Source organism: Ursus maritimus, unplaced genomic scaffold (genome assembly GCF_017311325.1).
Source record: "Ursus maritimus isolate PB19 unplaced genomic scaffold, ASM1731132v1 scaffold_18, whole genome shotgun sequence".
NCBI classification, from domain to species: Eukaryota; Metazoa; Chordata; class Mammalia; order Carnivora; family Ursidae; genus Ursus; species Ursus maritimus.
This window is the reverse complement of record NW_024424230.1, coordinates 39725013-39792509: the sequence shown is the minus strand read 5'-3', so window position 1 is coordinate 39792509 and position 67497 is coordinate 39725013. Positions and strand designations below refer to the sequence as shown.

At 37.8% G+C, this 67497-nt stretch overlaps 1 protein-coding gene across 2 annotated transcripts; it reads right to left on the bottom strand.

Moving 5' to 3' along the window:
* Nucleotides 1-6800: 6800 nt before the first annotated feature.
* Nucleotides 6801-36086, bottom strand: DSC1 (desmocollin 1). Of its 2 annotated transcripts, none has more exons than XM_008690930.2 (16): nt 36024-36086; nt 32944-33028; nt 31521-31723; nt 30215-30334; nt 29228-29383; nt 23341-23485; nt 21904-22070; nt 21314-21448; nt 19743-19928; nt 17877-18136; nt 17651-17793; nt 13144-13356; nt 11707-11949; nt 10216-10334; nt 9073-9327; nt 6801-8193 (listed from the first exon to the last, which is right to left on the bottom strand). In XM_008690930.2, exons 1-16 carry the CDS (start codon nt 36084-36086, stop codon nt 7996-7998), a joined length of 2691 nt encoding a protein of 896 aa, XP_008689152.2. In that variant the 3' UTR covers nt 6801-7995. The 2 variants fall into 2 exon arrangements, with proteins under 2 accessions (XP_008689152.2, XP_040488303.1); XM_040632369.1 differs by lacking the exon at nt 6801-8193 and adding an exon at nt 8275-8320.
* Between the last annotated feature and the right edge of the window lie 31411 nt (nt 36087-67497).

The following is a 67497-nucleotide window of genomic DNA, read 5'->3' as shown; positions in this document are numbered from 1 at the left end:
TTTCCTCTTTTTTCCTCTTACAGACACAGATGTGATGGCTGGAGTTGCATTAGCCATCTTGTAATCGTGAAGCAATTTGCACAAAAGATGGTTGAGCAGAAAAAGTAAAGGTTCCCGGGACATTCCCGGGCATCCATACCGAAAAAAAAAAACAAAAAACAAAGTACCAAACCCCAAAACTTATACTTGTACATGATAAAAAGAATACAAAGGATAAGAGTAAATGATGAAAACATGTCTTTCTCATAAGAAAATAAGTCCTACTTCTAAAATATAACCATTATTAAAGCATTTTTATGTAACCTACCAAAAATCTTCTGAACAATTTCAAGTAATTTATGAGAGATTCTATTTCTCCATACTTTTCCCCAAATATATGTACTTTAAAAATTACTTAATTTGAATGAAAGAAATATAGTAGTAAACAGATGTTTAATTTTTCATTGTTTTAAATCTATTGGTGAGATTAGAATATTTTCATTCGTTCAAATGAAATTTAAGTGTTCTTTCTTCTATGAATGATCTGCTTATATTCTTTGCCCATTTTACTTAGTAATTTATTATTTTCATATTAACTTATGAAATTCATTAGTGTATTACTAACAGTAATACATTGTCTCTCACAAATGCTTATATTTTTCCCCCTAATTTTCTTATTTACTTTTTTGACTTACTTTTGGTTATCTATTCCTTTGGAGAAATCTTCAGACTTAATGGATTCAAATCTGTAAAGCTTCCTCTTCTGGCAATTCTAAAATAAATTAGAAAAAAAAAGCATCCATACAAGTCCAAGATTTTTGAGCTTGTTTTACATTAGTGAAAATAAACTTTTACATTGTCTCAGCCACTTTATTTCTCTTTACCAAGTACTCGAAGGCAAGTCCTAACCAATTCACTGAGATAATTTTTAAAATGCATTTTTATATGGCCACTAATGTTAAAAAACAGAATTCCAACTGAGTCTATTAGGATATGGAATCACCATTTGTCATGCACCAAAACCATAACATTGTCTTCTTTGTCACATGCTGAAACTTCTGTAATTTCCTGTATTTGTCAAACACGCCTTTACTCACTTTGAAGTCTATTTGAGCTGGTATAAGAACAGTTTCAGATTATGACAGAAATCCATTGGATTAATAGGAAAATAAATTTTATTTACTTTTATTTACCTGTATGTTAATTAACTGAAAAATGAGAGCATGCGGCAGGCTATTAGAATGGAACAAAATATTGAATCTTTCAGACTTAAGGGAACACATCAATTTGATCCCACAGTTCAGAGGAACAGAAGATGAGGTGGTAGAAGCAGTAGGCAGCATTTAGAAATGTGTGTCTCGGGGCGTCTGGGTGGCTCAGTCAGTTAAGCATCTGACTTTGGCTCAGGTCATGATCTAAGGGTTCTGGGATGGAGCCCCAAGTTGGGCTACCTGATCAGCGGGGAGTCTGCTTCTCCTTCTGCCCCTTCCACCTGTTCATGCTCTCTCTCTCTCTCTCCCTCTCCTTCTCTCTCTCTCACTTGCTCTCTCTACTCTCAAAAAAATAAATTAAATCTTTAAAAAAAATAAAAAATAAAAATGTGCGTCTTGGGGCACCTGGGTGGTTGTCGGTTAAGTGTCCGACTTTTTTTTCAGCTCAGGTCATGATCTCCTGGTGGTGAGATCGAGTCCTGCTCAGGCTCTGCATTCAGCTCAGAGTCTGCTTGAGATTCTCTCTCTCCCTCTGCCCCTCCCCCTGAGCACACTCCCTCTCTCAAAAAAAAAAAAAAGGAAAGAAAACACTGAAATGTCTTCAAGACCAACCATTTTTAAAATCTTAGCCAAAAGAAAATGAGTTCCCAAGTTTATTGAATCATGACTTCGGTAAATCAATTATTTCCATTCAGTCTCTGTTCTCTACCTGAATCAGATAAGGTTCAGCTACATTTAATGGAAAACCTAAAATTTCATTGATTAAACACTCAAGACTTTTCACTCGAGTGAACAAGCCTGGAGGTAGGACATCCAGGGCTGGTTTGGAGACTCCACAAAGTTACCAGCGATCCAGCCTCCTAACCTTACGTTCCTCCATTTTCAACAAATGGCTGATAGCTTCCAACCTGCAGCTCACAACAGGATTGCTTGAGCACAGCCAACACATCTGTGTTCTAGGTACCATGAAATTTTTAAAATCTTAGGGTCATGAGTTCAAGCCCAACATTTGGTGTAGAGCTTACTTAAAAAACAAAACAAAAAACAATTGGGAGAAGAAAAAAAAACATTCTTCTAGCTGAATCAGGTCCTTTAAGATACCTACTCAGAAATCTTATACACAGCATTTCACTTCTCACTGGCTAGAATTTGGGGCACGTCACACTTGGTTCAAGGGGGTTGGGAAATAGTGGTCTCTCAGCGAGGCACATAGCCAACCTTAATGAAATCAGAGCTCCATCTCTAATGAAGAATTAGGTTAGGAGACAGTAGGTAGACAGCCAGCAGTCTCTGCCATCACCCTCACAAAATACCTTTAAAAAAAAAAAAAATACCAAGGGACATGTGTTCGTAAGCGTCAACAGTCTTCTTAATGTTTAACTTCAAATATATTTAATATAAAAGCATAAATATCAAATTAGTACTTAATATTAATCTTTAATTTAACATATTTAACAGTTATATTCTGTATTTCTATGGTATTATATATATTTAATATTAATAATGTACTATATTAAACTTAAAACAACTCTGAAAAAAACTGAAAATTTGTCTTAATTTTCTTCCACCCAGTCTGAAACAAAAGGAAATAATCATGGCAGACTGTGGTTGCTTAATATAACACCGCTGGTTCTGACAGGTTCTCAGCCACACCTAGAATATACTCAAAGTTAGCTCCACCCAGAAAAATAAAACGTTAGAAATGTACATGGAGATAAATTGGCCCAGTCAGAAAAGAATACATCAAGACACCTATTTGCCAAAATGAAATCAGGAAACTACGAGTGTTTTGCTTAAACCATCAGGATTATTCAGGTTGATTTTTAAACATGATTTGGTAAATTTATTGGCTAGGCTTGGTCAAAAATAATTAACATCAAAATGTGATTTTTTAAATTGTGGGTTAGCAAAATGAATTTACTAAGTAAAGTGACAATGAACGTGTCATCTCCCTAAATTTGGTTACCTGATGGGTCATTGTCCTCCAATGCAGGGCACTCTTAGGTATGAAGTTCCTAGAGTCAGTTATCCAGGGACAGAAGGACACAGAGCAGGACGTGAGTGGGTGGTGAGAGGCAAGCTGGCTTGAATTTAGGCTGCAAGGTGAACTGGGACAATTTTCCTACCAGATGGCGGCCGCAGACTTGCTGCCTGAGGCTGCTTGTGTCGCCTACTCTAATTGGCTCATTGTGCTGTTCGCATATTAGTTTTTGCAGGTTCCTCTCGAGGGATCCACTACCCAGGCTAATCAAAGTTTCCTGTGAGGGTAGACCTCCGGGGAGCTTGCTGAAAGGCGGATTCTGATTCACTAGGTCTGGGCTGGGGCCTGAATCCACTTTCCTCACAAGCTCTCAGGTGGTGTGAACAACTCAAGAGTAGCAAAGAACTAGGACTGAGGTGAATTTGGCAATACCTCAGCAATGCCAGGAGGGCCTCACTCTCCCTGTTTCCTATCTGACCGACCTAGGGGAGGGACCCCAAAATTAGCCTTTCTTTTTTTTTTTTTAAAGATTTTATTTATTTATTTATTTGACAGAGATAGAGACAGCCAGCGAGAGAGGGAACACAAGCAGGGGGAGTGGGAGAGGAAGAAGCAGGCTCACAGCGGAGGAGCCCGATGTGGGGCTCGATCCTGGAACGCAGGGATCACGCCCTGAGCCGAAGGCAGACGCTCAACCGCTGCGCCACCCAGGCGCCCTAAATTTAGTCTTTCTAATAAGTTCCTTTATGATGTGGATGCTGCTGGCCCAGGAATCACATTTCAAGAACGGCTGATAATAGAATTCCAGCATAGATCTCAGACAGGTGAGAAATATGGGGGGCACAGCCAGTATCATATCCGTCTTGTAGAGTACCTACTACAGATGACCTGTCTTTGTGAATTTGGATTTTAAAATTTGTACAAATAAACTACGCAAATGTCAGGCACCCTGAGTCCCTCCATTTTCTGTATACATTAGGAATTCTTTTATTTCCACTTTGGATTACAGACTTCTGGCAGAAAATAATGCTACATGAATTTTTTTTAATAATAATTTCCTACATGAATTTTTAGTATGAATTCTAGGCAAAACCTTGGCTATCTCAAAGGAAGCCTTGGAGTTTCTTTTAACACTAATAATTCCATGTTATAGCATTTAGAGTTCCCTAAATACAGGCAAAAAAGAACACTCCAAAATTACAGTTATTCATCATTGCACACTGACAACTAAATTTTAAAAATGTAGTCTCAAGGTCTTGGGATCGAGCCCCATGTGGGGCTCTGCCGGCTTGAGGGTTCTCTCTCCCTTTCTCTCTGCTCATGCGTGAACACTCTCTTGCAAATAAATTACTAAATCTTAAAAAAAAATGTTTGGCCAAATACAGAGGAAGTCCACACTTGTTTCTAATTTTTTTTTCTTTCTACAGTTTGGAACAACTTCTAACTGCAGATTGGTTTTATCAAAGGGCATTTTATTCTTATCAATCAAAAAACTTAACTTCAAATAGTGTTGGGAAGGAACAACAGGCCCAAAATGGAGTCATTTGTCCCCAGGACAGCAATCCAGGACTTATTTGCAGTTTCAGACTCTCCCAAAAGTGTGACCTTTCAAGTCAATCTGAAATTTCCTGATCAGCATTAGTGAGATAATCTGCATAATAACACCTGGCCCAAAACATTCCTTTCTTTCCTTTTGCTAATGACTTTCTCCCCTCACCCCCTCCTTCTGCCTATAAAAACCTTCCATTTTGCACAACTCCTCAGAAAGCCTGGCTGTTTACTAGAGGGGATGCTGGTAGATTCATGAGTCCCGGAGTAAAGCCAATTACCTCTTCAAATTTACTCAAATTTTTGTACTTCAACACTGAAGACTTTAAAATAATTTGATCAATCTTTACAAAATGTGTGTTATGAATGTACTTAATGGATTTGTTTCTATGATGCTTCTTATTTTGTTTATTCATATATTTGCAAGTGGTTATTTTATTGTTAGTGATAAGAATTTGAGATTGTGATTTTTATTATTTTTTTTATGCAGCATTATGCTTTCAAAGAGTTTTTAAAAATTATGCTCCCTTAATTTTCCCGAACCCTACAAAATATACAATGGTCTATTCGTTCTTAGTAACACATTCTCCTGCTCTCTCTCTTTTCCCTGTGTAATAGAAAGACAAATGCAGTGTTCCTTCAGATTTATTAGAAAAGCATCGATAAGAAACCAGAGACATGCAGAAATATACATAGTTTGTTTTGTTTCGTTACCCTCATCTAACTGAGGATTTTCAACTGGTACAGGGTTTTTAAAGCTAAGACACTACGAAATGGAGTTAGCTTTTCTTTTCTACGATAATAAAATTCCTCAACTCAACATCTATTGTGAACAATTTCCAAATAACAGCATATTCCATTTTCTAAAAGTAAACACAAGCATAGATATCAAGCTTTATAAAATATTTTTAGTAAACTCAGGAGAATTGAAAGCTCAGTAAAGTTAGAGGTATTTAACAAAGCTAATTTATAATAATTATATCAATTTTCATCTATCGTGGTATCCCCATGGAATTTTTTCAACATGGTATACTTTTGAGATCTGAATCAAGATAAGAAAAACTTAATTTATATTTTCCCTAACTATAGATTTAATAAAAGGAAGAACAGTTCGTAATGATTTACTTATTGATGATTGATGATTAACTTATATGAAATAAGCCATAAAAATAATAGAATGCTTTATTAACCAACTAAATTGGTAAACAAGACAGTGGAGTTTCATAAATTTTATCAGTCATACAAATAACATTTAATTTTGAATGTAAACAGAGAACATGGATTTCCTAAATAAAAGACAAATCATAGATCCCCTGTGAGATAAATTTTAATAGTATTTGAAAATATTTAAAAGAGCCCAAACTGCTTAATACAAATTCATTTTCTGTACTTTCCAACAATTCTGATAATACTTTTAGAGTGTCTTATTTTGCTAACCTTTGGACTTTAATTCTACTTTTTGTTCAGATATAAAATTTCTCTTTCCTATTGAAGTAAATACAAGAAATGAAAACATAAACAAACATATAAATTAATGTTCGGCTAATGGTTTTTAATTGCTCAGAAAATGTTCTGCACCTACATTCAAGATTATAACATGTCATGATTTATTTCCAAATTTTTAATATTATACCTAAAGATTTCTAAACAGGTACCATTGTCAGAGTAATGTATACCTCAGACAACAGAAATTGAATTACCCCCCAAAATTATTTTACTCACAATTGCTATAAAAATCAAACACTGTGGACATCCTATAAAATAAAATATTTATTTTTTAAAACTACTTTTATATCCTGCTCTAATATCCAATTTCACATCAAGAAACAGCTTTAATCAGAAGCTGTAATTGAGAATAAGAAGAAGAATTACAAAATTTTAAAAAAATTAACCACTCTTTTCAATAGTTAACTAGTTAATAGATTAAAGAAAATGAAACAGGTTTTTGGTCTGAATGAGAAATTTCCATGTGATATACACTGTATTGTCTGTAAATGTAGAGAGTTTGGCACAAAAGACTACTAAAATATTATTTAAATATATGGCTTCTTTCTAAATTACATTCAAAATAATCAGTTAACTCGTGTTCATTCATTTATCCATCATTCAACAATTGTTTGGTTAAGTGTTGCTTTCATAGATTTCCATGTTTTAACATTTACGTGCTAGAAATTCATTATTTCTGATTTTCCATTTTCTTAAAGTAATTACCAAGGTAGGCAGAGTGTTAAATTCCAATATGGATGCTCATTCCATTTTTTAGCATATTTAAAAGGCTAAGCACCGTGGATCAGGGTTGCAAGTCTAATGCCTGCCAGGCGGTTTCACAAACGCTTGAAGATGGTGGGCCTCTGTCAAGCTAGACAGTGCGCGTTCTTGCAAAGGTATTTATGTTTTAAAAAGGTAATAGTACATCCTGGTGGGCAAACAAAACATATTTGTGAGTCTAGTATATGTGCTGCCGAAGCGAGCACCATATTTGTGAGTCTAAGTCAAACCATGGGCATCAAGGTTGCAATTCTTTCTTGGAAATCCTCCCATCTGATGCTTACAAAATCTCTGTGGCTCACATTATTGTGGGCTTGTTCTGGTCCCTGCCTTTCCAACAATCCTAGAAGCTATAGGAACCTGATTATGCATCCATATGGGCAGAGATCCAAGGACCAAGTGCTGAAGGCTCCTGAAAGCAAACCGTGCTGAGAGCACCGCCGCAGTGTGAAAGTGTAGTGAGAAATGAGTACTTATTTACCAAATTGAAGACCGCACCAAAGAATACTTAAAAGTCCTTCAATACATAGCCACTCAGGTAGAGGAATCAATTCTCTGGGACCAAAGACAATATTTCTAAGAGTATTTCTAAGAGCAATCTCCCCAGAATTTTGAAAAAAAAAAATTTAATTTTCATCTCAAATTAAAATTCTTTTTTCATTAGCCTCGACAATACCCAGGTCTCCCACCACACACTTCATTAGCATAGAGAGTAACGTAAGTTTTCAAATAGAAGATGCAAGAGCACGCGTTGGTAGAGTCTTGAAAAGGGCAATATATACATGCATATAAAAGAAAATTAACACACGAAACTTTTCTTTCTAGAGAATATGGAGGTTATATCAGACGAGGAGACTTTAGGGGCGCTTTGTATTTATAGTATCCTTATCTATACATGACTCAAAGTTTACTTCCAATAAACAACATATTAGCAGATGCTGCTATCATTTTACATTCAATAAACTCCTACATATGCATTTGTAGATGTTTCTCTGTTAAAACACACATTTATTTCTTCACACATGTCTTTGCTAGCGTCCTAAATTTGGGTTCCAGATGATCTAGAAACTCAAGCCCTTCTTCTTCCTGCCGATCACTGCAGCAGCCCACAGAGCCGGCCATAGACCCTTTTCCTTCATAGTTATAGGAACGCACGTAGTCTTCGGAATGTTTACGCTCCTCGTCTTGTCCACACAGATACACCTTCTGTATCAAAAAAAAGCACATTTTATTATTTTTTTAAAGACACCTAAACATATTAGCATAAAAATAATGTCTTTGATTTACCTTTTACTGTTTAATTTTTAATCAGAGTGTGTCCTCTAATGGATTCCTACATATAAAAAATGCACATGATTGGTCTGTATTATATTCATTCTGAAAATATAGCAGATATATAAATACTCCTAGAGAACACATTTATGAAAATTAAAGATACACACACATCAAAAAGCTAATTTACAATTTCCCATTTGAACATAAGATTTGTATAGTTTCCATGTATCTTTGTAGCGTCTTCACATACTTGGGGGGACCAATATAGGCTATGATTCTTCTGTTTATGTACAGTTATATAGTGACAATAACGTAATATATTCAACTGGCTAATATTCACCAATATTGATTAATCTGAACATAAAACAAGGAACTAAAACCCCCAAAATAAAAGCTGAACAGTCTATCTGGCCGATGTCGATAGCTAGGGCTTCATAACTAGACAGACGATTCAGTACACTAAAAAATGTTTATAATTTATGATCCATGCATCACTCTATACAAATCTTTCATTTCAGGTGATCTTCCTGGTAATTTTTAGGGAAGAAGCTATCGGTCTTCTTATACTTCCTAAACATGTATACACATGCCATTCCCAGATAGTTGTGCAGTTTTGTAAACCTTATTTTAAAAATTAAGCTTGAAAAGATCATTTTTTCCTTTGGGCTTGGGCCTGAAATCCTTATCTATGATAAAGACTGAAAAGGTGATGGGTTCCAGGTGCCTGAGGAGTAAAACTTTTGGGAAATCCTGATTTATAAATAGTTTTTAACTTTCATGGAATACGAACTCAAAGACACTGGCACTCACCTCGCCAAGCCGAGGTTGGGTGAAGCTGTGCCAGTCGTTATACGTGTATCTGCCAGTGTCCGCTACTCCCTGTCCTGCTCCCTTGATAGATTCCAAGGTCTGATGTCCACCTCCTTTGCTGGAATCCAAGGTGTAGCCACCTTTGACCATCTCAAAGCTTTGCTGTGTTTTGACTCCTTGGCCACCGAGAGTGCCAACAGACATGCTTGTGTCACAAATGTTGGATGTCTGTGTGGGGAGTCTAATATTTGCTTCCTAAAAATAAAGTTAGAGTTATAAGGTGAGCGAGTCGAATTGAAACTAACAATTTCCTTTCATTTCTTTTTTTTTTTTTTAAGATTTTTATTTATTTATTTGACAGAGATAGAGACAGCCAGCGAGAGAGGGAACACAAGCAGGGGGAGTGGGAGAGGAAGAAGCAGGCTCACAGCGGAGGAGCCTGATGTGGGACTCGATCCCATAACGCCAGGATCATGCCCTGAGCCGAAGGCAGACGCTCAACCGCTGTGCCACCCAGGCGCCCCTCATTTCTTTCCCATCAAAATTCATTATGTTGAAGTCCTAACCCTCAGGGCCTTAGAATGTGATCTTGTTTCAAAATAGGTCATTATATATGTATTTAGTTAAATAAAGATGAGGCCATACTCAATTAGGGTGGGTAAGGCAAAATTTGGACACAGACATGCACACAGGGAGAAGACTGCCATGTGAAAATTTGATTTATACTGCCATAAGTCAAGGAATTACCAGTTTGTGATTCTTTGCAGTCCTACGAAACTAATACAATAGAATTACGAAGTTTGGTTCCTGGGTGGCTCAGTTGGTTAAGTATCTGCCTTTGGCTCAGGCTGTGATCTCAGGGCCTTGACATTGAGCCCTGCGTGCTCCCTGCTCAGTGGGGAGTCTGCTTCTCCCTCTCCTTCTGCCCCTTCTCAAGGCTCATGCTCTCTCAATTTCACTCTCAAATAAATAAATAAATAAAATCTTAAGAAAAAAAGTTAATGCATGCAGGGCATGTGGAGTTCTGCTTGACATAGTAAGTGCTCAACAAACATTAGTTGTTGTTATTATTATTATTATGTAACAATCAGCAGTTACCATTCGATCACCATTCAAGCCATACAAAAGTGAAATCTAATTTACCGTCACTTCTTCTCCGGGTCCTTCCGTGTTTGACACAATTAAATTTTGCTGGGCTACGTCTGGAAAACATTTCTTTACTGTTCTCTTAGCAGTAACACAGAAACAAGTGAAGAGAATACCTACAAAATAAAAAGTATTTAAGTAAAATAGTATTTTTTTCATGCAGGTGTATATCATTTAAATCATGATTTTTAAAAAAGTTTTTTCACAGCGCTTTGAAGAATTTGTTCCATAAATTGAGATCTCTTTGGATCATGAAATTTAAAACATAATATTAACAAATGTATTAGTATTTAGACCATCTCTGTCTTGTTGAGATTATGTTCTTAGCAAAATGAGAAAGAAATCAATACAAGTAAGAAGGATGAAGTGAGCGTAGTTTACTAACAGGTCTCTTCTCAAGTCCAGAATTAACTTAAATGTTTCTCTTTTCTCCTCCACACTGAAATACTAACTCCCTTTGATTGAAATTTAAGCTAGTATTATTGATAATTCAAATCGATACAAAACACTTAAAGGGCATTAGGCATAAATACAAACATGAAAGGCAGTGACCTAAAATCTGGGCCCGGTTTTAAAAGTGTATGTCAAGTAATAACCGTGTTAAGGGGAACGTCTAGTTTAATCTGAAACTCAAATCAGTGAATTAGGACACAGTAAAGACTATAAATGCAAATAGGTTCTGTATTCAAATACATTGTCAAAAAAGGAAAGGAAGGCATGAGGGAGGCTGAGTAGGAAGGAGAGATGAAGTGTGGGCAATGGTTTCCACCACTTCTGCATCTTGAAAAAAAGTTCACAGAATGCAAAATCTTAACATTCTTTGCATGCGTTACTTTTCCTCTGTGGTTCACCATATGACCGTTTTCCACTAACAGGAGTCCTTTTTTTTTTTTTTTAATTACAAGTTTCTTTCTTTTTAAAGTTTATTTATTTATTTTTAAGTAACTCTAGACCGAACGTGAGGCTCAAACTCACAACCCCGAGATCAAGAGTCCTGTGCTCTTTTGACTGAGCCAGCCAGACACACCTCACTGGAGTCTTCTTAAGACGTATGTTAAATCCCTTCATTAATAACAGTGAGCATAAAGATCTAAGTGAATTTTGGAATACTCGTCACGGATTCTTCCTGTGTGTAAACTTGGCTCGCTAAAAGACTATGTTTTGTATGGGAAGGAATCTTAACCAATTTCTTTATTTTACTTGTGGAAAAATGAGCTCAAAGAAGAGGAAATGATCTATACAGCATCTCACACCTTCTTATTGAAAGAACTAAGCGTACACCTCCAAAAATTACTTTAAATTTAATTTGCTCTTACTGATATGTTTCTTCTGTGAATCGAAACCCCCAGGCATACAGTACACACAAGATTTTTAAAAGGACACATTTACTGAAGGCTATAAAGGTCATTAAATAAAGATCAACCATATATGTATATTTTAAATATTAGATAAGCTTTCAACTAACACATTCTAGATAATTATACTTACATAACAACAATGCAGAACCCAGCACCATGGCAAGAATAGCCCATCTTCCAAGTATTACATTTGATGGCTTAACATCTCTCACGTTTTTAATATTCATTTTACAGTCAGACGGGGTTGTACAGTCGCAGACTCTCACTGTTAACATGTGTTTTGCATTTAAACCATGTCTATCTTTTATTATGATAGGCACAGTATAATAGTTATAATCAAGAGGTTGCTGCTGACGGAGAATGGCAGTTTTACCTAGAGAAAAAAAGACATAATATATATTGATAGGACTTTTTACTCACAATATTGTTTCTACTTGGTATGTTTGGGGCAAGGTGGGGGGAAGAAGGTGCAGAATTTAGCTTAAAGGAAAAACTCTATGGTGTTTTTGTTTGTTTGTTTGTTTGTTTGTTTGTTTTTGAGAGGGAGAGACAGAGAGAGAGGACAGAGAGAGAGAGGAGGGGCAGAGGTAGAGAGAGAATCCTAAATTGACTCCACACCCAGCCTAGAACCCTGGGATCATGACCTGACTGAAATCAAAAGCCCATGGGCACTTAACCTACTGAACCACTCAGATGCCCCTCATTTTTGTTTCTAAAAAATGGTTTTGCTTTCTTGAAAAACTAGGGAAAAGAAGTGATATTGCTCTACACAAAATACATTAGACTGATCTATACGTGACGTTACTCAAATATTATATTAAAATGGATTGATGTGTTTTCTTAAAAGATATTTGGAACAAGAATCTAAACATAAATACATTATCCATCGCTTTAAAAAAGTAAGGTATCACTCTTTTGTCGGGGCTGCCAACACTCCATTCAGACGGAGGAAGACCCGGAAGCTTCAGAGCCACGGGAGCCTAGCACCGGAAGCCCCCGGGGGGCCGGGCTGCTGCGGGCGGCATGCATTCGTCACCGCTGGATCGGCTTCGACAAAGATCACCCAGGTCACTTTGTAAAAGTTAGTATGAGGCGTTACTGCTTGAAGAGGAACCAGAGCTGCTGCCCAGCTGTCGACCTTGACAACCTGAACCTCGGTCAGTGAGCAGACACGGGTAAATGCTGCCAAGAACAAGACTGCAGCTGCCCCTACCACTGATGTGCTGCGCCCCGGGTACTGCGAAGTTCTGGGGGAAGGGAAAGCCCCGCAAACAGCCTGTCTTCGTGGAGACCAGATTCTTCAGTGGAAAAGGGAGGAAGAGTAAGGGGTGTGGGGGGTAGGACTGTGTCCTGGTAGCTTGAAGCCATGTGGAGGGAGATTCATTAAATGTTAACAAGAGCTTTTCAAAAATAAAAAAATAAAAAGCAAGGTATTATCTTTTTTGGGGGTATCAATAAAATAATTTACCAAAATGAATGCTTATTTATCATAATGAACTAAGGTGGATGTCAAAACCACAGCCATCTTAAGTTCCTCCTGATTAGAAGATTTAGCATAATTACATACCATTCTTTGTTTCTAAATTCCAAAGTTTGTTGGCAGAATTATCTAGAAAGAATTGAAAAGGTGGACCATTTTCAGGTCCATCAGCATCTACAGGTTGGAGAACAGCATAATCCTTAGCGTGCTGACAAATTGTCACTTCTTCATCAATCTGTGGTGGGTGATCATTATAATCTTCCAAAAGAACTACTAATGTTCCCGTGCAAGATCTGCCATCTAAGAAAAATTAAAAATAGATTATTTCTTCATTTAAAAACTTATTTTCAACATCTCTGTGATACACATCTGACCTCTGCTGTCTAGTGGCTGTCTGAACTTGAATTTCACACACTTTTGGATCACAAATACCATTGCTACAAGTACAAAATAGTGACATGTCCCTCTCCCTTGAAGATTGATGGCTGTATCAGATGATATCTTGAGGTGCTTTTTTCAAATGAAAAGGTATGAGATTATGAGCAATGTCACTACAGAATAGCCACTTGAAAATGAAATTGATTTCTTACAGCTTTCTTTGTGAAGAGCATATGTTCACCTTGAATATACAAAGACTTCACATGGGGTCTTCAATCACTTCCTTGACTTCCTCTTCTGACTCATTTCTTCACATATTCTTTGCTCAAACTTTGTAAAACTTCTCATCAAACCCATTACGTGCACTCTTTGCTGTCTGCTTTGGTACATTCTGTTGCCATTGCAGGGAATACTTTTCTCTTTGCCTGATAATATTTGGTTATCCTTCAAGAACCACTCAAATATCTCCTCCTCTTGAAACTTGCCGTGACTTCTATGGACAATGGCAGCAATAGTCTCCTTCGATTTCTCAGAACACTTTGCTCATCACTGACTCACACACTAAACTGTGAACATGTTCATCCTAAGAACTAAGTCATGCTCATCTTGAGAGCCTAATGATCTGCCTAGCAGTTCTTGGCTAACTTATAACTTCATACTAACACCTTGAACATAAAGCAATTACTATTTTATACTTCCCAAAAAACGTGGTTGAATAAACCGTAAAAATAAGTTTGCACGCCCTCCCTAATTCAATAAAGGCTTTTGACCATAGGAGCCATTACTCATCTCCAGATGGCCACTGTGACTGGCCTGCTGCTTTACACCTTAAGTCTCAATATTTTTGATGAAAATATTGCCCATTATTTAAGAGATAATGAAGTTCAACAAATGTATTTAAATTTTACCACTTGTGATAAGATAATAAGCTACAATAAATGGTAAGCTTTCAAAATTGAAATGAACAGAAAAATAATTGATACAGTTTCTCATTTTTTTGCTTTGAATGCTGGTCTGAATTTGGAGCATTAGATAAATTCAGCATTTATCAAAAAGACTGCTATAAATCATATGCAAATATAATCCATTTTTAATTTGAAATAACACTTAATTACTACAAAATTAATTTATTAAAAGTTATTTTAAAATTCATTACTTCACAAAAGGCCACTATTGTATATACCTCTTTAAAAATTATTCTATCTGAACAAATTTTATAATATCTAGAAATAAAAGAGAGATACAGCTCTTCTAATAAGAAATCTGCAGTAGGACATAAACATTTTGATCCTGAGAAATCTATAGATAAATTTGAATACAAGTAACAACGTCAAAATCAGCAAACTAACAAAAATGTGAGTTAATTAGCACAATTAATCTAGTTAGAGGAACGTAATATAAACGAGAAGCAATGAAACACCCTTTTACAGAAAAGATACATTACTTGTGATAATTAACATATCATTCCTAGGGAAGGGGGACTTAAGAGGTATTAAGAGAGGAACTGAATACAGACGGAATGGAAACAATCACAGAAGATGTCACTGCCTTTCATGTGAAGAAGCTAAGGGATCTGAATTTCGAACAGGAGGGACAGTGCTGTGCTAGGCAGAGGGTGACAGCAGGGAAACCAGGCTGCTTGACAAAGAAGACTGACACAAGAAACAGAAGTAAATAAATTGGATTTGAAGAAAGCTAGAAGAGGGGCGCCTGGGTGGCTCAGTCGTTAACCGTCTGCCTTCGGCTCAGGGCGTGATCCCGGCGTTGTGGGATCGAGCCCCACATCAGACTCCTCTGCTATGAGCCTGCTTCTTCCTCTCCCACTCCCCCTGCTTGTGTTCCCTCTCTCGCTGGCTGTCTCTATCTCTGTCAAATAAATAAATAAAATCTTTAAAAAAAAAAGCGAAGAAAGCTAGAAGAATGTCTAGGTCATCATCCTGAACTATTTATGAACACCAAAAGTAAATGTTCATGTGGAAATACAAGGAATTACTTATATATTTGGTCCTTGGAAGTATATATTAATGGATTAAAGTTCAAATAAACAAAAGCATTGATGTCACCATGTGGTCTTACATTAAAATGAATAACATCCATGTTTTTACTTCTTTATGCGCACAGCCAGGTTATCCATGAGCCTGGGACATAGATTCTTAGAGTTTAGGTTTGGTGTTTCATTTCCTTGTATTTTTAGCAACAAAAGACAAAGTTAATTTCTTATATTTCTATTCTCTGTATTTTCCTTCTCTTCAAATAGTATTTCATTTTCCTATCACTAAGCTTCCTCATTTCTGTGAAATTTCCCTTTATCCTTTTATGGGGGCAGCTCCTAACTGATTTCTACTTCCTATGATACCCATACAGTCTTCTATGGGGAAAGTTGTCATGCCAAGAACCTCTTATGAGAACATAGGAATCCTTTCATTCATATCATGTGAGAATTTGACCTTGTCTTCTGAATTCTAGTTTCTATGGTAACTTGCCTAGTACTTGGGACTAATTAGACTATCAACATTTGTGCAATAAATGAGTAAATGTAAATCCTTCTTTGACGTCATAATTGTGCTCTTAAACCATTCAGCTTTCACTTCTGCTCATACAGGAGTAGCAAATCACCCAGGGTTTTAGAGTGGTGGCAACATTAACTGTATTTCTCAGCTAATGTTTTCTCCATTCTTTGGTAGTTTTTTTTTTCTACCTATACTGAAAGAACTACATTAAAAGTCTGTGTGAGAGGTATCAAGAGGAAGGGAAGATGATATGCATGTGGTTAAGTAATGATATTTACAATGATATTTACATTTAGCTTTTTTTTTTTAAAGATTTTTTATTTATTCGACAGAGATAGAGACAGCCAGCGAGAGAGGGAACAGAAGCGGGGGGAGTGGGAGAGGAAGAAGCAGGCTCCTAGCGGAGGAGCCTGATGTGGGGCTCGATCCCACAACGCCGGGATCACGCCCTGAGCCGAAGGCAGACGCTTAACCACTGTGCCACCCAGGCGCCCCTACATTTAGTTTTTCTTTTAGATTTTGAAACCTAAATATTTTGGGGCACATGGAAATAGTACTTTACAAGTGCTTGTTTGTGCATTTGTAGGGTGCGTACATTAGCCTAGCAGCACATGTGTGCAAACATACTAGTAAACACAGAGAGGCTGCTGTGTGCGGATCTCAGTCTTGGATAACCAGTTTTGTGGCTAGACTGGCCTTTGTGGTTCTTGTATGATTGCAATGTGTCCTAACCATCAGGAACCTTGGGGGGGGGGGGGAAGGTTTATTACTTACAAGTCCTGGAGATTATGTGGCACTCCTGGGGCCACATGGCGAGACTGTGGGGGTCAGGGGAAAAAAAAAGCAAGCCTGGGATACTGCTTTTATTGGGGTCAAGAGTGGGGCCTGAGGGCTTCTCAAGCTCACTCTTTACTGGTGAATTTAAAACATATGAGCAGAAATTTAAAGCGCTTGGAAATGAAAAAAACAACAGCCCCAGGGGTCAGTTACTGAAATCAAGCAAGATCTTTAAGATAAAGGAGCCTGGGCTGGTAGGGCTATTGTGATGTGATCGTTCTCTAGTCTGCTGGGCAACATTTATTCCAGATAGCCATCTTTGAAAAGGATGTCTTAGCAATCAAAGCTTAAGTCAGGCAGGCACTTGCATTACATCAAGCAAAACTGTCAGGGCACACGCTACAATGGTCCACATTCAAAAATGGTGTACTACGAGGAGTGTACGTTCAAAAGGATTTGGAAATTACTACTTTATGACATTTGAAGGACATTTCTTCGCAAGGTAAGTTCTAGAATTAACCTTGGAGAAGGACTGCAAACCATGGCAAAAGACTTAAGAGTCATGGTTTGACCATTTCTTAGGAAATAGGATAAATGTTCTATTCCCCGTTAAGAAAGGCTCAGAACAGACCTACCTTGAACCCAACTGTTTTAGGAGCTAAACCCTTTCAGCAAGTTCAAACCATAATCATCCAAGTATGTACTCCTGAAAACAATGGGGATCTAGGAGGATGCTACCACGTCTTTGGCCGTTCGTCCTCTCCTAGTTTTGCATTACTGATGCACTGGAGCTGACATTGGGTAGTCTCCACTAAATTGAGCCATCAATGCAAATCTGTTTTGCATTAAATTTTGATATGAAAATAAACAAAATTCACCCCAAGATTTCCTTAAAAATATATCCTCTATTTCTAGAAAATTGCACTCACCTGTATCCATGGCAACCACGGAAACATTGTATTGGTCGTTTTTTACAAATTTTGATTCTCTATCTAGCACTTTTATAGTTCTCAAGTCACCAGTGTGTTCATTGATTTCAAACCAGTTACCTTCATCTCCTATCTTCTTATACCTAGTGTTTAGAAATCAAATGTCAATGCTCCAACCAAAGAGTGGACATAATCTCAAAATATGTCATTTTGAAGAATACCTTACCTTAAGCCTTCTCCACTGCGTGTTTCTGGATCCAACGCTTTGTATCCGTGCAATTCTTGCCCAGGTTGGAGGCCATCTCTACTCTGAACAACTTTTACTGGCGGTTGGCATTCAGGACCCTCATCACTGTCTTTAATTTTAACAGTGACAGTTGTAGTGCACATAGTAGGAGTTTTTGAATTTGCTGCTTTAGTGAATTGTGCTTCATTAAGGACACCGATTTGCAAAACAACCTGGCGGTTGACTTCATAGTTCAATGGCTGTTCAGTAAACATACGTTAATCAGTCAATTTGTAACACTATCTACAAAAGACAACTACGATTCCAAGTTTTAGCACAAAAAGGAATATTGTTTTTGTGTATAAAATGTTACCCAAAGCAGGTGCTAATATAGTAAGGACTAATAGTTGACCTCCTATAATGATAAACACTATCAAATGCAAAATTGTTGACGACTCAACCAATTTTTCTTCTCACTTTTCTTCGGGAAGGTCTTGCCTTCATTTTTTTTCATTACAAGTTTAAATATTAATAGAAATACAGAATAAGTGTTTGGATAAATCCAAACTCATCAAATGGGATAAGAGTGATAACTAAACAACAGAAGTATATAAAGAGTATAAGAAGTATATAAAATCATTAGACCACTAGGACCCGAGATTTGGCTATCAAGGAGCAGTTACTCTGAGTGTATGTGTAAAAATTATAGTGATACTATTCAGTAGCATCTTTTGGAAGCACATTATATTTAGGGTTTTTTTTTTTTTAAATTATCATATTTAAGGTTGTATAGCCTAATCAAAGTGCTCAGTCCTGAAGAATAAGAAAGAATCTTGAAACAATGGTTAAACTATCAGAGACTAAAATCCATCAAGATTACAAAAAAAAGGAAAGCAAGAGAAAGAAACCTGGACCCCCCCCAAAGAAAACCCCCAAGCAATCAGAAAGAAACAAACAAAAAACACTGGGAAGAAAAAGAAAAAGAGAGTAAGTGAGAGAAAGAATAAGCAATATAATAATTTAAAGGGCATTTTCTAAAAATCTTCGGAGGAAAGTACAACTTGTGCATGTAGTTTCTAACAAAATACACTGTCCCTAAGAAAGTAATCAGGGAAAATATGTCAGAGGTTAGTAAGGGCAATGCGTAGAAGGACTCAGAAATGAACCAGGTGTGTCTATAGCTATACCACCCTGAATATGCCTGATCTCTTCTGATCTCAGAAGCTAAGCAGGGTCAGGCCTGGTTAGTACTTGGAAGGGAGAAAGGAACTAGATTTAGTGTATCATTCTGGGTGCTAGTAATTGCGACTGAATTTTTAAAATCCCAAAGTGCTGGCTACCTCAAATATAGGAGGATTAATGGGAACAGCTGCTGAATATTTAATAAAGAGTCTGCCTTATACATCATAGAGAAGTAAAAGTATAATGTGAGCAAGAAGGCAACTGTAAAGGCAAGAGGTTTGATTTCCAGTAGTGATTCTTCCATTTCTCTCTTCCTTGTGTTCCATAAAATAAGGGACAAGTGGGTGTCTAAGACTCCTTCCAAGACGAATATTTGATTGCTAATACAATATTTCTCTGCCTTCGTTTTCCCCATGTAGAGAGAACAATGTGTTTTGTGCCTTCAATGCCTATCTTCTAAGAAAAAAATACGAGGGTAAAATAACAATAATAATAATAATAAAAACATTTAAGTAAACCAATGTAAATCATTTCAGCATTGCGTGGCAATTCTCTAGTCATATACATATAGGAATTACTATGGAGATACATAGTACATAGGATATAGATATTTGGGTACCAATGCCCAAGTGTACATTAGTATTTTTTAAAGTATTGTTTGATCGTTTCGTTGTTGTTGTTTACCTTGACAACACACAAGACTCCTTCATTTGTATTGGGGTCTGTGCTAATTTTGAAGTTTCCATTTTCATTTCCCTGTAGGATCTTGTAGACAGCCTTTGAGTGAGGAGTGTTTGGCAAGTCCTGGTCACGTACTGCCATTCGTAAAATCTCGACGTCAATTCTGTTTTCTTCTACTTCTGTAAAATACTAAAACAGTTGCCTCTTATTATAAATTCATAGCTTTAACAACATGATTTTCTACATTTAAAGAAAAAGAAAATAAAGTGATATGGGAACATGCAATCATAAATTGGAAAGAATTTACAAATTTCACGCACAGATTATCTTTCCTCACTAAAATGCTTTTTCAACTCTTACCCATTCTTCAAAGACTAATTCATTTCTTAACTTCTAAACTTCTCTGAAATCACTCAAGCCCTCATATTTGTCTCTATTCTGCATCTCCTCAAAATTTATAGGCTATGGCCCCTTTTATATTAACCTATTAAGCCTTCAATATTTATAGATAATTATAACCTACATTGATTTCTTATTATTACTGGATGACTTGTTACTATGCCAATTTTTGTTTTTAATTTACTTCTGATTCCCTAGCAAACATTTTAAAGAAAAAATTTTTCCGGTTTTGAGAAATTAAATCACATTTTTTCCTCTTCTTCCCCCCAAAAAGAAATACAGTTACAGAAGCATATTATATTAAGAGATTAAAGAAAGTCGTAAATCAGAATCTTCTAGAAATGTAAAATGAATTCATAGAAGAATGATAACCTCATAGCCACTGGAGCACAAGAGATCTTGATCCTAATCCCAGGTTTTCCTCTTACATGGTCTGTATGTATGAGATCGTAAGCAAGTTACTTAACTGACTTTTCATTTTCTCAAATCAACTATGGGATAAACATATCCTTACAAGTTGTAGGGATTCATATAAAACATTGTATGAATGTGCCTATCACTGGAGGTTTTCTCTTCTTTAACTTGTACTCTGGTATAGATTGATGAAAAAATGATTACTTACTAAAAGTTCAGGAAAGAAGAGCCATTTCCTGGAAGTACCATCCTATATATATTTCTTGTATTGTGTACTTCCTAAGGGAAAGTTCACTCATACATGATGCTGGGAGAATTTACATATAGATAATGGGAGGGCCACACTGTACTTACTGATGTCCCAGCAAAGCAGAGGATATAAATCTAGTCTCTTTTCCGTCTTAGGAAGTTGAAGTGCAAAGGATACCAGAGAGAGCAGGCCTCTTTTCCTGCACTCTACAAAATAAATTTAAATCCAAGGCATCCAATAATAGAACTTGGCATCTGAGAAAATGGTGAATACATGAACAACAGCAAGGGCTAAGAAGCCCTTAGACAGCCAAGAGAGTAGTTTTTTCCCTAGCATTTAGAAATAACTGGTCCTTCAATTATTTTTACAGAGATCATATTTTTTTGCATGTTATCTGTAAGTGGCAGCTCTTAAGACCGAATTATGCAATCTCACAGAACTACCAAATTTCTCGTGTGTTTTTTTGAAAAAGTAAATGAACCTAGATAAATGAATACAAAGATATACTCACAGAAGTTTGAGTAAAATATGGTGGATTGTCATTTTCATCCTCTAGTGAAATAGTAATTGTTCCTGTATTAAATAAACCAAAAGGTTGGCCCCCCATATCTCGCACTTCCATTACTAACTTGTATGTATCACAATGCTGGAAAAAAAAAGAAAGAAGAAGGTATATTGATGAACACTTCTATTTCTTATAACTTGCAATTCTCATAGCCATTGCATAGGCTCTGATTATTTTACATTCCTTTTTGATTTTTTTTTTTTTACAAAAAAAAAAAAAAAGGCCACCTCAAATATAAATACAGAACAAGAGATTGGCTAGTTGGTATAATAGAAACCTGATAGGTCTAACATAATATTTCAAAATGTAAAGCTGTTTCACATCCGCACATCACATCAGGTCAATGATCTTAAGTAAGAACTTGTCTAACCTTGTACCTTCCCCAAATCTCTGTAGAGACAAAGGAAGTATCCAGAGAAGCCCTCAGCACAGCCTGTATGGAAGCAAGCTTGGAGAGGTGGCCAAACTCCTCTGGGAGTTCATTATCGGTTTAAATATAGTTTAGTGAGTCTAAAATTAATCAATCTGTTCATTACCTCTCTATCCAGTAAAGGTGTAGTTGTGGTGATGATGCCTGTATCCGGATGTATGGAGAAGTGCTTCGGGTGATCTGGGATTTGCTGTAAGATTTTATATTTCAGGCGAGTGTGTAGAGTGCCAGGTTCGTCTAGGTCTATGGCCGTCACTTGTCCCACTGAAGTTCCTGTTCAGAGAAATCCCATATTGTCAACGACTTAAAAGAGCACTATAATTGAATTACAAACAAACAAGGTATGGTTATAGCATATTCTCCCCAAAATGACAATTATTGATTTTACAAACAAGTGCAGTGTCTTAAATGCTCTCCCAAATTCCAAACTCCAAACTCCCCTCACTTGGAAACTTCAATTATGTGGGTATTCTGAAAAATATGATCTATATTCCACATGTCTGAGAACATCCACCCCACCTTTGGTAAGAGTGGTTCTCAAATTCTTCCCCCCAACCCACCACCCAGTCCACAGACCATTTTTGGATGGGACCTTCTCTGCATGTCTTGTTTCTTTTATAGGCCGACTTGATAATCTTAGTTAGAGGAATACCACAGCTTTGAATACGGTAACAAAGTTTTATACCTTGATATTTTAATAAATGTGCCGAATTGTTAATATATGCAAGTAATTATTAATATATGTAAGACAAACACTGTGTAGCAGTCTGAGTATCATTTGGACAAGCTTTACAGCCCAGAAATCTGAGTATGAGAAATGTTACTTTAGCAAACCACTAACTATGAAAAAACAATGTTAAACATGCATACATACATAACGACGAGAGAATGGAGGAGGCATTTCCTGTAACTTTTTTATTTTTAAAATAAACTGGATAATCTTCTGCCCACTGATGTGCTTAGGTCACAATCCTGGCTGCCTATGACATCAAACCAGTTTAATTTTTTTAAATTTGTTTGGAAAATATGCCAAGGAAATGTGTGTGTGTGTGTGTGTGTGTGTGTGTGTGTGTATGTATGTATGTATATATATATATATATATATAAATATATATATATATGGTTATAAGTCAGATAAACATTTCCATTTGTTGATATATTTTGGGGTCCTTGAAAATGTATTGAAACTTTGTAAAGATTCAAATTATTTATTGCTTTATAAATGCATCTGTGGCACCTATGTACATGGTCAAAATAGAAAATATGAATAGCAATTGCCTGTCGCACATTCATATGCACTGTGGCTTAATCTAACAAAGTTGGTAACTTCATGTATCAGCTGCCTTGTACATGTGCACAGCAAAAATGAGCACAAAAAGGTTTGCCTTTGAAGAGTACACGATCTTCGAAGATTACAAAGTTTTATATAGAAGATCCTCGACATGCAAGCATTTTTAAATGTTTTTGCATACTTGTGTTTAAAACATTACTGAGGAATTGAATCGAAGCAAAAATTGAGTGTTTTCCTGAGACGTGAACTTACCAGTTCGACAATTTTCAGGCACACTAAAGACAGTCACTTTGTTTTCAAAATACGGAGCATTATCGTTATCGTCTTCAACTTTGAACAGCAAGGGGAGTGGATACTCCGGGGCATAACCGTCTGCCGTTGTGGCATAGGCGTAGAGCTGAAAGGTAGGCAAACACTGTCAGCTTGTTCTACAATGACACCTTATGCACAAAATTAAGCCTAGCAGTTGGGGAAAGACATAACGTTTAAAAAGTCATCCACAAAAGAATATGCAACTAAGAACTTGTGCGACGGAAAACACACCAGCACAGTGGATGTGACGTATGGTTTCAATCCTCCTGCAGCGTCCGCAGGATTCTCCCACCAAGGACAATGCACCCCAGGTAATGAGGCTACTCCGTTCTCTGAATTAACCTCATGCCCTTCTGCTTGTTAGAATGTATGTAAGTTTCCCCCCAGTTATGCTAATAGCAAGTATTTTATTAAAGTTTATAAAAAATATGATTCCAGGGGCGCCTGGGTGGCACAGCGGTTGAGCGTCTGCCTTCGGCTCAGGGCGTGATCCCGGCGTTATGGGATCGAGCCCCACATCAGGCTCCTCCGCTATGAGCCTGCTTCTTCCTCTCCTACTCCCCCTGCTTGTGTTCCCTCTCTCGCTGGCTGCCTCTATCTCTGTCAAATAAATAAATAAAATCTTTAAAAAAAATATGATTCCATTTAGTTACAGATTTGCATATATGTATAAATAGATATCAACTATCTTCAGTGATTCAATTACAAATTCTTTTCTCTATTTACCTGCATGTTCTCATTTTTCTATCATAAACATATTTCCTGCGCAATAAAAGTGCCAATAAAATCATATACACGTTCCAAATTCCATCTCAAAATGATCTATCTTGGTTCCAAAGGCCAGGATTTAATGTCTTTTTCTTTCAAAGACCATCAATTTATTTTTGCACTCTTCTTTTGCGGTTTATCACCCCCACCAGCAGCACTGTGGTTTTCATCACCACCATCCTATCCGGATGTCACACTATCAGCCTTCCTACCAATCTCTTCCTTTCCCCTCAGATTTTGCATGAAATTTTCTTTCTTTAAACTGCTGCCATTTTGAGATTTTTAGCTACAGAAAACTATGAAATTGGTTTACGTCTCTATAAGATGATAATTGTCCTCAGGGATGAAACCTGAGACATTCTGATAATTGTATGCCGAAGCTCCTAACACAGTGCCTAGGTTGGTAATTCTTCAATAAATAGCTTTGTGCACTCAATTCCACCCATCTTTACTTTTTGAAAGACAAACTAGCCCTTAAATTGGTCCTTTGTAAAAAAATTATCATAAACATTCTCCATAGAATCATTTGTAAGGAATTCTTCTACTTCATCATGTTGGCCTTCAAATACCTCCCTATCTAAGTCCATCCTGCTGTAATTTACACAATTTCTTGCTAGTGCTTCTCTTTGTCAGAAATGAAGATCATCTTGTTCCCACCATACAATCATACAATCACTTGTAGTTTGAAATAATAGTGGTTCCTGATGTTTAACAACAAGTAAATGTCATTATCTCACATTCCACGGATTCAGATGTGGTGATTTTGTTTCAGGTACTATTTTGGGTACACGGTTTTATTTATTTATTTATTTGTTTGTTTGTTTATTTATTTATTTATACTAATAATGAGCTAAATATCTCCAAAATAAATCAAAATTGAAATCATTTTTGTAGAAAGGATAATCTAAACTAGGAATATAACTAAACTTTAAAGAATAGCCTAGCTTCCTAGGAGAATCCATTTATGTGCCTGTAATAGAGGAACTAATTATAAATATTTTCTTATTTAGTCATTAAAGTAAACTCAAGAATAGTACTGGTTTTACAATAGAGTTCACATTATTTTATACTGAGAGCAATAATCATATACTTGATTATTGTTATAAGAAGTATATAGAGTATTATACTTAAAATTAGTCATATTTTTAGCTGAGTTAGGAGAGTATTATTTAAATTTCATGTGCATTTTTGATATATTGTTTCTCCCTTGAATTCTTCTGTAGCTTGAAGAATCTCATATCTTTTAGCCCTTTCCCACTGCAATTTGCTGAATATTTTTTTGTTTTTTTAATCTTTGGGAAGATGGGAACAGTTGCCAACAGGAGTGGGAACTTGAGTTTGACCTTGTAAAGAAAGATATGCAGTGTAGACTGGGCAGGGGTAGGGGAGAGCAGCAAAGCTGAGTGGGTACAGAATGTTATTAGCAATATACATATAAAGACAATGGATGGACCAGTGTGGCTGAAAAAGAAACATATGTTGCAAGATAATAAGGCTCTGGTTGGATGGGAAAGGGACTAGGCTGAAACCAATTTTTCCCCACGTATTTACAAAAATACAGAGTCTCCTCAACACTCAAAGAGAAACACGTTTGCAAATGTTTTCTTTCATAGAATAGCCTGAAATTATTGAAGAAAATCCTCTTCTTATACAACTATTCTTTGAAAAGCTTGGATAAAACGGACTTATACACATCCCTGAAAGATTAGATGAATTTAATGGTTTAAGACAAACTCCTCACATTGCAATAATGGTGTGACTCATTCAGAAAAATACTTACAAACCAAGATTAAATAATCTAACATGGGGCAAGAGAGAGAACAGGAGCACAAGGAGGATGTGTATTGAATTAGACCCATGACAACCTGTACCAATAATCAATGAAATAATATTATTTCAAGTAACAATAATTGAGTAATACATAACATTTATATAGGTTAGATAAATGCAAAAAATTAAGAAATCCCATCAAAATCCTGTTTTGAGGACCAAATCCTAGAGCATGTGTATTGTGTGACCTACTGGTAGAATATTTTTTAAAAGCTGTATGGTTTACATATTGATTTTACCAATATTTAATATGAGTATTTAATGTTTGCAACAGCTCTGAGGTAGATAAGACTATTAATAGCCCATAAGACAGAGAAGGAAACAGATTCATGAAGGTTGACCTATCCAAGGCTAAAAGAAAAAGAGACAGATAATGAAGATCTACTAATTTCCAGAGAAATAAGCTTTCCAATATAAAGCTAGTAAGTGGAATTGATTTGATAGAAAAGCAAAGAGGTATTATTTTAATTTACACCTCTGTGTTGACAGAGAAACCTTCCATTCTCTATTGCCTCAAGTGATTTCATGTTTCATCATGTTTACTGCTGGCTGTTATACATCCCTTTATGAATCTTACTAATTTGCAGGTGGTATTTCTTAGTATCAATTCAGTCTTAACTACGTTAATGGGAACTAGAGAAACATGGGTAATTCTGACATAAAAATTATCCAGAAGCTCAGTGTTAAGCATAAATTCCAAACGATTTTATTCCTTTTGTCCTTTAAAAGATGTTAAATAAATAGCAAAGTAACTTAAAAAAAAAAAAAGTAATCTCTATATCCAACATGGGGCTTGAACTCACAATCCTGAGATCAAGTGTCACATGCTCTACCAACTTGAGCCAGACTCCAACATAACTTATTTTTATTTTTTTTAAGATTTATTATTTATTTTAGAGAGAGAACGTGGGGAAGGGCAGAAGGAGAGGGAGAGAGAGTCTTAAGCCAATTCCGTGCTGAGCACAGAGCCCCAGGCGGGCACGATCACCACCCTGAGATCACAACCGAGCCAAAAACCGAGAGTAGGTCACTTCACTGACTGTGACACCCACACACCTCCCCCCCCCCTTTTTAAATAAAACTATTCTCTCCTCCTTTTCTCCGGCAATGATCCAGTGAGAAGCAGCTGATGACTGTGAAATTCAAGAACAGGATGTTATCGGCAGAGTAAGAAATGAAAGGTACACTGCACAGCGGAATAGGCAGCTTATTATTTCTCCTTGGGAGTGACTACTAGGGTTAGAACTTTTCTTACTATAATGGATCCATAAAAGGGGCAGAGGGACACCTGGGTGGCTCAGTCCATTAAGCGTGTGCCTTCAGCTCAGGTCCTGATCCCAGTGTCTTGGGATCAAGTCCCACTTCGGGCTACTTGCTCAGAAGGGAGTCTGCTTCTCCCTCTGCCTGCCACTTGCCCTGTTTGTGCTCTCTCTCTCTCTGACAAATAAGTAAATAAAATCTTTAAAAAGATGGGGGCAGAGAATGTACATACTTACACACACACACCTATATCTATAGATTTATCAACTTTTTATTTGGTTTCTTGATAGACCAAAATGCTTGCAATCATGCTTAACATACCTCTCCTATTAGAGTCTATGTAATCTATTTCTTAAAGTAATACTTTGATATTATTATGAATAAAGTATGTCTATTCAGAGAATTTGGGTGGGAGCATAAAATTATAAAGAAAATATGTCATTCTAATCCAACCATTCAATTTAATTATGAAATCCCTAAAGTGGGACATTTATGTTGTTCTAAAAATTTCACCAGCTTATCCAGTGCTCTGACATCCTTAGGATGGGGTCTGCACTCCCCCTCCCCCCATGAGCATTCATTTCTTTCATGGCTGCCTTTGTGTGGCTACCAGTTCCTGTTTATCTTTCAGATACCTGCTAAGATGTTACTTCCTGGACTGCTCAAGTATGAGATAACTTTTCCCTTATATGGACTCCTTTAACAAAGAGTTCTTCCATTCTACTCATAATTCAAGAATCCAAGCGCTTAAACAATTCAACTCACCATCTCCCTGAAACTCACTGTGAATTTCTCCTATATGTCAGGTTAGACCTCAGAACACTAAGGAGATATGTGAAGTTTGAAAGAGAAAAAAGAAAGGATTTAATTTTCAAAAGAGCTAGAATTTTTCTTTGGGTCAAATTAGAGTAAAAGGAACTGGTAAACTTATTCTGGATTGCTAAAGAAATAAAATGATACCCATGGTTCTCATGGCTGGACAATCAGAGAGAAGAAAAGAAGCACAATATTATTCAAGAGGTGAAAGCAGTGAAACTCAGTCTTAGGAAATGCTTAGAATTACGTTGGGTGACTTCAAATTTTCAATTGCTGGGGCCCCATCCCAGAACAATTATTTATTTATTTATTTTTTTTTTTTTATAATGATTTTTTATGTTAGTCACCATACAGTACATCCCCGGTTTCCGATGTAAGGCTCGATGATTCATTAGTTGTGTATAACACCCAGTGCACCATGCAATACGTGCCCTCCTTACTACCCATCACCGGCCTATCCCATTCCCCCAGCCCCCTCCCCTCTGTAGCCCTCAGTTTGTTTCTCATAGTCCATAGTCCATCCCAGAACAATTAAATCAGAATTTCTGGGAAGCGACCCAAGCATCAGTATTTTTTCAAAAGTTCTCATGTGATTTATAATGTACAGTCAGGTTGAGAATAATTGAAACCTGCTGTTATAGGGAACTACAAACTCAAGAAAATTCACTGCTGTTGTCCCAGGGTTCTACAGATCAAAGCCTGTCCTTTAAAATTGTGTCGTTATATTTTATATGGCTTTTCTCCCCTTTTCTTCCCTTATCATACCCATTATCTTTCATCATCAATTGCACTAATAGAAAATTGAAGTTTAGGGGTGCCTGGGTGGCACAGCGGTTAAGTGTCTGCCTTCGGCTCAGGGCGTGATCCCGGCGTTATGGGATCGAGCCCCACATCAGGCTCCTCTGCTAGGGGCCTGCTTCTTCCTCTCCCACTCCCCCTGTTTGTGTTCCCTCTCTCGCTGGCTGTCTCTATCTCTGTCAAATAAATAAATAATAAAATCTTAAAAAAAAAAAAAGAAAATTGAAGTTTACATTATACCTTAACAATTTTTAAAGTATTAAATGAAATAATTCTTCTAATATGTAAATAAGCAGCATTGAAAATATAAAGACAGTAACTAAAAAGATAATGCTTAAGAATCCAATAATCTTACTGGAAACTGTTCATATTGCTCGCGGTCTATGCTTCGTGTACAAAAGATATCCCCCGTGTCCTTATCTATGTAGAACAAATTGAAGGGCTCCTTGTCCACTCCTGGTCCACTTATGGAGTAAAAGATGGTGTAATTCTGCGCAGCATCAGACTGGACCTGTAACATTAAGTGACGATTCAGTAAAAGAACAGATATGCTATGGTAAATACCTTCTACCTAACCGGTTGTGACGCTTTAATTTTTATCACTTGCTCTTTCCCAGTCACCTATTCTTTATTCCCCTTGCTTACTTACCCATCATCCCTCATATTTTTCAGCTTGTATTCATATTCTGCAGTGTGCAAAGCCACAAACTGGATCATCTATTTATCCCAAATTCTTTTGAATTCTCTGCATATGAATGGAAAATGTGGGAGCTGGGCATACCTTCACAATTCCAATTCACTTAATTCTTATTTCTATATAAAGGACAGTAACAATTTCCGTGGTTTCGAGTTATTTGGAATGGAAACGGTTCTGATTTTAAAAAGTAAAAATAATGTAACCTTCCACCCACAATTAATTCATAATTTCAAAGCTGGCCTATTCTTACACTCCAGCTAGCTGGCAGTGACATCACCTTTTTGGTAAACAAAAATACTGGTCTTTTTTTGCGAGAAGTGTTAATTAAGGGGACAACTGAATTATGCAAAATCTGTAGGCACGTCCTCTGTCCAAGAATGCTGAAGTCTGGTAGTGTAGTCGGGAGAACCCGGATATCGATTTAAGAGCATCAGAAACTCAAAATATGAAACTTGTTTCTAAATGCTGAATAGGATTTCGGGAGAAAAGTGACGAAACACACTGTATTTTTTTTTTCTAGTTCTGATGAATGGATGATCCTTATTAGCACAAACAGGTTAAAGCCCTGATTCCATTCAAACGTACAGTTTTAAAAGTAAACAAGCAAAACCTCTACTATATTAAGTCAAATGAGGTAAAATATACCTGCTGAACATGTTGTGGAAATGGACCTAATGAGTTCTCCATTAGCGAACAGGGAATAGGGGCCCATCGTCTCTTGCTGCGTTTGAGAACAGTGTCTCTGGTGTGTCTCTTCTCGGGCGCCTGCATGGGAGAGATGAAGAAATACAGCCCCGCCTCTCGTCAGGAGCTGTGATTTTCACATGTACATCAACATGAAGAAAATAAGTAAGGGTTGTACATCACCATATCACAGGTAATACCCAAACCATTTCTGTTTTTTATTAAGATACATACACAAACACATAAGAACCAGTTTCATTTGATTTAACCAGTTAATCAACCAGAACTTTGTAGGGCATTGCTGAGAGATGCCATCTTGAGAAGTATAAACCCCCTAAACAGAGATAATCCATCAACAAATATCTAAAAACCGAGTTTATTCCACTAGGCGTGGAACAACCAATATTTATTAAAACACTGGCACCAGTACAAAGCATTTGTATAACTATGCAAAGACAGAGGTCAGCATTCGTTCAAGTATATTTAATTTTATGTGATGTGGAAACTCTACAATATGAAATAATGTTTTATAAGCCTTCTCCTAAATTTATAATACGTGTAATGCATATTAAAGTGCAAAGCGTATTCTAAATTTGGTGAAGAATTCTTATAATCTAAAGAAATTTAGCCGGGGCAGTCTCTCATAAATTAAATTACTTATTAAAAAATTATTCCACAAGACTTAAACTTCATTGTGCAGAATTTGCTTAAAGTGAGATTTATGTGAATTTCAGTAACCTCTCCCTTCCCACTCCTTGGTCACTAGCACTCACGGCAGAAAATGAGCCTAGAGCCAGAACATTCCAACCAGTCCTGTGGACTGGCTATACTTCATTCTTGGAAGAGAGGGACCCTGGTGGCATTTTTCTATTAAGATGGGAGTAAGCTTTAGACAATCTCTTTAAAGTGACTGAAACCCACAGTCACTTGGGAGAAAACCACGCAGGGTGGAGTGCCACACCTCTGACCTGAATCAGTTTTCACTGAGTTTTAGACCCACCCCTGCCTGTTCTTCACAGTTGGTTCTGCTAATTGCCACACCTCAAACCACTATCTGAAACCTTTGATATTCTGACCTTGCTCTCTGGCTGCAGAGCTGTTCATTTTTACACCATTTTGTAGATAGCTCTACCACTCCTCGGAATGGTCTAGTCTTTACACAGGTTGATTAGAAGTGGAATAAGCAGACAAGTGAGCGTTCAGGAACAATGATTTTAGCGTGGAAGGAAATCTATGAATGAAGGACTCTCATAAGCAGATTGTATACCTTCTTTCCTCTCACATCCAGTACAATTTCTATCTTTTTCTGTGCCTGGCTCTGGCTGTCTGAAGGAAAAATGGAAAAGCTCTTCCTTTCAGAAGACAAAATGAGGTTGTGTGTTGTGTAAATGGAGCCATCTTCTAGAATCCTGAAGTCAGGATCACTGGACAGGATCAGGCTGGCAGACGGGAAGCATTCCTTCAGATTCACTGCAGGGAAGACATTAACAGTAATTTGTAAAATAAAACAGGAACAGAACAAGTTTTACAGGAATGACAACTGACAGTGAGTCCATGAGAAACAGAAAGAGGGAGGTTACCCTTGCCCCTTGTTAAGTACCTCCTATTATAAAATTGAGGGCCACGGAAATTAAATAATTAAATAAATGGAGTCATTGTTTCCATTCTTTTCATCATAAATTAATTTGTGAAGAGATATAAAATATTTTCTTTGGGTCCCTGGATTTATTGTTTCCACTTTAACTCTTACTTATGGGTTTGTACGTATCCATACAAATTTATCATTTTATATGTAGTGTAAATGTATGGTATCAGTAGACTTGGAACACGTTTGCAACAATCTTTGATAACGAAAACTATCTTGCAAAAAGTAAGAAAACTGGCCTCTCCTTAAGTAATACTTAGTATATAACGGGGTTGTTATCAAAATATTGCCTTTACAGATTCCTATTTAACATATTTAGCATATTTGTTATGTGTCTATGGAGTATAGGTTGCATTATCTTTCAAGTGTTTTTAGAAGATATAAAGCAATGGATTAATCTAAATCTTCAAAGCACTGGGCAACAAGATGTCTGTCTGGGAACGGATACCACTTCAGTATTCAAGGTGTAAACTTAAGGCCAAGAAAAAAACCTGATAAAAGGAATGTGACCCTTGGACTCAGAGCAACCAACCCACGCTTTAGGAATGGCTGTGGTAGTAAGACTCCTGGAAACTGTATTTGACTTTCCCAAGCTATTCCGTGTGACAAATCACATACATTCTTGGGGGGGGGGGGGTCCTTGTTCATTATAGTCAACCTCAAGCACAAATATTATTTGGGGGCATTTAAATTTTAACACATCTGTTTTCTATCTAATCAATTAAAGAGCATTGGCTTTGGAATTTGGGCAGCAGATTACTTGATATGAATTAAAATATGATTCTGGTTTTTGCACCTTCATTCGTGTGAACCGAGCTAATTTAGCCCTTTGATGTTTGTTAATTTTTCTGGCAAGAAAAGTATACAACTAACTTGGTACTTTCATTGTTTCTAACCACTACCAAAACACGAGCGGTCCATCTTTCATTTTATGTTAATTTTAATGCCAAGGAGCGATTACAGGGCTTTATCCCAAACTTTACAAGAGCAGCCTGAAGCTAAATGCAGCAGTTAACACTATGAAATTCTTAATACCGTTTCTCACCTTTGCCTACAAGTGTTTCAGCCTGAAGATGAGAAGGAACTTGAAGAGAAATTTTCTGACAAGCATCGCAAGAGAATATTAAAACCTCAAGAAAAAAAAAAAGAAAAAAATCAGGAATTATATTTGATCACAGACTTACACGTTACAGTTTTGTCTTATTGATAAAAATGTCAATTTCAGAAACAAATTTACCTTCTAGACCTTCAATATTTTTCATATTCATTTCATTTTAAAAACTTATTTCTTTCATTCTAGAGAGAGAGAGAAGGTGGCGGTGTGGAGGGACTGAAGGAGAGGGAGAGAATCTCAGGCAGACTCCATGCCTGATGCCCGATGTCTTGAGCCTGAGATCAGGACCCCAGCCGACACCAAGAGTGCAGTGGTCAACAGACTGTACCACCCAGGCTCCCCCTTATTCATTTTAAAAGGGAAAAGCAAATGAAGTGGCTTTAGGGGCACCACAGTCATTTAGTATTAATGAAAAATTAAAATGAACAGTAGTTCTTAGAACCCAAATCATATGGTACCATTTAAAAGAAATGGGTTATAAACAATTGATTTTACATAGAGATTGTCATCTCTAAGCCCATTCATAAATGTCACTCTGATTTCTTAGCATGAAGAAAGTACTTAACTTTGGAATTTAATGATCACATATTTGTATGCAAATCATCGTTGCCACAGCCCCACACAATTTGAGGTTATAGTTGATTAAGGCTAGAAACCATGAGGATTTTTTTTTTTAACCTTGTAAAGAAGAACACCCACAAATCTTCACTCATCTCAGATCACTCCTGGGACTGGTTTGGCATAAACTTGAAAGAATGATCTCAAATAAAAAAACTAGTCTACAAAGTAATATAATTCAAAATATAGAGAGTAGCCTTCAACAGGTTAAAGATCAGTAACTAAATTCAAGACACAGCTATTGTTCTCGAAAGCTAGGTAGTTAAAGGAAAGAAGATAGATTATCTGGGGAAAAAGTTATTAGCTTAAAAGTGTTGACAGGTTGGAAACACAGTTTGCTTCTTTTTCTTGGCATTTTGTATTTATTTGCTTCCTCTCTGTTTATCAAAATGACTGCTTTTTGATTATTTAAATATAAGGTAGAGCAGAGCTAGATTTCCCAGAAGCAGGTCAATTTTATGATTAATGTTTCTGAGGACATATTTCTAGAGTTATGGGACCTATTATCTGGGAGAAAGAGAGGGCATCATCGTTCATACTCAGAGTGCGTACTTCATTTCTGACTCAATTCAATTCCATTAACCATATTGTATCAGCCTATTTAAATAGTTTGTAATTTTACAAAAACTCTGTCATGTGGGTAATACCAAAAATTGGAATTTAAAAACTCAATTTGTACTCACTTTAATTAATTAATTACATTTATTTTTTTTAGCCTCCCTGTCATATTTTCACAACTCCCCCACATTTCCCTTCCTGGAATGTAGCATAAGCCTAATCATATAGTCATGAAATGCTCTTTCTGTTTCCAGGGCTCTTTTCCAATAGCCTGTAAGTTACTGAAGGGGAAAAACTACACCTGTCTTGTTCTCCTTTAGAAACTCAGTGCTCAGCACATAGTAGGTACTTAGCAAATAGCTGCAGAATGAATTTGATGGAATTGTATTCAGTTTAATTCAAACGACCACTTTTTAAAACATCAGACATTCTTGTCTTTTTAATATACTCATTCCTAATGCCAGGGAATAAACTAAATTATATCCCAAGAACTTTCTGAACATGAAGAGTTCTATCAGTAATGATCTAAATATATGAAGAGTATTTTGTAAATGACAAAATATATATACATAGGCGCACATCTGTGTGTGTATGTATATATGTGTGTGTGTGTGTGCGTGTGTGTGTACAGACATATATCTAACCTATATACACACACACATTACTCTCCTAGAGTATAGCCACATTCCCACTCCCACACCGATCTTCTTTCCTTCCTGCCCTAGGACCCCCACTTCTTTGCTTCTGCCTCTGTTCGCAGAGCCAATGGAGGTCTCCAGGAGTACTGTTCCAGTTTTCAAGTTAAATTAGCAGCTTAATGATTTAGAGAGAGGTGGGGTCAGACATCCTTTTAGCTATTATGGGGGTTAAGGATGGATGGGCAAGGGATGAACCAAAGGATGCTGGACACAGAGACCAGAAGCAAAAGAAATCTGGACCAATCCCTCAGAAATCTTTCACTGCACTTTACCATATTAATTTAAGGTGGTCTCTGAGGTTGTTGTTGTTCCCCCCCCCCCGCCAGCAGTTACAGAATGAGAATGGGACCATCAACCCTGCATCATATATTTATGTGGAGAAAATGTTTACCCCCATACAGTTAAATCTTTAAATTCTGAAAATATAATTTGAAGCTAAAGTATTTTGCCAAAATGGAGAGGGAAAAAAGGGAATGCCCAGCTCAGAAATGCCAGGTGGAGATATGGGACAAGTCCCCTCTCCCTCATCCCCACCAAAGAAAAACAACGCCTGAGTACACACGTACAAAGTTCTGAAAAACCTAAGTGGAAACCAGCTGAATAGAATTTTTTCAATGATGGTCACATTTTTCTTTATTGCTTTTTCCAAGTTAAACCCCTAGCTCAAGCTAGGGGTCCTGCTCTTCTCTTAGCTCCTGGTGGGTAAAACGAAAGTCCTGGATAATTTGCATCTTCACCCAGACTCCGTTTCCTCTTCTTGTAGCTCAGGGGAACTAAGCATGTAAGCTTATTTAATGACTCCTAGCAAAAGCAAACCTCAGAACCTCTGGGCCAAATGCCCGAGGAATGAATTCATTCCACTAATCCTTAGGAAAACATCACAGCAAGACAACAGGGGATTCCCTCGAAAAACTTCAATGTCCTTGCAGTGGGCAGGTGAAGAACAAACCAAACACCTGCCATCCCAGGTCACAGGTCTCTCAACTCTTCCTTGAATTTTCCTCCACTCTGTTTTTGTTTTACCAGTCTATCTTCTCTGCCTTCCACTGCCACCCCTATTCTCTTTCAAGCCCAAACTGGAGGGAGGAAGCATGTAGCGGCATGCTTAAATTCCCTAATCTTTTGGTTGTTACTCACCAGGAGACAGAAAAGGAGCTGGTTACAGAAGATGCTCCCTGGGGTAGCAGAGGCCAGAGCCATCAGAAGTGGTCCCAATGGTCAGGGATGGTGGCTGGATGATAGGGCAGCTTGGGAGGCACAGGGTGGCTTAAGCAGATTCCCAATGGCTGGCACGTGTGCAGGGTCTGCTGCGGCCACCTTGGCGCATCTGAGCTGGGTCTGGAGGAGAGTCAGGAGGCAAGTGACAAAAGACAGGAGAAGGAGCAGCAGGAGAATTGCTTTCCTCCTATTTCCAGGTCAGTCCTCCTCCTTCCAATTCAATAACCTCTGAATGTGAAGAGGTTTTCCTACAAGTGGGGAGGGTGGGGTACGAAACACCCCAAAACCCAGTCACTAGCTCCTCCTCATGGCTTTCAAAATTTCTCCTGCCACTTGACATATAGGCAGAAGCAAGAGGGAACACCCTCCATCTTCCCCCCTCCTCCTTTCCCCCCCCAGGTGGATGCTCCCCAGTTATTACCCACTCCCACGTCCTCCCCTCCTTCTTGGCCTTATTAACCTATCTTGCCCCTGGGTGCAAACAGAAATGGTGCACAAACTCCGTACAAGGAAGTGATGTCTCCTCAGCTGCCGTTTTGGCAAATCAGGGGCCATATGCATGTGCAATCACAGCCATCAGAAGTTATCTCCCCATCTAAGCGTTTAGGTGTTGTCTGCCACAGACAGCTCTGGAGCTCCTCCCTCCCTGCAGAGGGAACAGCGGCCACCTAGCCGTGCTCACTCCGTGTCATCGGCTGGCCACTGTGGTTTGGTCTCCTAGGTATCACAAAGAACTTAGCAGAGTGCATATAGACCTCATAAAAGAAAATAAAGAAATAGCCAGGATGTAATTATTTTTATGGCATTCTTTTTGATACTTGTGAGGCAATATATTTTTTCCCCCTGAGTATCATTATTTGAGAACAACTATGATCTGAGATGAACGCTCTTTCAAATCACTCCATTCATCCTAATTACCGGTACATCACATGCGGGCTATCCTAGCCTAAAAGTACCATATTCCGTCCAGTTTAGTTTTTTAAACACTAATGACACTTGCAAGGAGGACTGCAGCATCATATCTCCTGTCACGACTCAGTGAGTTGAGTATCGATGGCCCCCATCAGCAGTGATGGATGTTAGGAAAGGAGGGTAAATATTTTCAAATGGTAATTGTTTCATTTGGCCTATAAAGAAGGAACTAAAATTCGTATTTCCCGAACCACTGCGAAAAATCAGGAACCACGGCAGGCATTTCAGAGAATCCTCCCAAACAGCCCAGCGAGAGCTCCTTGTAGATGATGGAACCACGAGAAAGTATGTGATCATCCTTTGCCAACTGACCTATTTCAATGATAAATATAGACCCACATGTTGAAAAGGAGCAGAAAGTGATCAGGTGTGGGACGCCCGGGTGGCTCAGTCAGTTAAGCATCTGCCTTCGGCTCACATCATGACTTCAGGGTCCTATGACTGAGTCCAGGGTCATCCCTGCTCAGCGGGGAGCCTGCTTCTTCCTCTGCCTGCCACTCCCCCTGCTTGTGTGTGCGGGCTTGCGCACTCGCTCTCTCTTTCTCTCTCTGACAAATAAATTAATAAAACCTTAGAAAGAAAGAGAAAGAGAGAGAAAGAAAGAAAGAGAGAAAGGAAGAAAGAAAGACGAAAGAAAGAAAGAAAGAAAGAAAGAAAGAAAGAAAGAAAGAAGGAAGGAAAAGAAAAGAAAGAAAAGAGACCAGGCATGTAAGAATTCAGCCTGGCTGGATAAGCCAGGATGGGACTAGTAAAATGTATTCAGAAGCAGTTATAACGTAACACCTCTTAAGAACAGCCCATCATTCTGGAATACTGTGAGCACCTGGCCTCTTTTGTGAGAGTCATTCTATATCAAGTAAAATGGTTGCTAAACCATTTACATTATGAATTTTTATACGTGAAATTACTCTTCGTGCTCTTGTTACTGATATTTCTACCTTGTGTTTAACTGAAAAGTAAAGGCACAGCCTAATACCCGTGCTGCTCAGAAAGGAAGGATGAAAGATTTTCTTTTGGTTATTTGACAGTGAGAGCAATTCCTTTCCTGCATATAAATGTGGAAATAGTAATATAACTGCTTCTTTGCACATAGAGGCTGGGAAGATTTGGGAAATAAAAGACCAGGGAACAACAACTAAAGATATCTTGTAGTATTTTATTGCCAAAGGTATAGCTACCGATAAATATATTCTGTGTTTGCTCAGAAAGTAAAGTCACTTTAATTAGATATCTTCATATTTGATACTTTGGGAGAAAAGAAAAGAATGGAAATATAGAAATAGGAATAATTACCTGAGTGTATATGTGCAGATCCAAGTGTAATTCTGTCTGTGTATGTTTCTGCCTGATTATCTAGGTGTATATTTAAATATGGGTATATCTAAATATATTTATAATACTACTGATTATTCAGAAAAAGCCCTATTTTATTTTCATTTTTATGTGTATGTTAGTTGTATTTTGTTTTAATCTATGTCTAAATTACCAGCATAACTGAATGATTGATGGTGTAGTACAGTGGTTAAAAGTTTAGATTCTTCAGATTAAGACTCTGTAGCTAGATTACTGGGCTTCAACTCCTGGCTTTACTACTTACTAGCAATATGCCATTAGGCAAGTTACTTAACCCTTCTGCACCTCAGACTCTTCATCTATAAAATGGGGATAATAATAGCTGCTAATTTATAGATTATTATGAAGATAAGTGTGATAACACATAGAAAGCACTTTGAACAATGTCTGGCTCAGAGCAAGTGCTAGTGTTTTATACCATGTAATTGCCTAAGTGTGCAATACAAAGTTAAAGAGACTGCACTTCAAGTAAAACAAACACAACATTATTGTACGTCCAAGGTCTCTTATGTAAAGCCTATCTAAAGATACACAAACAGATGTATTCATTGAACAAATATTTAAGGGTCCATATACAGGACTGTCACTTCTGCTAGAAGATAAGCACCGTAGACAGAAAAAAGGAAGACAGGCATCTTATCAAAATTTTAAAAAGGCACGACTTTCTGGAGGAAAGCAGAAATGTAGTTTTCTTTCTAGTTCAAAATATAGGGTAAAAGAAGACACTATAGAAAATATTAAATATCTCAGCAATTTAGAGAGAAATTAAGAATAGACAATGATTACATTCTAGATGCAGAGTCCTGTAGAAGAAAAAAAAATTAAATATGTCAATATTACATAACCTGTTTCCCACCCCAGATTTATGGTCATACAGAGAAAGATTTAAATCTAAAGACTCACATGGCCTTTATAGTTCTTTCGTTTTTAGCTTAAGACATGTTGAGAAAATATGTCTTCTTATGAATTTCCAAGAATATGTCTTATGGAAATATAGTGACAAATTTCATAAGAAATGTTTATGCACAGACAACTTGTAGAAAGTGTTATTTATGAATAAATTAAAGGCCTCAAAATAGCCACATAGTGATAGAATTATTCTCTCTGTCAGGTGACCCAATTTATTTTAAAAGATTCTGGACGGGTAGGAATCTCTATACATTGATGAATCCACAACAAGGCACTTTGTGTTGAATATGCAGGACCAAAGAAAACAGAAACTACAGGGGTAAATGAGGGTGTGTGATCTTAATGTTGGAGGCTGGAAATGTATGAACAAAGAAAAAGAAAGTCTTTTTTTTTTTTTTTTATTCGACAGAGATAGAGACAGCCAGCGAGAGAGGGAACACAAGCAGGGGGAGTGGGAGAGGAAGAAGCAGGCTCATAGCGGAGGAGCCTGATGTGGGGCTCGATCCCATAACGCTGGGATCACGCCCTGAGCCGAAGGCAGACGCTTAACCGCTATGCCACCCAGGCGCCCCAAGAAAAAAAAAGTCTTAGCTATAAAAGACACATTGGGTCCCATGAGTTCAATGTACTGCAGTGGAAATCCCCTTCAATTCCACTGGCCTCATAACCTTTTATCTGGGTAAAAGGTTATTGAAAATTAGAAGTAATTCATAAGTACTGAAGCAATGATTTCTTGAGGTTGCTTGCATAGGGGATGGATTAATTTAACCTTAAAAATGACTACTTCCTATTATCAAAACTCTTGGCAAGCCTATGAAAAGAAAGGCCAGCATAACGTCTCTGTATGATGTAGAACTCTATTCAGCACTCACACCTAAGTCAATCTGGCTTAAGAGAAACAAAACAAAACAGCTCGTTAGGGATAAAGGGGTTTGCTAGGTCATGTAATTGGAAAGTCCAGGGATATCTTGGATTCAGGCATAGCTCAAGCCAAGTGATCAAATGATCTCACCACGCTCTTAGTTCTCTCCATCTCTTAGCTCGCTCTTTGTGTTGGTTTCATTGTCATTCAGTTTTCTCAGTGTGGAGGCAAAGATGACCACCAGAAACACCAAGATTATATTCTACCAGTTTGGTAACCCAAAGTTGAAAGAGCATGTCTTGCTTCCAATAGTTTGGGCAAAACACAATTCCACTGGCCAAATTTTGTTGATAAGTTTAAAGTCAAAGGGCAGGACAGATCACATAGGCAGAAAGTGGAGGAGAGGTCATTGCCCAAAACAACTGTAGGCTATTGACAGAAAAAGGAGGAATAGTAGCTCAGCAGGCAAATATCCTCCAAACTGACCATTTCTTTATTTGTCATTTCAATAATACCAATTATGCACCAAATCATTTATTAACAGCGTCTATACTGTAAGCACTACCCACAGTGCTGATGACAGAAAGCCAAAGAAAACACGACCTCTGCCCTCATGGACCTAAAAATCCATTATACATTTTGAAAATTAGTTAAAGTACTTCATATGATATAGTTAGGATTAAAATCCTGGTGAAATGAACTTAATGAATATTTTAGACTTTTATTCACTTCTTGAAATTTCCTCCAATTTTTATTTTCTTTGCTGGCCTTCAAAGTTAAATGTTTGAAAAGTGTGTTGTTTTTTTCTATGATACATGGAATCTTACTGTCAATTACTTATCTTACAAATTAAAAATGTTATTAAATGTTGATATTTATGGATAAGAATAGATGCTCACTACCTTAACTTTGTTAAGATAGAAAATTAGGGGGGAAAACTTCACCCATGATATAAATGTAATCTTGCAGTGTATATCTTCTAGTCTAGTTTCTGTGTATAGAATTTTATTTTATTTTATTTATTTTTTTAAAATGATTTTATTTATTTATTTGACAGAGAGAGAGACAGCCAGTGAGAGAGGGAACACAAGCAGGGGGAGTGGGAGGAGCCTGATGTGGGGCTCCATCCCAGAACACCGGGATCATGCCCTGAGCCTAAGGCAGATGTTTAACGACTGAGCCACCCAGGCGCCCCGAGTGTATAGAATTTTAAACATTGTTATACTGTGCTAGAAAGTTAATTTTGTAGCATACATTTTCCCGTTAATAATTTTTATAAAACAGACTTTTGTCCCATATCATGGCAAGTCCTATATAGCTATGTCAATAATTGTATTAAATTCCTTCAAATAAATGCATTACAATTGATTTAACCACTCCCTAAGGTTGAGTACTTAAGTTTTTCCCAATTTTTTTTTATTATAAAAACCATCATAAAAGCTCAAGTCTTTTCTGGATATAGGATCATTTCTTGAGATAAAGTCCTACACACAGATGTTCTGGGTCAAAAGATATGAAATGTATCTTTTTTTTAATAAAGATTTTATTAATTTATTTGACAGAGAGAGAGAGAGATCAAACAAAACACAAGCAGGGGGAGCAGCCCAGGGAGAGGGAGAAGCAGACTCCCCACTGAGCAAGGAGCCCAATGTGGGGCTCGAACCCAGGACCCTGGTATCATGACCTGAGCCAAAGGCAGATGCCTAACCGACTGAGCCACCCAGGTGCCCCCAAAAGATATGAGATTTAATGGCTCTTGGTATATAAAACCAACTTAATATCCCCAAAACAGAGTACTGATGTGCATGCTCATTGACAATGAACACAAACAGTAAGGATCCCAGCCAGGATCGAATATTAACATTTTGTTAAAAATCCTATTTTGATAAGTAAGATGTTACCATTTTAATCTGAATTATTTATCAGATCACGTCAAGACCTTTTCACAACTGCTAAGCCATTGCATTTTTTTCATGGTATATATACTCTGAATATGTTGGCATATATTGGCAATCATAAGGAAATTGGCACATTTGAAGTCAACCAAACAAGTTAATAATTGAAACTCTCTTCAATGGAGCTGCTTCTTTGAAATAAGAAGATTGTTACATTTTTAGTTTCTAGCCTTTTATATATTTGTGATTGAATCTGAGGACAGTACAAAAATATTTTTGCCTTATAAGTCCTTTGAAACGCTAATACTCCCTGAGAAACTATTGGTATTTTCTGAAGTAACAACCACAAAACTCACCTAGAACTTTATAAGTTGATTTGTTGGCTAGATTGCAATGTAAGTGTTGTCATTTCTATAGAAAATGTGATACCTACTCAAAGGAACCATTTCTAATTTACTTGCTATTAAACTGAAAAGAAAACCCATTCTCCAAGATTCCGGCAGCTTGTTTTGGATGTAACAAAAATAAATGCCTATTGATCAGATTCTGTATCTTGTGTCACGAAACACCCCTGAGAATTTGTTCTTACCTAAGGTTAATTGAACAGACTGTCATCTCAATGGTTCTCTGCTGCTTCATGGGTCTAAGGTGAAGGTGAGGAATTACATTGCTGGTCTACCTGGGTTGCTATGAAACTGGGTTGCTGCTATTTCTTACATTCTGGACAATAATTAGAAAGATGAGAATGGGAAACAGAAAGTGCTCTGCGTGATCAAAGATGAGAATGGGAAACAGAAGTGCTCTGCGTGATCAAACAAAACACATTCTCTTGGGTGCATAGAGTAACATTTTGTAAATCATGCTGTCTTTCGGTCAAAGTGTCCCTGTGTGAAGTTGAACTAGAATGTTTCTGAGAATTTCTGCCTTTACTTTGAAGATGTGCATGCATGCGTGTACCGTGTTTCTCGAAAACAGGTCAGAGGGCTCAGGTACAGTGAAAAAGCTCAGTGTTACCTCAGGTTAGCTGAGTCTGCTAGGCTGAGAGTCTTGCTATTTTACCACTATTCTGAAAGGGAAGCACACTTATGTATGTCTTGCTGAAGCCTTGGCGGTGTTATTTTACAACAAATAATCTGACTTCTAGAGAATGTGTTGTTGCACCGCCATGTCCTGTGGGCTATTCTCGTCTGGGGAGGAGGGTGGCTATTGATCTTAATGGAGAGAGGGGTAAACAGATTCATACCGTGAACAACTGAAGACAGGAGATTGGACCAGCCCAGGAAGTGGAATCAGTGAATAACTTCTGGTAGCTTTCTTTTTTTCTTTCCTTTTTCTTCTTCTGCCTGGGATTGAGAGGAATAGTCATGCTTTGAATTGTTTTAATTTTTTCTGATGTTGTAAGATTTTTTATATATTTATAATTTAAATATTTTAATTTATATATTATAGCATTCTATATCTATATCTATATCTATATCTATATCTATATCTATATCTATACATATGGAGAGAGAAAAAGAGAGAAAGAGAACCTAAGTCTAGGAAGAGAATAATAGGAGGAACCAGGTTACGGAGGAGAAGCAGGCTGCAACTTACATTGGCTCATGGATAGCCTGGCAAATGCCCTGTTTACCTATTATACTAGAAAATAGATACTAGAAAATGAATATAGCCTGATGGAATAGTTGAGTTGTACTACTTTAAAAATGCAATGTAAAGCATTCTATGACTCTAGTCTTTTTTAAATGTATAATTGCATATATTTCAATGTATTGAAGTAAAACCACAACATCTAGGATTTTTAAATTCTGTGGCACAAATTTCAAGATAGTAGTAGTAGTAAAAAATGATAGAAAATACCCAAGTTTATAAATTTTAAAATAATATGCTTGACAAAACTATTAAAAATGAATTAGAGTCAGAAAGACCAGGAGTAAAGAAAAAGAGACAAGACATGAGAAAAGATAGAAGAGGAGAGAATGATCGATTCAACTAGCTGTACTGAGTGCCTATTACGTAGCACACACTAGATCAGGATTTGCTCAAAGAAAAGGGCAAAGTGACATGGCTACAATAAGCTCACTGTCTGATGAGGCACAAAGGAGTCATAATTAATCAACCTAGAGCAGAAGGGGCAGGGAGATCTTTCCAGAAACATGGCATTTGAAATGAGTCTTGAAGGAGGTATAGGAATTTATCAATAAAAAAGGAAAGAGAGAAAGGTATTCTATATCAACAGGACAATAAACAATGACGCAAAGGAGAGAGAGCTCAAGATTTGCAACATGATCAAAGCACTCTGCATGGCTAAAACAAAAGAAAGCATAACAAAACAGATGTCTATTTCAGAGCAGATTCAGAAAAAATATTATAAATTGGCTTGGAATAATTCTTTGTGCACCTTATATGTGTCCTGACCTACCTGTGAAAGTCTGATAGAATGTACAACTGCCTTCGCCAAAAAGGACAGGAGACTTTGTTAAATTGATTTTCTAGGTCCCCGATGCTAAAGGCTATGAAGAAGGGAGCTCCTAAGGTTATTCAGATTTTACTCTTTTTATCTTCAAATTTTATCATTTAGGCTAAGTATTTTCTTTAAAGTATTAAAATATCATATGATAGCATATGATAGCATATCTTTCACATTTTTAACTTTTGTAAACCTCTTAGTGAATTTCAGTTAAAAGAAATGGCAAATATTCGGGAAAATCTTTAATATTATTAGTTGCATCATAAAACAAATAGACAAAATATAGAATGGACATAAATCTTTGCTTGGACATCTACATTTCTATTTTCATTAATAAAGTATATAAGAACTTTTACCTTATAGATTTAGTGTAGACTATATAAATAGAGATGGAGAAAGAGACAGTAGTAGCCCATGAATATTTTTAGACTAAACTACATTAAAAATACACTTCTATATTTTAGATTTATGTTAACTGTGGTTTCCTTAGTGTAAATGGATTAAGAGTATCATTAAACAAAAGAAACTACACCCTTTAAAGCACACTCCCTTTAAGAATTAGCCTCAATTAGCCACTGGGCTCAAATTATTATTGCATTATAAATGCTTCTTCAATCAATTGGTAACAGACCATTCCCCTGCCATGGAATAATTCATGAAAAGTTAGTCTAGAAAATGCAGAGTATAGGAACTCCCAGATTCCATTCACGGAGTTCGGATTTGGACCCAATATTTTAGCAGGTCCTCAGACAGTGTGAGTCTAGAATAAGTCCACTATTTATTAAGTATCTGTTATGTGGCTAATAGGGAAGAACAATTATGCCCTAAAAAGGCTTACAATGTTGCTAAGCAGACAAAATGTATGTGTATCAAAGGGAAAATGGAACAACAAATATGTAATCACAGGCTAAGTATTGGTACAGAATTGAAGTGTTCCCAGCATTTAGAGAAAGGACATTCAGTGAAGAATAGGATAATCAGAAAACCAAACCATCAGCACATACTAGTTAGCCAAATTAGTTATCCTAGTAAGGTGACCTGTGAGGAATACAAGCATAGCATAAGACAAGGGTCCTGAGCTCAGACAAACTGAAAGTACATTAAAACGAGGAGAGGCAAATTAATGGTGTCTTGCTAACTATAAATGAAACTGAGGTTCAGAGAGAGATGAGCATATCCCATAAATGGAGACGAGAAAGGCAGATAGAGATTTGATAAGTAGAAGGACGATGGAGAACACCTGAAACGAGAGAGGTGCAGGAGAACTGACCAAAATGGACCAGAAGGAAAAGCTAGGGGTGCCTGCGTGGCTCAGCCGGTTAAATGTCTGCCTTCGGCTCTGGTCATGGTCCTGGGGTCCTGGGATCAAGTCCTGATTCGGGCTCTCTGCTTTGCGGGGAGCATGATTCTCCCTTTCCCTTTGACTGCCATTCTGCCTGCTTGTGTTCCCTCGCTGTCAAATCAATCAATCAATCAATCAATCAATCAAATCTTAAAAAAGAAGAAGAAGAAAGAGGAGGAGGAGGAGGAAAAGGAGAAGAAGGAGGAAATATAGTCCAAGTAGGACCAACTTTATCAACTGATATTCAGCATGCCCCTTCTATGTGTCTGGTGCTTTCCTAGGTTTTCAGCAGACAGGCATGGCCTCTCCTCACAGTGTAATAAGAGAAACAGAAAAATATTACAACAGAGCATGATGAAATACAGCTATGAACAAATGCCATCAATATAGAGAAGAAAGTCACTCAGCATGGCAGATAAGGAAGGGAAGTTTATTAGATTTGGTGTATTGCAAGGAAGGAGGTACTTTTTAGTGGCTCTTAACCAGAAAGAAGGGTCCAGAGGAAAGACAGTCGCCAGAGAATTGTATAATCAAAATCAAAAAAGCATGAAAGAACAATGCTTATTCAGGAAATGATGAGAAACTCCTAGGCAGAGACAAAATTTCAAGTTGTATCATGCAAAGAATGGTTAAGGAAGAGGGGAACTTTCATCCTACAGAAAAGGACAGGGGTGATAGTGTATAATACTTGTTTTCAATGATCACAGAGGGGAAATTTTACACTTGGTTTGTCTGTTCTTGTTTTTATGCTTTAGAACAGTTTCAGATTTACAGTAAAATTGCAAAGACAGTACAGAGTTCTCATATACTTTGCACTTACTTTCCCTGTTATTAATATGATATTAATCATTATCAGTATCATTAGTTATTAATATCATTAGTATGGTACAATTTGTTATAATTAATGAACCACGATTGATACATTATTTTTTTTTTAAGATTTATTTCTTTTGGGGGGGGTGCAAGTTGGGGGAGGGGCAGAGGGAGAGAATCTTCAAGCAGACTCCCACTGAGTATGGAGCCCAATGCCAGGGTCAATCTCACAACCTGAGCTGACACCAAAAGTCGACCACTCAATGGACTGAACCACCCAGGCACCCCACAATTGATACATCATTATAAACTAAAGTTTATAGTTCATTCAGATTCCCTTAGTTTTTACCTAATGTGCCTTTTCTGCTCCAGGTATTCCAAGGATAACACATTGCGTCTGGTCATTATGTTTTCTTAAGATCCTCTTGACTGTAACAGTCTCTCAGGCTGTCCCGATTTTTGATGACCTTGACTGTTTTAAGGAGAGCTGGTATTGTGTGTCCTGTTTGGATTTGTCTGATGTTTTTCTCATGATCAGATTGGGGTAAAGTGCCATTTTCCTTACATGCTATCAAGGGTACATACTATCAACATGACTTATAATAAATTTGAAACATGCTAAGAAGTAGAAAATATTCTGAAGAATGTCATTAAAAAGCAAGATTTAAGTACATTATTTCCAAGAACTGAGGGTCAGAGAGAATGAAATTACTTACCTGAGTTCATGTGGCCAATAAATAGCTAGACCAAGACTCAGACCCAATTATTCTGATTTTAAATTACGTGTTTCTTCTTCTATTTCATCTGGCTATGATGGATATCAAATGAGCAAATGCCAGTAAAGTTCCTGCCAGGGGTGTGCCGCATGTCCTGGTTCTCTAGAGCCAACAATGAATATCTCTTCTAACATCTGCACTAAGAGGCATCGTGTTGGTAGTTCGAAATCAGCTATGGTGGCAATATTTACACCATGGCAATCATCACATGTTCTAAATCAGAGGGCTTTTCTTTTTAATTTTTTTTTTTTTCTGGAGAGTTCATTGTTAAGCAACCAACAAGTAAAGCATTGATTGTCTATTCTGTATGTTCTGTTTTGGTTTTACACCTAGACAATCTCATTCTATTTCCAACTGTAAATTAAAAAAAGAAAAAAGAAAAAGACAGTATATCAATACATTTCATTTTCTCAAAGAGGAATTAAAGCAAAATAAAAATATTAAGCCTAAGTAAAAAATCTAACTGCAGAGAGTTTGAAGATCTGAGTGAAATATCCATAGGTAAAAAGGAAAGAATATAATGAAGAAGGGAAAGGAAGGAAGGAAGGAAGGAAGGAAGGAAGGAAGGAAGGAAGGAAGGAGGAAAAAGAAAGAAAGAAAGAAAGAAAGAAAGAAAGAGAAAGAAAAAACTTTTTGTTATTGTCTCAAAATGTATTTTTTCTTCTTATTGTTGATAATGATGCTGTTTTATTCATTGGTGTTTGTTTTCTTTGTTTGCTAAAGGTGGAAATCCTCCTGTGTCTGGAGCAACAACTTGATATTTACTGAACACAAGTTGCAAAGTGTTCCTTCTAGGTCAAATATGTATTTCTAGAACTCCATGCTGATTTGAGAAGTACAAATGTACATAGCAGATACTGTAAATTAAAATGCTCTGTGTAATATTTAAACTATGAAAATATAGGAGTTCTTCCATCCCTGCTCCACCCACTTGGACTTGGTAGTTGCAATCTGATCCCTGGTTGAAAGACGCCTGTCTAACAAAGCAGCTTTGTAGACAGTCTCACTGGGCAGAGCCACTTGGAAAGACTGCTCAGCAGAATGGAACTCCCTTCCCACCCCCAATTAGTGGTATTATCTCTAAAATGAGGATGAGCATAAGGTGTTCTGGTGCAGAAGATTTGAAAATTGAAGGAAAATGTGCTTGGTTATATGCATCCTAGACCCAGTGTTGTCAGACTCTAAGAACGTCAATTAAGAATCTCCAATTTGTTTGCATAGAACATGATGATTCAGAACTGGTAAGGAAAGAAGGCTCTGATTGTAGAGAAAGAAATGCTCCCCAAAGAAAAATATCACTTAGAAAAGTGTTTTTGGTGTTTAGAGTGATTATATATACACAAATATTTTACCACCGTTTAGTTTGTTGTTTTCATATGTTGGGTGCATGTGTGAATGTGTATGTATAAAATAAATATTGCAAATTGGTTCTTGGATGCTCTGAAAGGCATTGATGGATAGCTAAACCAAATACACGTACACAAACACAAACATAGAAAAAAGTAGAATATTTTGAAAGGAAATTTTTTTCAATGAGAGGCTGCGGTAAGATAAGTTTGAGGAAATTTTGTCATAAAGCAAAAAACAGACCAGTCTAGCTTGTTTTGCGTTTTTATTGGCTGTCTCCAGTGTTTCTCAAACTTGGCTAGTTATCAGACGCGGGTAGGGTTCCTATTAAGGTGCAGATTCCCTTGGTCCACCTCAGACTTACGGCATCAGGTTCTGAGGGCGTGGCCTAGGAATCTGCCTATTTAACAAATGCCCCAGGTGATCTGGATGAGGAGCCAGGACGAGAAACAGCCCAGATCAGGGATTTCCAACCTTGGCTACACACTTCAATCAGTTGGAGAGTTAAGAAAATATATATACTGATGTCCCAGCACCACCTCAGACCAATTAAATCAGAACGTCTGAGATTGGAGCTCAGGCACATTCATTAAAACGAAACAAAACAAACAAATAAAACACCACAAAACTTCCTGGTGATTTTATTGTGCTACCAAGAGTGAGAATCACTGGCCTTACCTTAATAGGAAGCTGACAGAATACTACCCTAAAAAGGGAATCACTGAAATCATAATGAGGAAACACCTATTGTCCAATCTGTGGATACTACAGATATTTAGGGAAAAAGTAGCAAATTTGGGGCATTTCTAGATGTTCTGATGACCACAGAGGTGAATCTCTTCCTCTTGTCATTTCATGTATGCATTTTTGGACAGAGAATTGGCAGGAAGGGAAGAAATAAAGCGGGAGAACTCTCAGCATAATCTGATAATAAAAAAATAATAAAATAAAATAATATAAAATAAAATCTCTAAGGACATCTCACCCACTCCCCTTAGCAATTTAAACGTGAGTCTATCCTATTTATATGGATGTCTACTTGTTAAGAACTTCTTTTTATTTTCATTATCCAATCTTGTAGAGAAAATACACTCCTTCAATTTTAATAAATTCCAATAAATGTCTAAATAAGGATATAATCAAGGTCCCAAGGAAGTTGCTCCCATCTTCACAATTGGCAAATCCAGCAAAGGGCAGCAAATTGGGCAGTTAGGACATGGCTAGGATTAATGTTATTGGAGAAAACCTTATCTTTTAAAAAAAGATTGTTTTATTTTCAGTTCAGAGTGACTGAACACCATTGTCACTTATGCAATAAAATATAGAATTAATTATCAAGTACAACTTACAAAGCTGGCATATTTACCAATAAATAGATTTTTTTGAACAGACAGACATGTCATACTTCACATTTACCAAATTAGAAGGATTTATTTCACTTTCACATACTTTCTGGTATATTCTACATATACGGCCTTGCAAAACAAGCTCTTGCATTTTTAAAGAAGCTTTAATTTTTAGAGAAGTTTTAGGTTCACGGCAATCCTGAGAACAAAGTACAGAGATTTTTCATATACCCCCTTTTCATATACCCGCATTATCAATATCCCCCATGAGAGTGTGACGTTCCTTACAAGTGAGGACACATTGACACATCGTGATCACCCAAAGTTCATAGTTTACATTCGAGTTTACTCCTAGTGGCGTACATTGCACAGATGTGGGCAAATGTACAAGGACATACATCTATCATTATGGTATCAGACAGAGTAGGTTCGCTGCCCTAAATATCCTCTGGGCTCTGCCTATTCATCCCCTTCCCTCCTAACTCTTGACAACCACTGATCTCTTGATTGCCTCCACAGTTTTGCCTTTCGCAGAGTGTCATTATAATTGGAATTACATACTGTATGCAGCCTCTTCAGATGGGTTTCTTTCATTTGGTAGTATAAGTTCAAGTTTCTCCATGTCTTTTCATGGCTTGATAGCTCATTTATTTTCAGTGCTAAATAATATTCCATTGTTTGGATGTATCACAGTTTATCTCTTCACCTACTGAAGGACAGCTTGGTCGCTTCCAAGTTTTGGCGATTACTAATTATAACTATATATAAAATTCATTATAATTAATAAAGCTGATATAAACAGCTGTGTACAGGTTTTCATGTGGACTAAGTTTTCAGTTCCCTTGATGGATTACATGATAGGTGTAGGTTTAGTTTTGTAAGAAATTGCCAATCTGTCTTCAACAGGGCTGTGCCATTTTTCATTCCCACAAGTAATGAATGGGAGTTCCTATTGCTCCACATTCTCAACAGCATTTGGTGGTGTCAGTGTTCTGGGTTTTGGTCGTTCTCATAGGTGTGTAATGATTTCTCATTGTTATTTTAGTTTGTATCTCCCCGATGGCATTTGACGTGGAGCATGTTTTCATATGCTTATTTGCCATCTATCTTGGTGAGGTCCCTTAAGTTCTTTGGCCCATTTTTTCGTTGACTTCTTTGTTTTCTTACTGTTGAATTTTAAGCGTTCTTTGCATATTTTGGATAACAGTCTTTTGTCAGATATACTTTTTGCAAATATTTTCTCCCCAGGCCATAATGTTTATGTGTAGGTGCGTGTGTGTTTCTGTGTGTGCTTGTGATACCGTGCCACGTTATAGGTGGGGGTATGCACTTCTGCATATTTATTTCATTTAATAAATATTGTAGGTAATTCCAAGTTTATATTTGTATTAGTTTGCTAGAGCTACCGTAGCAAAGTATCACAAACTGGGTGACTTAAACAACAGGTATTTATTATCTCAGAGTTGACAAGATGTTAGCAGGGTTGGTTCCTTCTGAGAGAAGGATCTGTTCCAGTCCTTGCTCCTTCACTTACAGAGCGCTGTCTTGTCCTTACATTTCCTTACATGTCTCCTTACCTTGTCTTTCAGCTACATGTGTATCTGTGTCCAAATTTTGCCTTTTTAGAAATGCCAGTCATATTGAATTAGTGTTCACTCTCACGACCTCATCTTAACTAATAATATCTGTTTCCGAATAAGGTCACATTCTGATGTATTGGGAGTTCAGACTTTAACATATGAATTTTGGGGGCACACAATTCCACCCATAACAATGTTGAAGTCATTTATTCAACTTTCTTGATCTGATGGAAAAAACAAAACCAAACCAAACCAGTTATGCCCCATGTATTTTCATGCACTGTTTGTTACATATAACTCCATATAAGTCCACATATCTGCTTAGACATCACTTTGTAGGCAAATCTTTCCTGGTTCTGTTATTCCCCATCCAAATTTGTGTTAGCTACTCTTCTGATAAGAGGCCTCCTCACTCATTAGTAGTTCACCTCCAATGGACTCATAAGTATTTCTTCCTGGATGATAAATTCTTTATGTTCAGGGACCATGTATTCTCAGTGGCTGGAATTATGCCTCCCACATAGAGGGAAACAAGTAAGTATTTGTTGAATGAAAAAGAACAAGATTAAGTATTGAGAAATAACTTTGTCTACACAGGACCGCACACTTCAGTGCTGTTCTTGTCTTTTTTTTTTTTTTTTAAAGATTTTATTTATTTATTTGACAGAGAGAGAGACAGCCAGTGAGAGAGGGAACACAGGCAGGGGGAGTGGGAGAGGAAGAAGCAGGCTCCCAGTGGTTGAGCCTGATGTGGGGCTCAATCCCAGGACTCTGGGATCACGCCCTGAGCCAAAGGCATACGCTTAACGACTGAGCCACCCAGGCGCCCCCAGAGTTGTTCTTGTCTTGACTTGGCTGCTTCCTGTCCCTCTGTCTGGAGTGCCTCCTTACCACTAGCAAGTGGCTCCTCGTTCTCGTCTACTATGAATCAGCTTAAATCATCTCAGAGAGTTTCTCCTGGGTACCCAATGTAAAGTAAATACCCTGGTCCCCATTATTTTCTCTGCCAACTCCTTCTTTGTTTTCTTCTTAGCAGTTACTACAACCTAACTTTGTATTTTACTTACTTTTTTTTTAAAGATTTTATTTATTTATTTGACAGAGAGAAAGACATCCAGCAAGAGAGGGAACACAAGCAGGGGGAGTGGGAGAGGAAGAAGCTCTCACTGGAGGAGCCCAATATGGGACTCGATCCCAGGACTCTGGGATCACGCTCTGAGCCGAAGGCAGACGCTTAACGACTGAGCCACCCAGGCACCCCATCTTTTTTCCTTTTTAAATTTGATATTTTATTTATAGCAACAAAGTATGTAAATCTCAAACATGTTGCTCAAAAAATATTGCAGTTTGTTGCCTTATTCCTCCCAAGTCCCAATTCTTACTGTTAAAAGCAAGTACATTCAATTTTTTAAGCTATTTGTTCTCTTATTTGCCATCACTTTGCTAAATACCATGTTTGTACAGAAACTATTATTTTCCAAATTTAGACCATTAAATTTCTACAATGGTTTCCATATGTGTTTATCTCTCTTACATCCCCCCATCCACAATTCTCAACCTCTCACCCAACTTCCTTCATAAATTTAGATTAAATCAATGTCCAGTTTCTACCTCATTATGACTGCTTATTAGCAGTTGTCCAATTCCATTTATATTTTGCAGGAATTCTTCCTAAAAATTTCTGTCCTGTCCCAAGATGGCCTCGTGGAGCTCTAGGCCTTCCGCTCAGCTGATTTCCTGAGACTGTTCATCAATATCATTGCAGAAATTTCCTTTGTCAAGTTTTGTCTCTTTTCTATATTTTTTCCTGTAATTTTTTTAAAAAGATTTTATTTATTTATTTAAGAGAGAGAGAGCTCAAGTGGGATGAGGGTCAGAGGGAGAAGACTTCCTGCTGATCAGGGAGCCCAATGTGGGTATTGATTCCAGGAATTTGGGACCATCACCTGAGCTGAAAGCAGATGCCCAATGATTGAACCACGCAGACACCCTTTTTTCCTGTAATTTTTGATGCCCCAGTAGCAATGAGCACATGCAGTGCTCAGATCTTGGTTTCTAAATCTCCAGTTAAAGGGACCTAGATGGCTCAGTTAGTTAAGCATCTTACTCTTGATTTCTGGTCATGATCTTGATCTCCTGGGATTGAGCCTCATGTCGGTCTCCATGCTCAGCAGGGAATCTGCTAGAGGATTCTCTTTCTCCCTCTCCCCCTCCCTTTCCCCTGCTTGCTCCTTCTATCTCTTTCTAAAATAAATAAATCTTAAATAAATAAATAAAATCTCCAATTAAAAAAATCCAGAAATCCTTTAAAACAGATTGACTGCAGGTTTGAGGCAGGAAAAATACCAGACGAACCTAGCACATCTCATAATGTCAGAAAGTAGGGAAATGCTCAAAAAAGAAAGGGATGGTGGCATGCCAAAAGAACACAGAAGCCAACCTAAAATAGTTCCCAATGGCTAAAGTTAGAACAACCTGAGCAACAAAATAATTACATATTACTGGACTATAACCCAAAGGATAAAATAAACATTACAAGCTCATACTGATGTAAGTAACTAGCTATATAAATAAATGGGGGTAAATAGACAATTCTTCTTACATATGAACTCTAATTAATAGACGTAGAGGGAAAGGAGATAGAAAATTACTTCTCAATGCTATAATAGAAATTGTCATTATATGGCCTGGATAAACTGACTATATCATCTTCCTCACCTGAATCAGCTCACATCCCTGTACTGTCTTAGTAAGTAATGCTAAAGCCAAAATTGTCCGTGACTCTTCCCTTTCCTCCTGTTCTCTTCCCTTGCCATGACTGCTTTGTTTATGATCTCTCCTCTTTAGGTTGAACAACTGCAAGACATTCCAGTAGTCCAATTGAGACGAAGAGACTATGAATCAGGTTTGAAGCTTATTGGTCAGGGCCAGCAGAAACCCAAGGGTCAAAGGTGAAGATGGTAGCTATAGTGATGAACTGCAGTATCTGAGCTGGAAATATCATCATTATTATAATCACCATTAGAGTCATAACAGATACTGTTTATTGACTGGTTCCTATGTATCAGACACTGTTAAATGTTTTACATGCATTATCTCAAATCATGCTCATAGCAACTCCAGAAAGCTGGTACTGTTATTATGACACTTTATAGACAAGAAAACTGAGGCCTAGAGAGTTTAAGTAACTTCCCCAAGGTCAAAGAACTAGCACTTGGTGGAGAAGAATCTGAACCTACTTGAAACCAGTAGGACACTGTGAATGGGATAAAATGTAGGGATCAAAGATTAAGAATTGGAAAGCACATAAAATAATAGTAACAAAGTGAGAGGATTGAATTAAAGGAGATTTGATCAGAGAATAGAATGTTTGAGTTTACTATCTTACCCCTCAAGTATTTCTGGGTGACAAGTTTCAAGGTTCATTATGGAAGTGATGAATCCACATGGTGCCCATGTATGCACAATATGGAGCATAATCTTGAACAGTGAAGATGCAAGCTGAGAGATAAATAATTCTTCCTTTCATCCTCTAGCAGAAAGTTCTGGGAGACATTTCATAAGGCTCCCTGTGCATCAGTCACCTGTGTTGGTGACAGACTCAGTAATGTACCTGTGTATTGGCTTTTCCTCCTCTCATGTTTCTCTCCCCTGCCCTCCACTCCTCCTCCTTGAGATTTTTTTCCTAAATAAACAACCTGCACTCAAGTCATTACCTTGTCTTAGGCTCTACTCTGGAAAACCCTCACCAAAACAATAGGAAGTGGCCTTAGAAGACAAACCTTCAGGATGAATGCTTCTTGCTGGAAGTGAGCAGCCTCTTTCAAGATCTACCCCTGCTTCTTCTCATTGCTTTCAGGACTATAATTAAGTTGAGGTCTTGTGTTAGCCAGAGTTCTTCAGAGAATCAGAATGAATAGAACCAATATACATCCAATAGAATGTGTGTGTGTGTGTGTGTGTGTGTGTGTGTGTGTGTGTGAAGAGAGAGCAAGATAGAGAGATTTATTTTAAGGAACTGAATCATGCAATTGGGGGGTTGGGGGTGACAAGTTTGAAATCCATTCAACAGACTAGCAGGCTGGAAACTCAAGAGTTGATATCTTGAATCCAAATTCTGCAGATCAATGGTCTAGAAACTCAGAGTTTTTATGTTGTACTCTTGAGGAGAATTCTTCTATTTCAGGAAAACTCTGTCTTTGCTCTTAAGGCCTTCACTTGATTGGATGAGGCCCACTCATATTATGGAGGACAATCCGTTTTACTTAAAGTCTATTGACTAATCACATCTAAAAAAAATGCCTTCACAGTAACATCTAGACTGGGATTTGACCAAACAACTGACACGATAGCCTACCAAGTTGACACATAAGATTAAGCACCACAAATCTCAACATAGCCTTATGGGGACATAAAATCTCTGTTCTGGAGAAAAATAGTTTATACACCAAAGGAATTGAGAGAGCTGATCCATTCGGCCTGGCATGAACTATGAGGTCACACATGGAAACTGGTGTTGAACTACAGAAAGGAGAATATAAAACTAGATAAGGAAGAAGTTTCTGATATGAGAGCATTCTTCTTTGACTAAGGATTTAATGCTCAGCAAGCACCTTTGGAGCTGATCCTAATATGCTGCTGAGAATGTTCCTTGAAATTTGGATGTGGAAATGGTCTACAGTACATGAAGTGGAGAAGTTGAAATTTGGTGGCCACAAGGTTTGTGAAGTGGGAATATTTTAATGAATTTATTATGTGAGATGGTAGAAGCCATCATCTGATTATGTTTCTTGAGAGGGCCTAGCGGGTACTACTTAAACTAAAGAAATGAGGAACATACCGGCACAGGAACACTGGCACTTTGAGGAAATGGATATGACCATCCTCTACAGGGCTGGAGTTCATAGTAAACAATGATGCCACAACTTCCTACTGGTGATGGGGATGATGAGATTCCCGGATGGCAGAGGCCAGATGTAAGTTTGACATAGTTATTATAATGAGCAGCAAGGCTGGAGTGGCAATTAAAGTCCTGGACACAGTAATATCCATGGTGATGGATAACAGTTTATAGTGTTCTAAGAGTAGAGATATATGACCACCCATCAGGGTACCGCTTTACCAAAAAGTAAAAGTCTGATAGCCACCATAACAGAAGATTTACGGTTCTCTGTCCAGTTTCCAGATGTAAGTGAGCTTACAGATGCAGAATCCATGGATTGAAGGGAAAATTGGCTCTCCCTGAGGAAGGGCCCTGTAATGCAACTGTTTTTCCCTCATGTTCTGGATATTATAAAATATTCCAAGACGTAAGACCTTGGTCTCACTTGTGAGAGCATGAAAAAATTCATTAGATGATAGATATTATATATTTGGAATCGGGTCCAAGAAGGCCCAGAAGGCACAAGTCAATTATATTACCAGACAGCCCAGATTCCTGTGGTACCTATTTCTTTTATATTCATGTCTCTTCCCCAACTAACACATGTTACCTCACAAGGGGCAATTATGATGGACTGATGAAGTAGGGAAAAACAAAATAGAAACTACACCTGTTCCTGGCTCTTGAATGGGTCAACACTATAGTTGAGGTTAATTGTTAGTGGACTGCTGCCATATTACAGCCCCACTCAGGGGTGGCCCTGACAGTGAAGGGAAGTTCTCCCAATGGGTAAAGCCAAGAAGAGTATACTTGTTTTCTTATGTTGTATGAAGGAAGAAGTGGCCTGAATTATAGTGATTCATAATCCCTGTCAGTGACGAATGGCCAGGCTGACTGGTCAAAGTCCTCAAAGAAATAAGAGTAAAAGATTGAGGAAATTCGAGATGAAGCGTAGTGGGGATGGTGATACTTGTGGTAAAAATAGTGATTCTTAGACTCACCTGCAACTGTTAGTTCCATCTTCTGAACAGTAGCAATCTATTTGTATTAAGTGCCCAGCCTTCCAGCTTTCTTCCCTCTTTGCTTATTGCCTTTAAGATTTCTCCATGGGGCAGGGGGTGGGGAGGGGAAGGTGCCTGGGTGGCTCAGTCAGTTAATCAGCTCAGGTCATGATCTCAGGGTCCTGGGATCCGCTGCCACGGGCACCCTGTCTAGAGGGGAGTCTCCCTCTCCTTCTGCCTCTGCCCCTCCCCCCCCGCTCATGCGCGCTCTCTCTCTCTCTCTCTCTCTCTCTCTCTCAAATAAATAGATAAAATCTTAAAAAAAAAAAAAAGGATTTCTCCATTGGGGAGCCAGTGTCGTTTATGCAAACATGGAGAGTTGAAGAGGACATACATTTCTATGCGGTTATGCTGTGTTCCGGAATGAGTTTTCTGATCTAAGCAACACCCCTTGGGTCCCCCCCGGCCTTTGCTCTAGAACACATTATTTTCCAAACACAAAAGTTTCCAAAGCCTGTAAATATTTGAGCTGATAGTTGATGTCTTTAAAATGCTTGATATTCACAAGCTATGACTCTTAATTTATTGTCTTCTATTTATCAGTAAATGTTCACAATTTTCTTCATATAGATTATGCATATATCTTATTCAGGTCATTCCTAACTTTATGATATGATATGACATGATATGATATCGTTACTGCTAATAAGTTTTTTTCCCAAAAAATCTAAGTGCATACGTTTATTTGTATCCTGAGGAAGGGTCTCTAGGGAAGGGTGAGCAAGAGATGAGATTTGGCCACAGCCCATTCCCATCAGCTGTGAGCTCTGGCACAAAGCTGTGTGTCCTAGAAGAAAGAGCTGCCTTTTCTATTTCCTGGAAAGTTACCTCCTAATGTCCATGTCCTGTGTGTGTGTGTGTGTGTGTGTGTGTGTGTGTGACAGAGAGACAGAGAGACAGAGACAGGCAGAGAGGGAGAGAGGAAGGGGCTTTAATGTGGTCATCTTTATATTTTAAAATATGTTGATTTTTACAGATTTCTTTACTTTTTCATCCACTTCAATTAACCATATTTCACATTATTTTTAAGTATTTTTCCACTGAAACCTAGCCCACTTGCTCTGAACAAAAGCCCACTGGGACAGAAATACTAGTTGGTGTTGCTTAGTTTCTGAGCACCAGTACTTTGACTTGTCAAGACCTTGTGTGTATAGTTAAGAATATCTTAAGGGTTAAACTCAAAAACATATAAAGAAGGCAAAAGAATTTATAAGAGTGACTCAGTTGAGAGTCGACTAACTCAACCTATATTCTGTAATGGGAACTGTAGTCAGCTTACCATACATGGTAAACAGCAAACAGCAACCATTTTTCTCTACTTTCTTCTAAACCCTTCCAATTTTCTTTTTCTATTGTACCACACTTGTCAGCATCATGTTGAGTAATAGATAAAGCATTTCTCTTTCATTTATGAATTCATTGGAAAAGTCCTGCATCACTGTGAGGTCTTTTCTACTCTACGAACACATGCTTTAAGTGGAGCTGGCCTTGGCACCCCTCATGCTACAGGGAGCCGCAGAATCCGAGCTGTGAGCCAGGGTAGTGTCTCTGGCGCTCCCAGAGTTGTTGCCCTAGCTGTCTACAACTACCACCAGCTCTCAGCCCCAGCGAGGCCCTCCTGCTGACACCTGGTACTTAGGTTTCCACCCCCAGGTCATCCCATTGAACTTTTGACTTTGTGGCTCTCAGGCAGAACCCAGCTCTCATCTCTCCAGCTCTGAAGTCAATCAAAGTGTTACCAAGGTTAACAGAGCTCTGCTCTAGATCTGGCGGCATTTTTCACATCCTGGCTCTGCTAGTGACTAGCTGGGTGATCCTGGACAAGAGAATTAGCCCAGCTCTGACTCCGTTTTCTTGTCTGCATAGAAGGCACAGTGCTCCCTACCTGAAAGGTTCATGTGAGGCCTAAGTGGTACCGTGGGTTGAGCTCATAATTAGTGCATGGCGTGTAGTATATGCTTAATACGTAATAATATTTACTAAATTGGGAAGGGAGAAGGTGGCCCTGCCCTCTTCCGAGTTAGGGCTACCCTGCAATTGCTTTTCTATACCACTCTCAGTTTGGCCATGACCGGTCACTGTCTTGCCTGAAATTCACCGCGTGGAGATCCACGCTGGAACGTCCAGCCAGCCACAGTTTCCTTTATCATCCCAGGCTTTACGGACCACAACCCAGCCCCACGGAAATGCATAAGCATACGGGGCTTCACCGAAGCTTTACAGAGATGAGAGAGTGGGTGGCAGAAACTAGGAAGCAAAAACAATAAAACAAAACAAAACATCGTAATATTAGAAACACCTCCTATTAATACTCCTGCTGTAGCTGTAATCTACCTAACCACGTGACAGGAATTTCCTAGTAGCCTTGGACACCCGGGCTCTGGCCTGTGCTGTGCCATTTAAATTCCCTCTCTTTTCTCATTCTTTCCTCTCCTAGTCTCTGCCTTCTTCTCTCTGCTCCTTTAAATTTGTCTCTATTTCTAACGTAGCATGCCTTATCCATGTCTTGGTTTCCTCATCTCGTTCCCATCTTTGCTTTAAGTCCTCAGTTTATCACCCACAATATCATGGTATTTCCCTAACCAAGGACATTTTTCTCTTCAGGCAAAGCTCTGGTGTCAGGTACTAAGGTAACCTCATCACAACCGTCAAACACCCGTAGGGACCCTGATCAGGCGATCAGACAGGTAGGAGCTTGTCGATTCGGCTGGGAGAACTTTGCTGATGTTAAGACAGTGTGCCTCTCTTCCTAGATTAACGAAATAATAGTAATGACCATAATGTTATTAGGGATAGCTGCCAAACTGTCAAATGGCCTTCTGAGTGACTTCGAAAACAATTCTTTATGACCGATGCACACACTGATAGGAGAGATTCAGCTTCATTCACAAAAATCCCCTTTCTTGTTTTCACAGTTCTCTCCTGCTTTCTTTATGTTGGTTACTATGCCTACTTCTGTATTCATTTCTGTTCATATGGAGAAGCCAATGGTTCCTGAAGACTATTTAAACCCAAGTTTTACGATATTTATATAGCTTTAACATTTCCTCATGCTGTTTTAAGTGTTTTATATCTGGTAGTTTATTTACTCCTCACAATAATCCTATGACCTAGATGCGATTATTATCCCCCTTTTAAGGATAGCACAACCTAAGCATTAAGCGACTGTCTAAAAGCACATGGTGACGACATGATAGAGATGAACTTTGAATCCAGGTAGCCTGGCTTTAACCACTGCACTAAATTTCTTCTCTAATAAATCGAGGAGCAGTTGATGAGAAAGATCTTTCTAAAGTACACTACTAGAGTGAAACCATCCCCTTTGAAGGGGACTCGCTGTAAGAGCATCTTAGTTATCCTCCTAGAAAGATTCAGAGAAACAGGGTCTAGTCTGAAGGGTGTACAGGGTGAAGAGTGGATTTGGGGGAGGAACTGATAAGAAAGAAAGTGAAATGGGAGAAAATACAATTTTACAATTTTGCTTCTATCCACGCCTTGCGACCGCCTGGACCGGGCTATAGGAAGCATTCTACGGCTCCCTCTCCCCCACCCGGCTTCACTTTCCAGCCGTTGTGCTAGTCCCGAGAATCTGGATAAGCGTTCTCAGAGTGGCGTCTGGATTACAAGCACTGGAAAACAAACACCCAAGTGCTTGGCAAACCTGAAATTCAGGATCTCATTCCAGTCTAGATGAATCTGTCCTGGGCTGGGGGAAGGACGGGATCAAGGAAAACGCACGTTTAGCGAGAACCGCAGGTAGTGTCCGCGCCCACTGAAGTCTGCAAACTGCTGCCGGACAACGTTTCTGCACGTGCATTTTTGGTGCTGTCCTGTGGTCCTGAGATGACTGCAAAGCCATTCTCTTTACCTGGTTCTGTGGTCCTGAGGACCAGACACCAACATAAATAATGAGCTTGTTTACCCGACAGCTCCATTTTTCCTTTGATGTGGCCAACAGATTGCAAAATGCAAAAATCTCTTTTCCTGTGAAAGAGAGCCAAAGCTAAACCTCAAAAAGGTTGGTGTAACTAACCTAACACTAATAAATCCACAGGCAGACAACTTTATAAAATAAAAAATCCATTAGTCTCCCCTTACAATAGCTTCTGCTAGTATTTCTAGGTGCTCTAAAGTATCTCTCTTCACTCATTTGAGAAATGTTGGTGTCAGCATCTTACTGTACATCCTTGAAACCAAGTATTTTGTTTTTGAAGTAAGCTTTTAGCGTTGCTTTTAAGATTTGCAAGTTTTGAGATAGTAACGCAAAACTGGACAAGATTCTATTAATTTGGCTTTATCCAATCTTGAATCATTTTGGATAATGCTGACACATTTAGTTTCTTCTGTGAGGTAGTTGGCTCTTCCAAGGCACATAATTGAACAAGTTTCTACCTGTGGTGCTTATCCCAACTCAAAACGTGAGTCAGTCTACCTGTGCATGTCGAACAAGTTTAAGTTTCTTGTTAAGTAACGATCACACAGAGCATTTCTCACTATGTATTGACTAGACATTTGCTGATTCAAAATAATGGGAATCATTAAAAGATGCTACCAAGTGGATGCTTGAAATTCATCTCTTCATAGGTTCATGTTAAGAGAGGATCATTTACAACACCAAGGACACAATCCCGGGTCTGTTTATCATAATAATGTCTTATACTATCAAATCATCTTTTTTTTTTTAAAGATTTTATTTATTTATTTGAGAGAGAGACAGCCAGCGAGAGAGGGAACACAGGTAGAGGGAGTGGGAGAGGGAGAAGCAGTCTCCCAGCAGAGGAGCCTGATGTTGGGCTCGATCCCAGAACGCCGGGATCACGCCCTGAGCCAAAGGCAGACGCTTAACGACTGAGCCACCCAGGCGCCCCTATCAAATCATCTTTTATCAAGGATCTCAAAGGGATTCTACAATACTAATTTCACCTCTTCCTGTGATGTCTAGGGATAGCAATTCCACAGCACTGAGCAAAGAGGAGGAGAACAGCTCCAACCTGCTCAGGCCTTAAGAAACTGAGTGGATGGGAGGCCCAAGGTGAGCCGGTTCCTATCAGTAGCAGGCACAATGCTATGAAAGACAGTGCTCTGACTCAACTTTTGTGCTGGGAGAGTTAGAGAAGTCCTTCTTTGTTTGGAATTTTGTCAAGAGCTCAAGTGAGTTTAGCTGAAAATATAACCCTTATAAAGGCGAGAAAACTTTTTGAGTGGATGTTGATGTAAGAAGATACTTTCTCATACTATGGATAGACAGGGGCCCAAGGGTGCAATTACTATTATCAAGCCCCTAAGCTAAGCTACAGTGCTCCTAGCCAAGACCTCCTGGGGGCTTAGGAGTGACCTTAAGTTCTAGTGACCAAGGGTCAAGCTTTGCCCAGACAATCCCAATTTCTACTTTTGGTTGGGATGTAATTATAACGTTGATCCCTGTCAATCTCAAAAGTGTTCTAGATGGGGTGAGGATATATATATATGATCACTAAGATCACCTTAAGAGCATTGTTCTGTACTTAAAGACCTCTCTTGAAAAGAAAGCAATAGAAAGCCACAGTGTGTAAAGAGAGACTGCTCGCCTCTGCTCATTCTCCCTAAGCCTCAATTTCTCATAAGGCATTTGAATAATGATATCCATTCACAGTGTTGTTCTGAGGACTAAATGTGATAATCAAGTACCCTCTCCCCCCACCACACACACATCCTCAAAGAGCCATGCTAAATTCTCAAGGAGTTCAAGTCTCAATCCATTCATTTCTCTTTATCCTTTATCACACCAAGAGAGAAGTCTAAGATGGATTCTGTTCAAAGAAATACAGCACCTTTTTTCACCTTATATAGTCCTCAGGGGCACAAAAATCTTCATGATTCCAGAATCCTCAAGATCCCTAACACTCCTCTTTGGGAGGAATTTAAGGTGAGAAGACAGAAGGTCAGTCCCTCCTGACATGGGGTCAGATTGTATGACCAGCCTGCAGGTGGTAGGGAGCCAGCTGCTACATGGGGCCAAAACTTTCCGTTCAGATTAAACTCAACCAAACATAAGAAAGAAACTTCTAATTAAACTAAAATGGAATCAGGATCCCCACAAGGTACAGAATGTCTTGCCAATAAGGAGAACAAATACACCAAAAAGGGTGGGTTAATCATTTGATTGGGATATGATGCAGGAGGTTTTTACCTCAGAGAGAGTTAACTCAGTACTGGGAATGTCTCCTCCCTTGTTTCTGTCTATGCATGTCACTCATCTTAGTACTATAGAGTTTCTATATTTTCCAAGAGATATATAATTTAGTCCTTGTTGTTTTCTGTTGTCGTTAAGTATATTAATTCAAAGGCACCACGCCCTCCACTCATTTTGACTCTTTCATAATTTTTATCTCAAATGCTGAGCATTGAACAAGTCAACAAGTACTAGTCAACTAGTACTTACTGACTAGAAATGCAGACACATTTCCACAGAGATTTCCCCATATTTGCCAATAATAAAGATTGACACTGTAGTCAGCATCACCTGTGGCCATACAACTATTTTTCATGTCTTCACAGGAGGCAAGAAACATGGCATTCAGCAAACTCTAGAAATGGAATGGCCCTTTGATTATGACTCAAACGTTTGACTCTGGAGATTGAAACTACAAAAGGCTGTGTCAACAGGCTGATGATGAACACAAGATATACTTGAACATTATGGTAACTACTAAGGAAGCCTGATCAACTAATAAAAAATACAAGTACATGAAAAATAATTATAATTGCTGTTTGGAACATAAGACATCTTGGGATACTTTATTGTTGGAAAGTCTGAAAATAATATGTTAGGTCAAATATAAACCACAACTAAGGTTATATAGTTAAGATGAAATGAAAGTGACAGATTTTGGCAAGAACATCGATCATTTCAAATCACCTAGATTTTGTTAAAATAATATAATTAACCAATAGATAAAATCTATTAAAATTGGAAAAAAACATCTAATATACTCTCAGAACTTACAAATGTATGAGTAATAAATTTAGCTTAATTGGGAAGCTTTTTCCAAAATCACTGGTATTTGGGGGCAGGTGGCTGGCTCAGTCCCTAGAGGGTGCGACTCTTGATCTCGGGGTTGTGAGGTCAAGCCCCAAAGCTGCATGTGGAGCCTACTTAAAAAAGACAAAGAAAAACAACAAAAAACACACATGAAAGCAAAATCCCTTGTATTTTGAACTTAAAATACAGTATTAAATTTAGTCTATAAGAAATTGGGTGTGCAAATATTTGCACTTATGTAAAATAATACATATAAAATATATTTAGTAATAACTGTTGAAATCTGCTCTCATATCTATTGTCCCTCTCTTGGCTTAATACTATGTTTTTCTAAGAAGCTCTTGTTATTTTAGCTTTCTCTTTTCCAAAGAATAGCCAACAATAAACTTGCCTCTGCCATCCCTTCTCCTCAACAAGTGTATTATATGAGAAAGTCAAGTAACGTGTACTTTCCCTTAATAGTATATAAAAATCTAAGAGATCTTGAATTATCGAATTAAAACTCTTTTGGTTGCAAGTTATAGAAACCCAGTTCAAACTGGGTTTTGAGGCCAAAAAGAAAATCTTATTGATTCACAAAAACAAAGAATTGCAGGCAGGGAGGAGGCGTGGGAAGCTCATGGGATTCTGAAACAGGGACTCCAGCATTGCCGAGACTATCTTGCCCTGTGTTTTGTCCCTCTGTTTGCCCTCTCTCTTTTCTACAGAAGATTGTCTTGTGCCTTCGCCTGCAGAGATGAGAGGGTTTTTTTCCCTTTTAACTGCCACCTGAGTGAATCCCAAGAAGACCTTGAGATGTTGTTCTTGAGTCATGTGTCCACCTGCGTGGCCGGGTTCAAGGGGTATCGCGATGAAGATTTCCCTCTGAGAATATGGGCACAAGAGGAAAGGGAGATTGATTCCCAGAGGAATGGGAGCGCTGCTCCCAGGGGAGGGGGGAGTGCTAAGGAGGGCATGCTATAGTTGTCCTCTATAACGAATAGCTGCCCTAATGCAGGTGAGGGAGCCTGGCTCTGGCCTATTTGGAATATCAAAATATGACACCATCAGAAACATCTTTCTTGGTCCTTTAATTATATAGCTTGTTGAAGTGATGAGGAAGGCACAATTAGGAAGAGAACGAATGAAAAGATCTTGTAATACTGGCGTTTATAAAATCCCATATGAAATGTATACTGTATATATCAAACTTGGTCTGTGATTTTGCCTGACACCGTAATGCCTACAGATGATCAATAACATGGCCTAAGGTGCTGTGGCTTCTGGGTTTTTATGGTTTTTTTTTTATGTTATTCTTGGATATCAGTCAACTACAGACATCTTTCTACAACAACTACTACTACTACTAAAAAAAAAGTAGCCTTCATTAATTCTTATTGGGTATTTGTTCAGGATTTAATCAAGACAACGAACTCTCATTTGTAAATCTTCGAACATTAACTTTGACCATGGAGTCAATTGTTTCTACACAAAAATTAAGCGATCATGCCTTTTAATGAAACTCAGAGGTTTTCTTACATATGCCATGTCATATGAAATAGTGACAACAAAGATCTTGGAAAGAAACAACATGAAATGGAAAATTATTGAGATTTCCCCAAGTTAAAATTTTACAGTTGCATTCTTTAAATAGCTGGATACTTTCCTACTTTAGCTGGATATTATAGCCTACCTTCTGTTGAACCATCTTGGACAGTAAACTTATGCCCATTTAATATCTACTACTTCTTAAACATTGATCCACACTTATGACTTTAGAAACACCCGTAAAGACTTAATATATTAACGCCTGGGTCCAACTTTACCAGATTTTGAGCCAGTAGATCTGTGTTGGTTCCCTTAAGTATTTTATTTTGTTGGTTTCTTTTTTTAATTTTCTAGGTGATTCGGAAGCACTGTCACTTTGGGAAAACATGAATTTAAACTCAAATGCCTAATCTCCCTGCAGATTACATTAGCAATAATTTGTAAAGAGCACTCATTTATATAACTCATGAAATAATTCTGTTCTTAAAAATCAGAGTATCTCTAATACTGCTCTAAGGACTGGATTTTCATCCTGGCAAAAACCGAATCCTATGTGACAGTAGAAAAGGCCTCTATTTTGCTCATCTATAAAATGAGGGTTTTAGATGAGATGATTTTTAAAGTTCCTTTAAGCCATACATTTATTTAACCTCTGTAATCCTACAGAATTAGATGTGAAAAAGAAATGTGAGTAGAAATATTTATTACAATTTTCCTCAAAAATATATGGGTTACATAAAATGCTGGAAAATTGAGAACAAATCAAAAGCCATAAGTAAATGAGATTAGTTCTTGAATTAAAAAAAAAATCCTTACTCATAGCTGAATCTAAGAGGCCAGCATCAGAGTCACATAATGATTTAACCTGCCTTGGTCAGTATTTTCATATAATTTCCTTGCTGAACCACAATAAGCAGAGTGACATGTCTAGAAAGTAGCTGTCAGTATGCTGAGCTTTGGCAAAGAACAGTTTCCAAGGTGGGTGGGGTGACCCTTTTTTTTCTTTTTTTTTTTTTTAGTGAGATGTCACGCCTATCTGATTAGGACGCTGTGAGTCACTGTGTATTTGGCACACTCTCAACTGAAACATACATTTGCTTTTCTTTCATTGGTCTCTCCCTCAGTTATCATCACGGGAAAAGATAAAAGTCAAAACCATAAATTAAGATATTCTCAAAAGAAGGATCCCATTTTGGAAGCACATCTAATTTCCCAGAACCTTGTATTGGTTGGACTG

Coding starts and splice junctions, on each gene's coding strand:
- DSC1 (XM_008690930.2), bottom strand. CDS start 36,086: ATGGCTCTGGCCTCTGCTACCCCAGGGAGCATCTTCTGTAACCAGCTC. Junction 31,724..32,943: donor TGAAACACTTGTAGGCAAAG/GTGAGAAACGGT, acceptor TCTTCCCTGCAG/TGAATCTGAAGGAATGCTTC. Junction 18,137..19,742: donor GAGTCTTGTGTGTTGTCAAG/GTAAACAACAAC, acceptor TTTACTGAACAG/CCATTGAACTATGAAGTCAA.